Source organism: Camellia sinensis, chromosome 10 (assembly GCF_055761805.1).
Source record: "Camellia sinensis isolate YWXY chromosome 10, ASM5576180v1, whole genome shotgun sequence".
Lineage (NCBI taxonomy): Eukaryota > Viridiplantae > Streptophyta > Magnoliopsida > Ericales > Theaceae > Camellia > Camellia sinensis.
Window position 1 is genome coordinate 25,148,739 of NC_138970.1, and position 72,089 is coordinate 25,220,827.

At 37.4% G+C, this 72,089-nt stretch overlaps 3 protein-coding genes and 1 long non-coding RNA gene across 7 annotated transcripts; 2 read left to right on the forward strand and 2 right to left on the reverse strand.

Annotated features, from left to right (window-relative positions):
* Positions 1-14,292: 14,292 nt before the first annotated feature.
* On the reverse strand, positions 14,293-16,679 carry LOC145801584 (uncharacterized). The gene is made up of 2 exons (XR_014343199.1): positions 16,311-16,679; positions 14,293-14,530 (listed from the first exon to the last, which is right to left on the reverse strand). It is a non-coding gene; the product is annotated as an uncharacterized LOC145801584 (long non-coding RNA).
* A 7,723-nt stretch (positions 16,680-24,402) lies between these two features.
* LOC114276548 (uncharacterized) lies at positions 24,403-30,025 on the forward strand. 2 transcript variants are annotated; one of them, XM_028218328.2, is made up of 5 exons: positions 24,403-24,863; positions 26,938-27,050; positions 27,157-27,534; positions 28,261-29,057; positions 29,533-30,025. In XM_028218328.2, the coding sequence occupies exons 1-4, from the start codon at positions 24,644-24,646 to the stop codon at positions 29,017-29,019; spliced, it is 1,470 nt and encodes a 489-aa protein (XP_028074129.2). In that variant the 5' UTR covers positions 24,403-24,643; the 3' UTR covers positions 29,020-29,057; positions 29,533-30,025. The 2 variants fall into 2 exon arrangements, with proteins under 2 accessions (XP_028074129.2, XP_028074128.2); XM_028218327.2 differs by having other exon boundaries at positions 28,261-28,981.
* A 5,020-nt stretch (positions 30,026-35,045) lies between these two features.
* LOC114276550 (Protein kinase superfamily protein) lies at positions 35,046-45,156 on the reverse strand. 3 transcript variants are annotated; one of them, XM_082893209.1, is made up of 3 exons: positions 44,949-45,118; positions 44,321-44,405; positions 35,046-37,617 (listed from the first exon to the last, which is right to left on the reverse strand). In XM_082893209.1, exon 3 carries the CDS (start codon positions 37,352-37,354, stop codon positions 35,525-35,527), a length of 1,830 nt encoding a protein of 609 aa, XP_082749335.1. In that variant the 5' UTR covers positions 37,355-37,617; positions 44,321-44,405; positions 44,949-45,118; the 3' UTR covers positions 35,046-35,524. The 3 variants fall into 3 exon arrangements, with proteins under 3 accessions (XP_082749335.1, XP_082749337.1, XP_028074130.1); XM_082893211.1 differs by lacking the exon at positions 44,321-44,405 and adding an exon at positions 42,655-42,741 and having other exon boundaries at positions 44,949-45,115; XM_028218329.2 differs by lacking the exon at positions 44,321-44,405 and having other exon boundaries at positions 44,949-45,156.
* A 6,447-nt stretch (positions 45,157-51,603) lies between these two features.
* Positions 51,604-52,901, forward strand: LOC145800234 (uncharacterized). Its single transcript, XM_082889891.1, has 2 exons — positions 51,604-52,069; positions 52,486-52,901. Exons 1-2 carry the CDS (start codon positions 51,604-51,606, stop codon positions 52,899-52,901), a joined length of 882 nt encoding a protein of 293 aa, XP_082746017.1.
* The last annotated feature ends 19,188 nt before the right edge of the window (positions 52,902-72,089 follow it).

Below are 72,089 nucleotides of genomic sequence, written 5' to 3' on the forward strand. Positions count from 1 at the left end.
CATTGCTGTGATGAAGTAACGGCACCGATTGGCAGTGGCAAAGTAGACAGTGTTTGGAGCAGATAAAGCAAAAGCATTCATATAGAGAGATAAAGAACTTGACTGGAAGTTACGACGATCGCCGGAAAATGACGACGGGTATAATCCATGACCAAAATCTGGAGAAGCACATAGAGAAACAGATGGGTTGTATGGCTGGTTTTTTTCCAGCGCTTTGATCGCAACCACATTTTGTCAGGAAAGAGACTATACGCCACGAAGCGTCTACCTCCCACAGCGGCGGTGGATTCCCTGGATTCTGTTGGATCGCCGGCGGTTTCCATTGAATTGGAAAAGCCACAGCAAACTAGAGCAATGACGTCGCCGAGTCCTGACCGTTTGAAAGTTTCTCCGGTAACGGAGATGAAATCTCCGACGGCCAGTGTTGTGACTCCGGCGAAATCGCAGCTTCCTCTTCCTCTTTTTGAATTCAAAGAGGGGAATAGATCTTCGTGGAAGTTCTGCAAGGAAACTCCGAGACTATCTCTGGACAGCAGAGGCTGGAAGCAGCAGTGGTGTGCAAGAAGTGATGAAATCGCAGCAGAGAAAGTATGCCGAAATGGGCTCTGGTATTGTAGAAACAAGTTTTTCTTAAAGAAGAAGAAAGGAAACCTGGGGTGGTCTCTCAGTTTACAGAGAAAAAGGCGCCGCAATGGCTATAACAAAAAAAAAAAAAAGTGAGCTATCAATTAGGTTTTTGGTCCCTTTTCTTTAAAAAAAAAAAAAAAAAAAAAAAAGGGGTCTGTTGTGTTGCCAGCCTGGAAAAGAAGAAGTTTGGTTTGTGGCATTATTCTATTAGTCTATATATATATAATGTGCCTGCTGTTTTCTAAGCCAAAAAAAAAAAAAAAAAAAAAAAAAAATTTGCTTCTTTATTCTTTGGTTAAAAAACATATACATCTATATATTCTAATTTTGTACCAAAAAAAAAAAAAAAAAAAAAAAAAAAAGTACAAAAAAATAAAATTTTTGCTTGTCAATTTTTTCTGTAAATTGAAGTGCGTCATCAACTTTATCCATAGGCTCTGTCGTGACAACATGTTTTTTTTTTTGGAAAACGTGACGCGACGCAGGGTCGAAGAAATGACAGTATGCATGTCCGAGAAAATTACAATTTCTCGCACACGCAAGGGGCAAATGTAAGAGGAGCTAATTTAAGCCCACTAAATTATTTAGGCCCAATAGCCCAAGATTAGTGGGCCCAAATTTATCGCAAGTCCAAGATTGGTGGGCTTGGATTTATCGCCGTCAAACGGGCTGAATGGCTCTAAGCCTCGAAAGGGTTCGGATCCACGAACCTAGAGACTTACTCGGGCCCGGACTCGAAAGGGTATTAAGCAAGCCTAGAGATCCGAGGCACTCGGACTCGAAAGGATTCGGACCCACGAATCTAGAGATCCGAAGCACTTGGCTTCGAACGGATTCAGACGCAATCTAGAAGTCGCTCCGTTAATGAGTCCCAGAACACTTGCGGGCTCGGAGCTTTCCGGGATCTACGCACCAGAACCATGGGCGTAATGGAGTTCGAACAAAGGACCCGATCCCGAGGACGGTGAGTGGAGACAAATTCACTCTTCGGTTAAACTAGCCTATACCCGGGTCGAGGTGGCACGACCCCGGGGGGTCCATGAGACTCGGCAATATTTTGCGGCAGGACGTCCTCTGGGACTACCCCTGACCCTTTGGGATGATTGGGGATCATTGGTTAGGTGTGGCTAAGAAGAAGGGTTCGCCGAGGGATTGATCTCCTCTTCGGGGTTTTCTCATCCTCGGAGAAGTCACCTCCTCGGAGAGGTCACCTCCTCGGAGAAGTCACTTCCTCGGAGAGGTCACCTCCTCGGAGAAGTCACCTCCTCGGAGAGGTCACCCCCTCGGACAAGGTGGTTAGAGAAAATATTCCCCATGTGCCTTGCACATGGGCTCCATCCTACATCATGAGGTGCCTATAAATAGCACCCACCCATAGCTTTACAAGGGATGGATTTTGGAGATTTTTAACTCTTGGGAAAGAACTAATTTCCCTTCTCCATTATCGACCTTGAGAGTGAAAGTGGGAGATCAATGGGAGAGCCTTGCCATTATTCTATTCTCTAGCCATTTTGCCTTCTTCTTCACCCAATCTCTTATCTCCATCATCTCCTTTGTTGTCGTGTTCCTAAGTTGAGATTATTGAAGAATCTAAGCCTCTCATCATATTCTAGAGAATTCGAAATTGTTCTTCAAGGATCTTCGAAGATCTTCGAATTTTCCAACTCCTTTCTCGAACCCTCTCCTACATTATTTAACTTTTTTTTTCTTTTTAAAATTACCAAAACAATATGCTAGTAATTATGTGTGCTGATAGGGTGATAGAGGTAGTGACAGTAGCAAGAGAGTGAGGTGGGGGCAACAAGCTAATGGTGACGAAGATAATGGTTATGATAATCGTAGGGTAATAGCAGTGGACATTGGTCAGGTCAGACCAAACTTGGACTAAGATTGCTTTGTACACTGCCCAATTTCGAGTTGGCCCAAATCTAACCTTAAAAGGAAATGTAATTTTAAAGTCCATCTGCCCATAAATGGTCTTTTTCTTTTTAAAAAAAAAATTGGTTCCATCTTTAATCCGTTCACCAACCAAATTTGTTTCTTTTGAACACAATTTATCAACTAGTCAATGACTAAACAACACCAAAGAGGACTGGACTGGGTCCAACCCAATTTTATGGGCCAAAATACCATTTCTAAATTCTGACCAAAAAAAAAAATTGCATTGAGTGGGTGAACATGCTCATATCCACCTTGGGTGGAGATGATGGAATGGTGGCAGTAGCGGTGCTCATTGACCTGATTAGCGGTGCTTATTGGCCTGATTGATATGTTAAAAATGACCAATCTGACTGAAATCATATGTTTTTAAGTGATTTCGATAGAATGGCCGGATGAAAATTTTCCAAATTCGATTATGTTTGGACAGATGGTGAATGGAAGAGGTTATTCGATTTAACCTGATCTGTCAAACTCTCTTTAAAAAAATAATGTTATGTTTTTATACTTTATATGTTAACAAATTGACATTTTATTAAGTAATAATATTAGATATTTATAAAATACAAAAGTTTGGCTTTTATTTTAATTATAGAAAATGAAAAATAAAATATTTTAGACTCAAATAAGGCTCAAAATATTAAAAAACTACTTTAAAATAATTATTAAAAAAATAAAATTATAAAGTTCAAATCGTCAAATTGATCCACATCCACCTGCAAATCCACATAACCTACTCAATCCGTAGCTATTAACTAAGCAGATGGGTACGGAATTATTTTTTTTTATCCCGCCTAAATTTGGACGAATAATGAATGGAAAGCCACTAAACCAACCTGATCCATAAGCATTCCTATATAGGTGATAGTAGTAGTCATGTTTTAGTAAGAGTTCATAAAAGCATCACTTGTGCTAAATGTTAAAACACATAGGTAAAGGGAAATTTTGGCAATGCTACAGTGTGAAAATACCAAAATTAGCAATGTTGCTAAAATAGTGCACCAGCTATTTGCTTTATTTTCTTGTCAAAAATATAAAATCAAAATATTATTTGTGGTCCAATTATGAAAGAGAACAAGAACTCTAACTAAAATTTAACATTTTGTCAAATTTTATACCAAATTTAACACCAAATTTAGTAATGTTATATTTTGGTGATCCTTTTGGCTTGCCATTGGAGTGTTTTTTATTTTATTTTATTTTATTGTTTTCAAGTTGCTGTAATTAATTTATCAATAAGAAACACTATAGCAACTCCATTCCATATTCCATAAGTGGACAAAATTTTACTAAACTCATTTTTCATTTTTCATTATTTTTTTCATTATTTATTGTACTAAATACTAAAAAGTTAATTGTTAAATTTTTATTACAAATTTTGTTCTCGAGTTGTCTTATTGTTCTTGTTAAAATGTCATTTTCTAAACAAAAATTAATAATTATCCTTCTTTTTTCAAATCTAGTCATATTTGTTTATTTGTAAGGCCATCTCCTCAAGTAAAATTTTAGAAGTTACAAATTAAAAAACAAATCAACAAAACACTGTTAAAATTTATTTTTCAAACCTCTCAATAACTAAGGCATAATAATATAAAGGGGAAATATCAAATCAATGTAGTTTTACAAAAATATTTACAAATTAGTAAGAAACTTTATACATATTAATAATTATAATTATAATTTTTTTTATAATTGTGTAATTTTTTTATCTAACACCAATAGAGTGTGATTGCCCGTAATATAAGGAAATTCGAAATGCTGTGTTTCAAATAGGGAAGTTTAAGGCACCGGGGCCGGATGGGTTTATAGCGGGATTCTATCAAAAATATTGGTCGATTGTGGGACACTCGGTTTCTGAAACTGTTTTGGGGTTTCTTAATTCCGGATCCTTATTTCAACCACTCAACCAAACCTATATCTGCCTTATTCCTAAGACGAAGAGCCCTCTTACGGTGAATGACTATCGGCCCATTAGTTTGTGTAACGTGATGTATAAAATAGGTGCTAAAGTTCTCGCTAATAGACTTAGTCTGGTGTTACCTGATTTAGTTGCCGATAATCAATGTGCTTTCTTGAAGGGTTGACTTATTTCGGATAACATTTTGTTGGCCCATGAAATTCTTGAATATATTAAGAAGCAAAAACAGGGGCGTTTATCTAGTTTTGGGTTGAAGCTGGATATGAATAAAGCTTATTATAGGGTCAGTTGGGTTTTTCTTGAGGCGGTAATGACTAAAATGGGGTTCTCACCTAGGTGGATTCAATTGATCTCCCAATGTGTCTCTACTGTCCAATTTGCGGTCCTAATTAATGGAGTCCCTTCGAAATTTTTTCAACCCAATGCGGGTCTAAGGCAAGGCAACTCCCTTTCGCCGTATTTATTTTTGTTAGTCATACAAGTATTGTCGGAAGGTATTGCACATTTGGCGTCTACTAATGTCTGTAGAGGTATTGCCATTAGCCGGCAGTCCCCCTCTATATCACACTTGCTTTTTGCTGATGATTGTTTTATTTTTCTAAACTACAAACCAACGGAAATTTGGTGCCTCCATTGGTTCTTGAATGCATTTTGCTACTATTCAGGGCTACGCATAAATTTTCATAAATCGGAACTTTTTCTTAGCCCAAATTTTTTACATACAACTCGGGACTGGCTTGTTTTCCTGTTTGGTGTTACCGGGATCTATTTGGGTGCTAACTTAGGGTTCTCGGGGCGTACTAAGTCGGAGATATTTAATTCTATTTTGAGTAGAGTAAACTCTAAGTTACAAGGATGGAAATGTGAAGTTTTGAACTTTGCTGGTAAGGGAATTTTGGTGAAACATGTTCTTCAGTCTATTCCTGTGTACCTAATGTCGGTTTTTCATATGCCTGGCTTTTTCCAGCATAAGCTTACAGCTATTATTCGCCAGTTTCTTTGGGCTTCATCTAGGGGTAAAGGATTATTTTGGAAAAAATGGACATATTTATATCTTCCTAAAGACTGGGGTGGTATAGGATTTCGAAACCTTACTTGCTTCAATCAAGCATTGCTAGCGAAACAGGCATGGCGGATTTTATTTTTGCCCAATTTATTGATTTCACGAGTTTTGCTAGGCAAATATTGTCAACGACGTTCGTTTCTTGAGACTAAGCAATCTTCGTCGTCATCATGGGAATAGCGGAGTATATTATGGGGACGTACGTTGTTAATTTCTAGGCTACAGTGGGTAGTGGGCAATGGTCAGTGCATCAATCCATTTGAAGAACAATGGATTCCGATAGTATCCAACCCTTGTAGGGGACGAGGATTTAGTGCTTTTTGTCCTGCTATGCGGGTAGAGCACTTCATTGATCCCTCCTTACGATCTTGGCGAGTGGATTTATTGAACTTGTTTTTTCCTGACCATGTTATACCTCATATTTTATCCATTCACATTCCACAAGAGGATATTGAGGATAAAATTGTTTGGGGTCCGACCAAATGTGGACAGTACTCAGTTAAATTGGGTTACAAGCAGGCTTTATTGCGACAATTCCCCGACTATTGTAGGTCTGATCCGGACTGGATAATATGGAAACGACTATGGCAATTAAAGATTCCTCCTAAGTGGATCTTATTTGTGTGGAAATGTCTTTATAACATTCTCTTAGTCAAATGTGAACTCAATAAGCGGGGGCTCAATATAGATCCAATCTGTTCGCGGTGTTCTGAACATGAAGAGATTATTGAACACTTATTTTTTGATTGCCCAATCTCCCAAAAGGGTTTGGCGTAGGTTAGTACTGGGATTAGATTTCGGAGTTGGTACTCATTTATCCTTCTTTTCCTAGTTTCAGAACTGGGTGCAACAAATTCGTGATTTTGAGATTTTATCCCACTCCATTGCTCTGTTATGGGCCATTTGGTTACAACGTAATTCTGCTGAATTTCAGTATGCAATTCTGTCCATGAACACAAATTACAAACAGCCCGTGAATTATTATCCACATTTCTGGCACCACTACATAATATTTCTTATGACATATCCCACTCTTGTAATATTGCTCACAAGTTAATTGCTAAGCAAGTTATTTTGCAGACTACTGCCTCTACCAATGCAGATTTTCAGTAACATCGCATCATTGTAGATGGGTCTTGGAGCTCGGTCAATGACAACACGGGTTTGGCATGGGTTTGTTTTGATAAAGATAACAAATTCATCCATGAGGAAGCCACCTTGGGGCCTTCAATGCTTGCTCCTCAGCAAACAGAAGCTGTTGCGGTGCTCCAAGCTATGCGTTGGGCATATCAGAAAGGCATAAAAAGTCTATTTTTGCAAACAGACTGCCTGGTCTTGGTGCAACTCCTGCAAACCTATGATCAAGCCAAGGAATGGCAGCTTCAATCTATCTTAAGTGATATGTTGTTCTTTAGTAAACATTTTGCACATGTTGTATTAGAAAAGGTAGAGCAAGAAGTTGTTCAATTTGCTCGTTCCCTTGCAACTGTTGTAAGACATCATTTTGCAGATTAATGAAATGTCTATGATGTGTTTGTCCTCAAAAAAAAAAAAAAAAAAACTGGTAAAGTACATAATATACACATAGCTAATAATAGATTTGTGCGATGCACGTGCAATACACGTGATCAAAATAAAAAATTTAAAATAATATTTTATAAACGTTAGTTAAATATTATATATATAACTATTTTAAAATTTTGTTTCTATGTATGTAATGGAATAAATTAATTTTAGCCTAATAAATCTATACTAGCGGTCAAGGCACGTGCGATGTGTGTGCAGATTTTAAAAATAAAATAAAATTATCTGATTCATATTTTCTCTAATAATATACACATGTATCATGAGAAAGAACTCGGAAAAAAACAGTTATAGTTTGCCAAAAAAAATTGTAGAATCCAAATAAAAAAAAGACTTTGAGAAAAAGAATTGATTCATCAATAATAAAAATATAAAAAGAGAAATTGAGAGAGAAAAGTGGGTGAAAAATAGCCATACTCTACCCTAAGTTAAAAATAAATTAAAAAAATTGAGAGAGAAAAAGGAATTCAGTTTAAAAAATTGAGAGAGAACCTGAAAGATAAAAGAATTTGAGAAAAAAAGAATTGGTTCATTGCAATTTTTATCATAATAAATAAATAAGATAAAAAGAAATATATATATATATATATATAGCGAGAGAGAGAGAGAGAGAGAGAATGCAATTTCAGTTTCGCCAAAAAAAAATTTAAAATCCAAATAAAAAATAAAGATTTTAAGAGAAATAATTGATTCATCCATAATAAATAAATAAAAAGAAAAATATAGAGAAAGGGAAGTGGGTGAAAAAAAACAATATTCAACCCTAATGTTAATGTATATAGAGATACATTATATATTCAGGGTATATTATATAATTAAGGCCTTGATTTTTGGCTTTGATTTAGGGTTTAGACTAGGATTGTTATTCTACCTTTTATGTTTAGATTGTGTCCCTCACCTATTTAAAGGAGCCCCTGTACATTGTTATGGTTATAAAATACATACACAGTTTCTTTTTCTCTCTCTTTCTCACACACTTTCTCTCAACCATTCTAATATGACATCAGAGCTCTAGGTTCTACACTTATGGCCTTTTTATTTTTATTTTTCTTTTTCTTTTTTGTGCGTAGTCCTGTACACAGTGGCACTATAGCACTGCTTCATCGTTTTTTTTCACCCACCAAACTACTCAGAATCTCCTCCTGATTTCAACGGCACCGCCCACGTTACTAGAAAAGCCTCCCAGCGCCCTCGCGCGCCACTTCTGTGCTTGGCGCATCTCAGCCTTCTACTGCCACTCTCTTACGCGTCCTTATGCACCCCTCCGTTGCTTGCTCACGTTAGCATTTGACGTCAGCCCTACGCTCGCATGCACCATTTCACTATTGTGTACCCACGTGTGCCATTCCGGTACTGTGTGCCGCGCGTCCTTCCTGTTATTGTGCGCCGCACCTCCCCCTGCTATTATACGCCGCTGATATCATCCAGCTTTCTGCTGACGTCATCTCTGTACTGCTGACCCCTTTCCCAGCTATTTTCGATCTTCCAAACTCACTGGTATGCTCGTTTTTCCCTGATTTTGCTCCTACAGGTCTGTTCCTATTTATTTAGTCATACTCCACTATTATTATGGATCGTTATAATGTAAGGATGACAATTTGAACCCAGGCCAATAGAGACCTAGACTGCTCCGTTCCGATAAGTCACGAAAATTATCCCTCATAGAGCCGAGGCTGGTATTGAAAAAAAGATCCCCGATGACTTTCGGGCCGGGGATGGGGATAAGTTCCCCCGCCCCAATATATATATATATATATATGTTGTTTTTCCTATTCACTCATTCACTTCTCTTTTCACTCTCTCTCTCTCTCTCTCTCTCTCTCTCTTTCATCCACCGACGGTCCCAAACCTTTTTCACTTAAATCTCTTCCTCCCTCCTCAACATCACTCGCCGCTATCTTCATTATCACCGCTGGCCATCGGTACGCATTCCTCCACCAAGCAAATTGGACAGTGGCGGTGGAGAAGACGAAATCCATGTGATGACATCCTCTCTCTCTTCTATTTCCAATTTGGCTCCCTCTTTTCTCTCATATCTTTGTCTTCTCCGATCTGGTGTGTTCATGGGCACGAAAGTGTTTGTTCGGTTGTCCTTTGAAATTGATGGGTCAAAGGAAGTTGCAATGAAGCTCGCTGTTAGATCTGAGGATGAATCTATTAGTGATGTTGTTTATGAAATTTATCAGTGAGTGATCTAAGAATGAATCTGCGATTAATTTTTTTTTTTTTTATATATATATCTTTTGTGAATGAGATCAAAGGGTTATATATAAGACTCTCTACAAATATATTCACAACCAACCAACCACTCTGACTGGAGAGTTTGGGTTGGTCATAAATGTGAAATTATTTGATTATTATTGTTGTTATTGTTATTGTTATTGTGGTAGATCTATATCCGTGGAGATCTCACTCTCTCTCATATTCCTACTGATGTTTTGTTTTGTTTTGTCTTGTCTTGTTTTTTTTTTTTTTTTGGCCCGGGAAATTTTCGGGGTTGGGGAAACCCGATCCCCGTTGAAGGACGAAGGCGAGCACGGTGATAGGTTTTCCATCAGGGATCGGGGTCAGGGACAGGGAAATTTTCACCATCAAGAATCGGGGACAGAGAGTGTGATCCCCGACCCGTTGTCATCCCTACCATGATGTATTTCATCCGATTTTTGTTTTTCCTGATGGTTTTAATTATGTTCTGTGGGCCCAAGCCATGTATTCCTTTCACAAAGGTAGGAAGCTCTGGCGTATTATCACCGGTGATGTGACCCAACCGGTGAAAAAGGTCGTTAAAACTGCTGCTACATATGAAGACCGACTCGAAGATTGGGACAGTAATAATTACTAAATCATTACTAGGCTTCGGAATACCTTTGTTCCCTCTATTAGTTTTCAGTTTGGAAAGCAGGGTCCATATGATGAGTCTGGAGAGTACCAAGACGAGTCTCCTCAGATAACAGCTTAGAAATAGCTTGCTCAAAAGTGGGCAACGAAATGCGATGAATAAGAGATCTCTTCTTTAATGAATTTGATGTAGGTTCCTCCTTCATAGTCCATATTGCTCTCCCTGATGGTCCAGCTTTCATTGTGTCTTCTAGCCCGTCTCCTCCTTCCCTACCAGACCTTTCCCCCACTGATCCTCCCACAGGTTGACCACACCGGTTAACTCAACAACCTATTCATTTTTGTGATTATATTATTGGGTCTACTGTCTTCTTTACTTATGAACCTATCTCCTATCATGAGACTTGTACTAATCCTCTTTGGCAGCAAGCTATGACTGATGAACTACCGGCTTTAGACAAAACTCATACTTGTGATGCTGTTGATCTTCCTCTTGGAAAGACTGCGATTGGCTGCAAATGGGTATACAAAATGAAGACCCATTCTGATGGCTCTATTGAGCGCTACAAAACTCGTCTTGTTATAAAGGGTTTCAACCAAGAATATGGCATTGGTTATGAGAAGACCTTCACCCCTGTTGCTCGGCTTACCTCTGTTTGTAATTTGCTTGTTGTTGCTACCGCTCGCCACTAGGATCTTTTTCAGATGGATATCAAAAATGTTTTCCTTAATGGTAATCTTCTTGAGGAGATCTATGTGCAACCTCCCACTGGGCTTCTTTATCCAGGTCATAAGGTTTGCAAACTACAGCGTGCCCACTATGGTATCAAGTAAGCCCCACGAGCTTGGTTTGCTAAATTTAGTTTTACCATTCATGACTTTGGTTTCACCTCCAGCTCATATGACTCCAGTTTATTTGTTCGGATTACTACTCATTCTTCTTCTTTACGTGGATGATATGATTTCACTGGTGATGATGCGGCTGGTATTCTTAACCTCAAACAATTTCTCCATCGTCAGTTTGAGATGAAGGACCTTGGTTCTCTTAATTACTTTTTAGGGCTTGAAATCTCTCATGATTGCACTGGTTACTACTTGTCATAGGCCAAATATGCATCCGATCTTTTGGTACGTGTCGATCTTACAGATTGCAAAACTACCTCTACTCTAGTTGATCCTCAGACTCATCTCACTCCTCTCGATGGGGATCTTCTCTCTGATGTTACTCTTTATCGCCAACTAGTAGATAGTCTCATCTATCTCACTGTGACTCATCCTGACATTGCATATGCTATCCATCTTGTTAGTCAGTACATGTCAGCTCCCCGTACTCCACATTATACTGCTTTACTTAGCATACTTCGCTACCTCAAAGGCATTTTGTTCTATGGACTTCACTACTCTGCTGTTCTCTTGAGCTGTGTGCCTTTTTTGATGCTAATTGGGTTAGGGATCCCATTGATCAACATTCCACCATGGGTTTTTGTTTCTTTTTAGGGGATCCTCTTATTTCTTGGCACAACAAAAAATAATCCCTCATTGCTCGCTCTAGTACAGAAGTTGAATACCAAGCTCTTCCTAATACTACTCAGGAACTTCTCTGGCTTCATTGGCTCCTCGTTGATATGGGTGTTTCTTCTTCTAGTGCTACGTCTTTCTATTGTGAGAATTAGAGTACCATTCAGATTGCTTACAATGATATTTTCCATAATTGCACCAAGTATATTAAGATTGATTGTCATTTCATTCGACAGTATATTACACGTGACACTGTTCATCTTCTCTCTATTGTTTTTGCAGAACAGCCTGCTGATATTTTCACCAAGGCTCATTTTCCTAGTCGTTTCAGTGATCTAGTTTCCAAACTCAAGTTTGTTGATGCTTACCGTCCTTGAGTTTGAGATAAGTTGTTAATGTATATATTGATACATTATATATTTGGGGTATATTATATAATTAGGGCCTTGATTTATGGCTTTGATTTAGGGTTTAGATTAGGATTGTTATTATACCTTTTATGTTTAGATTGTATCCCTCTCCTATATAAAGGAGCCCTGTACATTGTAATGATTATAAAATGCATACACAGTTTTTCTCAACCATTCAAACACCTAAGTTGGAAAAAAAAAATAATATAAAAAGAAATTGGGAGAGAGGAAAAGAATTCAGGTAAAAAAAAATTGAGAGAGAGAATTGAGAAAATAGTTTCAGTTTGCACACACACAAAAGAAAACTCTAGAACCTTTAAAAAAAATAAAAAATTAAGAGAAATAATTGATTCATCCATAATAAATAAATAGAAAAAGAAATTGAGAGAGAAGTGGGTGAAAAAAAATCTGTACTAAACCCTAAGCTGGTAAAAAAAAAAGTTGTACAATTTATCACCAGTGTTCTATATATCAAAAATAAATAAATAAAGATTTTGAAATAGGGATAATATAATTGGTTCATCACCAAAAAGAGAACTGGAGAACAAAAATTAAGTTAAAAAGAAATTGAGATCACAATTGATACAACATAATATATATAATAAAGTAATAAAATTTTAAAAAAGAAAAAAAAATTGAAGAAAATAATTTCAGTCACAAAAAAATCGAGAGAGATTTTTATTTTTTTTATTTTTTTTACAGTACTTAATCCATGTTCTACATACTAATAATATTAAAAAAATTGTATAAAGAAAACATACCTGCAAATATTTATCTTTATACTTTTACTTGAGGAATAGTCGGTTATGGAATTAGCAAAATAATTGAGGTTGAAAATAAAAACTACGGCTCTGTTTGGTTGTTAATTCAAATCAATTTTCAACACGTGAGTTCGCGCATGATGTTTTGATACGACGTTCAAAAATTGATTCCTCATGTTAATTCAAATTACATTTTGAAAACCTGTTTGGCAGCTTGTGTCTCCCTTTCAATGTTTCTGCCTTCTTCATCGTCTCCGCAACTTTCACGTGAACCTCATCTACATCAGTCCTTCAGATTCATCACGGGTGGCTTCTCTGTATCAAACATCCGTACTTCAGATTCATCATGGGTGGGTTTCAGACTCATTTTATAAATAATGAATCCACCCAACCCGCTTTGTACTGGTATCATATTTCACAAATCGACTGAGTTACGATTTGTGCGTTGCGGACGATTCTTATTACGGGCAACCAAACAACGATGACTGCGAGGTGAAATTACTCACAAATTTGTTTACATATTTTGTTATAGGGAAATTTTTTGAGAAATTCATCTTAATTTATTTTTATTTTTTTCAGGTCAAATTTATCAAATTTATTGTTGAATCCAACGAGCAAACAGTGGCACATTCAATCAGTATACACATTCCATCACCGACGATAACTATTCAACTCCCACTAATCTGGTAAATAAATCCTTTATCCTTCGTCTGTTATCTGAAAATGATTTCAGACGAGTCGATAAATGATTTCATACTTCATCCTGAACTGTTTCAACTTTTTTGTTCTTCAAGAATAGTCAGTAAATCAATCTTCATCTGTTATGTATAAATAATTCCTGAGAAGTTGAAATCAGTTCCTAAATGGTTTATGAGAATTTGTAGAGACGTATTTTCCATTTCAGATCGGTTGTTATTTTAAATTATGAACTGTTTTAACCTTTCATCGATCAGAACCTGAAGCGGCAGTGCCTGGGACACCCGGCCGGTTGTCCCCCGGGTCATCCGGCCGGTCGACCGGCAGGTCAACCACCCGGTCCTCCTACCTCTTCCGGTTTTGTCTTCAGGTTTTCCATTTCTTCGTTAATGGTTTGAACTGTTTGAACCTTTCATCGATCAGAACCTGAAGCGGCAGTGCCTGGGACACCCGGACGGTCGTCCCCCGGGTCATCCGGCCGGTTAACCACCTGGTCCTCCCACCTCTTCCGGTTTTGTCTTCCGGTTTTTCCTTTTAGTAAGGGTGTATAATTTGTGTAAACACTGGGGTATTCTTTTTAATTTTCTGTACAGAAGTTTATATTAACTTTTTTGTTTTTCCTTTTCATTAAAAAAAGAATGTTTATTATTAAATATTATTAACTTGTAACTTGTTTTATTTAATTTCAGAACATTAATTTAATTTTATAAATGAATTGAGGCAGACGAATTATTCAACAACTACGTATTTTTATTCATTTTATTCAAATGAAGGATTTCGTAGACATTTATGAAGTACTATTTATTAATTTTTGTACAAATAATTTTTTCAATGCATAATCTTTTTGCACAAATTGTTATAACATTATAACTATTGTGACGCCCCAAATTTTTTTTTTTAAATCTCAAGGGAAATTATATAAACAAAATGACTTAATAAACTAAAAAGTTGACATCTTAATAGGGTAATCCAATTCTCGTACATAACCAAACGCCCAAATAACAATAGATAAAAACTTAAAATTATCCAAATACAACATCAAATGAAATTACAAAGTCCTTAATATCTATTTTATAACATAATATAATTTACTCGGCTCTACTCGGGGTTTCAGGTCAGCCAAGGCTCTACGTTAGCGTCGACTCCATTTCAGCTTCAATTATTTTCTCGCCAAGACCTGGCATAAAACGCCAGGGCAACAAAAATATATGCCATGAGTTTTGCAACACAGTAAGAAAACATAACCAACCTACCATTCCTTTTAAGAGAAAAATTAATGAGATTATAAACATGAGATGGCAATATAATTGTAAGCATAAATTACAACCATTAAAATAATTTCAATAATTTTAATAAATTAAGTGACACTCGAAATCTCACCAAAGAGATTTAACTTACCAACCACTAAGCACGGCAACGGTTAATTTGAAACCCTCCCTTGGTCAAATATTCAAGTGTTACCAACCGTAACTACCAGGGATGCCCACGTCCGGAGTTATATACCCAAGTAGTGGCATCCGTGGCCTGCCCCAAGGAAACGGTCTGCCAGGGGTACGTAACCTCCCTGTGTGCCACCAGCACATCCACCCTTATTCCAAAACCAAATACCGAAAAGGGTTCAAATAAGTCCCGTGCCATCTTAGAGTTTCGCAACACAATTTACGTGAGAATTCTCAAAACCAGGGCTCACCCTGAACAACCGGTATTAACCGTCAACCCTTAATTCCGTACAGTTTTTAAACCAAGACTCACTCCGAACAACTGGTATTAACCGTCAATTGTTAACTTTGTATATGCCGTTAATCATTTCAGTTAATTTTGATATTACTCACAAATAATTCCAAATTTTAATCACAATTGATGTTATATCAACTCATTAAAATTCCCAACATAAAATATTGCACATGTCACACAATAATAAATAAATGTACAGCATTTAAATAAACAATTTATTTAAACCATGGTATGAAATAATAATTTAGATACAGAGAAAATAAACCAAAGTCACACACGTGCATGGATCTTTAATTTACAAGATTAGACTACCACAATATTAAATAAACCACAATACACCCGTACATGGATTACTAATTTACTATATTTGATGAATTGGACCAACACAATAACTGATTTTTATCCGAATAAATAATTGAAGTCATGATCTTAAACCTGTCTAGAAATTTTCAGGTTATACCTTAGATTATAAATAAATTATTTATACAGTTCTAAAATTCGTGAAAATGTACAGAATATTCAATAAATATGTTTGGGTCATTTTTCAGAAATAAATTCCCAAAAATAAGTTGTAAATAATTCTGTAAAATTCCCAGAAATTTTTATGACACCGATTTATCACATTTTCTTAAATTAATTCCATACTTAAATTTATAAATCAGATCCACAATCTAAAAATTTAGTATGAAATTAGACTTCTCAAATTTCATATTTTAGTTAGAAATTACCAGATTTGGCTTAATATAGAATTTTTAATAAGCTTTTAAACATATACTAAAATCTGTCTTACAGTAGCAGATTTAATTATAAATTTGTATAAATTCATACCAGGCTCAATAATTGTTAAGAAAATTCCTGGATGAACTAGACATCATTCTCAACAACTTTGTAGAAGAAATCATTTCAAAATTTTGAGCATAAAATTGTCTAAAAATTCGTACAAGTTTCTAGCAGATTGAAGAGTTATATAATCAAACCAAATAAAATCTTTAATCATCTTTTTAATGGCACAAATTACACATGCAAGTCTAAATCCAAGATTATATCATGATTTTAAGGCTACTAATAAAGAAGTGACCTTCAAATATTTAACATACCAATCACAAATTCACATACAACTATAAACAAAATTTTATCTAAAGTTTTAGTTATGTTAACATATGAACACAAATCTAAATATTTAACAATTAAAAAGAATGAGACAGTTATGAGAGTTTTCTTACTATGTTAGGTTGTTAACGATTTATCGTCCGAATTTGATTTATGATTCTGATCGTAAGATATGATTGTCCTGGCTCCATGATCGTCTTGCTAAAATTTCACATCAATCGGACGCGATCTCACCGTTGATCTGCCATTGGATTCTCTTAGAACTTTTAGTTGTTGATCATCATCTTAGACTCAGAATTTGCAAGATCTAACCCCAAAAATGGATTCTACACGTCGAAAAACCTAAGGGTGGTCATCCCCAAAGTCATAGGACCACTCGATTAACCTAAAGGTACTAGGGTGCACCGTAGCAGCATGGGCCGAGAAACATAGGATAAAATTTAAGCTCATCTTCTCCAAAGCCGTAGCATGCACGAACAGAAGAGACCCAGAAATTTGGTTTCAATGTCCCCAGTTCAAATACTTGTATCTTCTTCATCGTAACTCCATTTTATCTTATTTTTCTGTCATTGGATTCACCTCACGGCCTAGTTTTTGGTTCACTACTCACACGCCTCGTTCCGTCTCTTTTTGCATGCCGTCGGATCTCCAAAATTTGATGGAAAATAAGATTATTTTCCTGCCGTCTTGGACATTTTTTTCGAACCATCTTTCGGACTCCATAACTTTCTTAATTCTTAACGGTTTTACTTTATTCTTTCGCCAATCTCTTCAACTTACTCCGTACTTCATCTTACATGATCCATTTTTCTCAATTCTTCCCGGAATGGATGGTTTTGGCATGCCGAAAGTAAGCCGAAAACCAACTTTTTGAAATTCAAAGTAAACTTCTCTAACTTTGTTTCTTTCTCCTCCATCTTCCTTCTTTTTCTCTTTCTTCACCTACAACACTTTGTGAATGGTGGTTCTAGATGATAATGGAAATAGGTGATGGTGGCGGTGGCGGTCCGACGGTGTGCCAATGGTGGTGAAGTTCGCGGGTTGGCGATAGTGTGGGTTGAGGCCATGGCTATGGAGGTTGGGGAAGGAGGAAAAACATGGATAAAGGAGAAAGAGAGTTTTGAGAATGAGAGATGGAGGGAGAGAGAGAACCGAGAGAGAGAGAGAGATATATGAAATGGATAGACAGAGATATCAAATTAGAAGAGAAGCAAAGTGAGGAAGATGAAAAGAAATAAAATAAAAAAATGAGAAATTGAACACCTGGAGGTATGGAATGGCATGTTCACCACGTTCTCTTTTGATGTAGGAAGTGATTGCACGTGGAAGGCGGGATGTGAGAAAACATGGGGAGTAAGCCCATGGTTTCTGATTGGATTTTAGTGCAGAAAATATTAGGTTTCAGTGTAATTTGATTACAAAAAAATATAGAGAAAAATATAATAAAAATATCATACGGTTCAGAAATTAATATTGAGTAATAATATAAAGTCAAAAATATTTTATTTTATTTTGTTTTGAATAAATTTTCAGTATAAAAATATACAGACTATTAAATTCAAAATATTGTGAATAATTATTTAAGAAAATTAAAAATATACATATTATTTTTATTATATAAAAATACGGGGTTTCACAACTATGTAATTAAATGATTCTAAAAAAAAACCCCTCGTTGTTATTCATTACGTGAATAGAAAAGTTTATAACAAAATAACAAAAGTAAAACAATCACAACAAAACTCACAAAATAAATAACCAAAACAAAAAAAGGGAAAAAAATATAACCACCATATATGTGAACCATTTTACTTGATTTTTAAACAAGTTAAGCATCATTGTCAGGTGGTGCTGGAGGTAGAAGGAAATGCTGATGGTACAGCTGAGTGACTCGATGGTCAATCAGATCAATGCGGTTCCTTGTCAGTTCAGCACGTCTCTCTGAGTCTACACGAAACTCACCAAATTGATGAATTAGTGAGTTCTGAGCGGTGGCAATTTCATCGAACCGAATACCAAATTCATCGAACCGAGTACCCAATGTATTGAGTTGATTAGCCATTTGTTGTTCCTATTGTAGGCGTTGATTGTACTGTTCTTGTTCCAATGCTAAATAATCAGTCTAGTAATGGGGTTGTTCATTTGGTGGCATGGCATTGTCATTGGGTTCTTCTTGGGAAGGTATTGGTTCATTTTCAAGATTAATAGAGCCCATCAAGGTGTCAGCACCACCAGCTCGGGTCAGTGTATACTCAGAAATTGGTGAAGTGATTCTGATCCATCCTTCACCTTCAAGGTTCACATCGTGGGTTTTGAAAATTATGGTTAACAAAGCTCCAAAAGGTAGTGACCGGCCACTCAGAGTATCCAATTTTGCAAGTATCATTTCTTTTAGTAATATAAAGCATAAATCTTATTTTTGTCTAATTTCAAAACAATATAACAAGTAAACTTGAAAACATGAAACACTATTATAATGTCCTTTTTTGGGAGTGATATTTTCAACTATCCATCGATGGAGAATACGAAAGTGAGGTTTTAAATGGCTGACTTGTAAATTAGTGCCGCTAAATCGGTTGTCACAAATTGTGGTATAAATCTGAGTGACATCATCAACAATTTTTTCTAATGTGGCCTTATTTTGAAAATAACGTTGTAAATCTCCTGTTTCGACTGTAATAATTTGTGCAAAACGACGGAGAGAGAGTGTGATTCTTTTCCCCTTAACATAAGAGGTAAGACTGAACGGTTCATTTTGTTGGTCACCCGAAGTCAAGTGAACATAAAATAATCGTAGAAGACGAGGATATATCTTATTTGGTAAATTATTTAATGGTAACCATCCCATTGTATCTAATTTGCCAAGTAAGAGTGAATCATATTGAGAAGGTAGTTTTACGTTTCTCCCCGTAACAATTGATTAAGTAATGAAATGTTCATAGGCTTGTTCATGATGATATGTTTCAAAATCATTAGTTGGATAGCCATCATGTTGTTGCTGTGGTGGTGGTACAGGGTTTGAGGATTCACCAAGTTCGGGCCTGGTTCGTTTTGTTCTTAGTAAGATGACTACAAAAGTGAAAGAAAATTGTATATTAAAACATATGAGAAGTAAGAAAAATGTATGAAAAATATATTAACCATTAGTACATTTTTGTGCATATAAACTTATTTTTATGTAAAAAATAAATATAAAAAAATTTGGTGACAAAATTTAATTAGGCAGATGCCATAGAAACAGATTTTTATACAAAAAAAAAATCATAGAGAATGATATTTCTCATTTATATTGGGTTTGTTTCATACAGTTTATTATAACTTAAAAACTGATAATCAGAAAAATAAATGATAGTGTGACAAAATTAGAACAGAAATCAGAAAATATAACAGATGAAAATGGAACAAATATGAAACAAAGCTAACAGATACAGATACGGAGGTGGAATGGTGACTGGGCCGGGATGATCGGCCGAATGTCCCGTGGGATGACCGGCCGGTAGACCGGTGGGATGATCGCCCGGTTGTCCTCCTCTTTCCCTCCCTCATTCCCTCTGAAGCTAATGTTTGAAGCTAATATCTGAAGCTAATATGAAGATGAACTAGCATCAAAACTAACCTGTAAATTATGAAAATGGATAAGGAGGACCTAATGAGATGGTGGATATACTCTATTTCTCTAATTTTTGTTTTCTGATGTAACTGGAGAAGGTGTTTCTGAGATGGTGAAGTTGGTGTGGTAAATAGAATGAGATTCAGATTTAATAGAAAGGATGAGGTTCAAAAGGTTCATGTTGAATTTTTTTATTTATTTACTTTTTATTTGTTAAATATTATTTGTTTTTAATATTATTACTTTTTATATATATATCACATCCGTACACAGCTGCACCCTCTCTTTTTTCTTTACCTCAGTGTTGAACACACAGCTATGAAACAATAGGGGGTAGGTAGTAAGTGAGTGAAATTACTATCTTATCCTTTATATTTTGTTCTATGCAACCACTTTCCATTTAGGTCAAGAGGGGCATAATAGTCATTTTGTATGTCAATCCCCACAATTATATGAGCTCAACGGGCACAATAATGCATTGCATTTCTATTGCCACATCTGGACGAAATTCATAACATGTAATAAATGGAAAAAAAAAAAATTGATAATGTTTTGTAAGATTTATGTTATGATTTGTATTTTAAAATATTAAATTTAGTGTATTTATTCCTTATTTATTAATATGTATTTTCAAAAGTTGTTGACTTTAACAAAATGTTAGAAAAAAAATAAAAAACGTATTTTACAAATGAATTGATAGAAAAATTAATTAGCAGAAAATAATTAACATAGGTTTTTTTTAAAATGAAAAAATTATTTCGAAAAAACAATTATTCAAAAAAATTACAAAAAAAAAAAAATTGACAAAAAAAATCAATTTTTAATTTCAGTATTTTAAAAATAATTTTGTTATTATTGTTGATAAAAAATATGAATATCGATATATGAGTTGTGTGTTTGATAATAAATTATTGATTGAATTAAGTTTTGAAAACTATTTTTAAAACACATTACCAAACAAATTTTCACCTTTCACATGTCACATCAAACTTTCAAAACTTAATTCAAAATACATCTTCAATACATAATCCAACACTCTATTTAAAAACTATAACCAAACAAATTTTCTACACTAAAATTATAATTTTACAATTTATAAACTCAAAATAAACTCATACTCTCAAATCATATTTACAAAACACAACTAAACGCGAGCTACAATAATTTGACTAAGAAGATTAGAGTAAGGAAAATTAAAGAAAAAGACAACACTCAAACCTGTAAATGGTTTGATGGAAAGAAAAGCTTCCAAAAGTTTGTGGACCTGCAAAGTTGATTTTGAAAAATCATAACTATTGTGACAGTTAAAATGACATGATCAACGTGTAGTGTAAGGATTTTATTATTATTATTATCTAATTTACACGTGGCAGAAATTTTATTTTACTAAACTTGAACTTCACTTAATATAATAATAATATAAATGCACTTTGTATTTGATATTATTTTTACCAAATCCATCTGTACTAGAATTATTGTTATTTTCCCATGAAGTTCATTATATTTTTTAGAATTACAATTTTTAAAATATATTCCCCCTATTATCTATGGTCAAATTTATTTACAAAATTTCCCTCGTCAATTACTTGTGCCAAGTAAGACCATCAATAGAAAAATAAATATTAAGCATAATGATATTATCGTTTTATGTTATATTGTCGGTCAATAAAAAATTACAGATATTAAGTTGACATGTATTCTCTCTTATTACTAATCTTTAAATTCTTAATATGGCAATACAAATTTCCTCATTGGTATTGTGGTGGATTAATAAATACATAATTAATAAGAGTAGGCCAGTAGAATTGGACTAAGAGCCTAGTAGAAAAAGTAAGTTCAGATGGCCCGATCATATAAGATTTGTGATCGGAAAAGATGTACCAACAAGCTTTGTAAAGATGAAAAAAACAACGATATTGATAAGAATATACTAAGGGATCAAGCGAATTAAATGTGATCTCATCATTTAGAACACGTATTGCCCATAAATATTGATTGACATCTTTATGGCGGTTGACGCCGTGTAGAGGACTACAATTGTAAAAAATATGATTGGGGCATTTTAATTGTAAAATATTTGTTTAGGATTATGTACAACTACCGAACTTGACCCCTTTTAGGTGTTGTTTGGTAAAATTTATAACATATTATTTATTATTTTCAAAAAATATTAAATATGTTCATATATTTATAGTAAAAATCAAAATACATAACATGTTTGATATGCATATTTTAAGAATATGTTTTGAAGATAAATAAATGGATAGTTAAAGGTAGTTGGAGACAGTCTGAGATTGTAGTCAAATGTAGTGGCTGAAGATGGAGGTGGATGTAGTGGTCGAAGGGAATGGAAAAATGAGAAATGTATGAATTTTGTAGGTAAATTATACTAAACCCTTTTGAGATGTGGAGAAAATAAATTGAGCTTACAAGTCTAACATAATTAAATTATGACTCCTTAAATTTTTAATTCACATAAAACATAGTCTCATTTTTTATAAATAATTATTAGCCTAAAAATTTAATATTATCATAACTTTTACACTAATATATATATATATATATATATCTCACTTTTATACCTATATCCTTAAATTATCTGATTAGGTCCTATTGTTTTAACTTTTCTAAAAAGAAGTTAGTATAATTATATCAAATTTATAGGATTTATTATATTTTTTCCTAAATATATGAGGTGGTCAATGTAATTTTTCTTATAATAAAGTAAAATCATTTTTTTACTGTTACAAATTTAATAAATTTTATAAATTATTTACAAGTTTTTACAAATGAAAATATATAAAAACAAGTTTTATTTTATTTTAATTTAAAATTTACATAAACATACATAAAAAACAGTAAAAATAAATATTATCTCAACCACTCTTTCATATTTGTTTTTCTTTTCACTAGTCATTTAGATTTGAGTAGATTACACTCACCTTCTTAGAGTATCTCTAATGGTTATTACTATAATACCATTGTTATTACTATAATTTGGTAATGAATAGTACTATTTTGCCAAATATCGTAATAATGCTCCAATGGTTACTTGCTATTTTGGCAATTCTCAACTAATTTTTCCTCCAAATTTGTAGGTGTTGTTTGGATATAGATTTTTTTGTGATTTTATTTTTGTTTATTTTTTGTCTTTTATGACATTTTTTTAACTATTTGTAAAAAAAATTATATATTTATATTATTCACGACAAGACAAATATAAAAAATGAAAAAAATTTGAAAAATTATAAATAAATAAAAATAAATAAAATTCAATTTGAAAAATTACTTGGTTTTCTACTGTTTCAATTCTGTTTTTTCAACTGAATTTGGAGCCACAAATATGTTCATATTTGCTGATGTGACATGTTTGGCAATTGCTATTTTATTTGTCAAATTTGAGAACATATATGGCATATGTCATATTTGGCAAGTAAAATAACAAGCCACTGGAGACCCACTTTTTATCACTATTGCTATATTATAGCTTTGACAAGTATTTTGAGAGCTCCATTGGAGATGGTCTTATACTTGAAAAAATATAATTAGCTTCAATCTTGTGACATAAATGCATTGACATTATTTAAGATTTTAATTTACATAATAATTAGATAAATTTTTTATCAATATTTAGATCATTTTTCATCAATAATGTATTAATCACATGAATAAAAAACAATATTATTAACTCTTATTTGTTAAAATACATATTGGTCTTTATTTATTTTAATATTTACCTATCTACCGTTACATTAGTTTCAATTGATTTAGAACAAGTTTGGCAAGTTGTCAAAACGTCAAAAAATTAAAAAATTATTACTATTCACTAAAAATCAAAAATTACAACTACACAACTCTCAATCATAATTTTCTCCTACACACTAATTTATACAATTTTTTAATGCACATTTTTTCATAAAAAGTCAAAAAATTAACCCAAACATCTATATTTTTTTCCTCAATTTTTTAGTCCAAAAAAATAAAAGTACACTTATTTAAGACACCCCAAACAACCCCTTAATCTTACTAAAAATAAGATCAATATAATTATATAAAAAATATAAGACTAGCTGTATTAGTTTAAAATCTCAAAAGAAATGAGTTTATGTACTTTTTAAATTATTATTATTATTTTTTAAAATTTTAAAAGATTTCAAATTTCAAATTACTTCAAATGACTAGAATTTGACCCCCCAAGAAAAGACTTCTTCATATTTTAAAATTTTTATTACTATAAAAAAGAGATAATAAGCCAACAGTTAAAAACAAACAGTGATTTGTAGAAGTTACGACTAAGGGAGAGATCTATATAATTATACAAAAAATATGAGATAAATTATCTTTTTTCAAATCTCAATATTTTAACATATTATCTTATTTGAGTCATATCATTTATTTACCATTTCAACTTGCATTTTACATTCTTTCATAAAAAATTTAAAAATATATTAATTTAACATTTTTCAAACAACCTGTAAATTTGTATTGTTATTATTTTTAATTTTAAAAATTTTCAAATTTTAAATTGCTTCAATGACTTGAGTTTGACAAAAAAAGACTCCTACATATTTTAAATTTTTTATTCTAAAAAAAGAGATAGTAAGCCAACAGCTAAAAACTCCTTAGCTCAACAGTGATTTGCAGAAGTTACTGCTCCTCTCTACTCCTCCACCACACTCTTTCATTTCAAACCCTAAATCATATTCTCACAATTTTCACACACTCTCTCTCCTCCAATTTCTCTCTCTACAACCCACAACAGCCATGGCTCTTCTCTCACCAAATTCATCGATCCAGAGCTGCCATGGAGACTAGCAAAAGCAACCCACATTCCCAATGGGAAAGGTCGAAGACCAGTCTGTCTCTTCCACTGTTGATTCCCAAACCACAGACCAAAATGCCGATAATCGGTGTAGGGTTCCTGGGTTCGTTCGGTTTAGATGTATCTTGGCTCTGGTACTTGGCGTGGCTGTGTTGCTCTCTGCCCTTTTTTGGCTACCCCCTTTTTTTCAGTACGGAGATCACAGGGATCTAGATCTGGATTCTCAGGTTGGAGGTGGGTTTTGATTTTTTTTGGTATCAACATTGTCTAATTGCACAGATCTGCCATAGATGGTATCTGGGTTTTGAATATTTTTGCTGGTTTTGGGTGGTTCTGTTGTTGAATTTGTATGTGAACGAGGCAATATCGTTTAAATGGGGTATTTTTATTGGGGAAAATGAGTTTGAAGGCAGTGTTTTTTCTTTTGAATTAGCGAATTATGTGAATTTGGTAGATTATCAAGCATTTAGCTCAAAAAATTAGAAATGAAATGGGTTACTCTCCTAATTTCGGTTGTCTTGAGCATGGAATTTGATGTCTTGATCATCATCATCCACTAAAATGATCATGCAATTTGCAAATTGCGTGCTGGAGAATCAAGAAAATTTCAAAATTTGTTCCTTCTCTGATATTGTAATCTTTATCTAAGAGTTTTAATTTTTTTTCCCCCTCCTGATACAGGCTGATTTTTATTATTTATTTTTTTTAAAATTTTGATCCTCTGATTTAGGAAGGAAGCCTTCTTTCAATTCATTTTTATTCCTTTTTATTTCCCTTTTGAATTGTCAATTTATTTGATTGTCTTGTTAGTAGTAAGTTGTGTATAGTTTATTGAGAACCATTTATTAATATATTTGAGTACTCCTTTAAGTTGATGGTTCAAAGTAGAAATCAAAGCTGCTGAGTGTGCTATATTGATTGAATTTCCTTATATATCACTGCAGTTAGAATTTGGAAAATAATGAAGATAGCAGGAGGTGCACCAAATTTGTGTTATGTCTCGATAGACTCTTTTCTAGTTCAAAGAGTCGTTGTACTTGTTGCTACCTTTCTTTGCAATAGCATATTCATAGGTTTCTTTTTCTAGCATTTGATAATTTTTGTCAACTTACTCAATGTTTTGCATATTTTTTAGCTTGATGATTTACGTCTTCACTGAAAGGTTCAATAGCATAATATTTCAAAGCAGTAAGTAAATTGTTGCTTAGAACGTGGATTGTTCCTATACGTGGAAAGGGAACAGAGATGTAGTAAACCCCATGCTCTAAAATATGGTGCAATAGGGGTAGACTTTAAGTTTGCACTATTAGTATCTAAAGTACTTATAGAGTTCTTTTAACAATTAAACATCTAACAAAATAGTCTATTTTTTCATATTAATCATGTAAAAACATATTTCTAGGAGCATTATGGTATTTTTTTTCCCTTACATTTTGTCACGCCAAAGCTTCATTCTCTCTAGATTTTGGTTCATTATATTAGATTTTATAATTTTTTTAAATCCTAAGGAAGCCTTTAATCCTTTGAGAAAATAATTACAAAAAATTTCCGGAATCACTTTGGTTCGCTAAATTCACCATTTTGCAATGAAAGTGTACCACGTTTTGGAACATGCATTCCAAAACGTAAATTGCTTGTGTATTAGTGTTTTCAAGTGACACTGGTATGTATTATGAGAAAGGTTAAGTCTGTATTCTATCTACCCTTCCCAGCATCCTCCTTTAGCCCAAAATATATTGTATGATATTTGGGCGCATTGCATAGCTAAAACTGAGACATGCATTACTTTTATCATTATCCTTGTAGCTTGTGAAGTAATTCCATTTGGTAGGTTGACAATAAACTTGGCATATTAAGTAACTGATGCTTCCATTAGTAGGTTCTCCAAAATTGCAAATTATCCTTTTTTAAATTTGTTTGGGGGGCATAAGATAGCTTTCTCAGGAGCTCAAAAAAGTATTGTATAATATTTGTGTGCATTGCATAACTAGAAGTGAGACAAATCCGACTCTTATTCTTATGGCATTTTGATATCTCGTCTTGAGAAGTGAGTTTAGTATCCCTATAATTACTGTGGGTGATTGTTTCTTCGAGATGGGATACTTTAAGTAAGAATACCAGATAGACGAGAAGAGGATGATATTTGTAATCTTTATAAGTGGTTTCGTGGAAATATGATACTTCAATGCATGCGACAATTAATTTATAGGCTGCTGCTATTAAACTACTGATGCTGCTAACATAATTTTTGCCTTGTGCTTCAACATCTAGTTGCTTGATTCTTTGATTAACAAGTTTGATTCTCCAGGTCGTGATATGGTGGCAAGTTTCAAGCTTAATAGGCCAGTTTCATTGCTAAAAGACAATATCTTGCTTCTTGCGGGTGACATTCTTGATGAAATAGTAGCTCCCACCATTAAAGTATGTGCCATCTCATTTTCTTCGTAATTTTTTGTTTCTTTGTTGTGTTTTCCCCTCGATTCAATTCTTTTTTGCTCCCTATTTATGTAATGTTTCTTCACAACAGGTGGAGATTACAGATCTGAAACCTTTGGATGGATCGAACAAAACAAAGGTTGTCTTTGCTGTTGTCCCTGCTGAGAAAAATTCAAGAGTCTCTTCAACTGTTCAAAGTTTGGTCAGGGCCACTTTTGAATCTCTGGTTACAAATCAATATCCTCTCCGCTTGACCACACCATTATTTGGGGACCCGTGGCCGTCCTCTTTTGAGGTGTTGAAGTTCCCAGGAGGCATTACTATCGTTCCTCAACAGAGTGCATTTCTTCTGCAAAATGTGCAGATCGTTTTCAATTTCACTCTGAACTTCTCTATAAGTGTAATACAAGATTATTTCGATGAACTGACAAGCCAGCTCAAGTCGGGGTTACATCTTGCTCCATATGAGGTATGGCAGCGATATCTTTATTATCGTTGTTGTTTTTGTTGCTGTTGTTTTAATAACCATTGTCATCTGGGTCAAATGTTTACATTTTCATACAATTCTTCCCCTCAGGCACACGCACACCTGTGATCTGAATGGTTGTGCTGTTTTGTTTGCTGGTTTATATGAAGATCTTTGATAATTATCATGAGTGTGTTTATGTGTGAATGTGTTCAGAAGCATCTTTTTCATTTTTTAGGGTGTGTGTGTAGGTTTGAACCTTCTGTGAAGGAATGTCTTTCTTATTTGTTAGGGTAAATTAGTCCCTCTAGTTTGAGCGAAGTTTGTCTTTGGTTTTCAATTTGAACCTACACTTTTAGTTTTGTTGCAATTTGTTCCCTTTGTCACTTATCATTAGAATTTTGACCACGTGCAAAACTAGAGGGACCAAAATAGATTTCAAAAGAAACTGTAGGGTCCACTGATTTTGCACATGGTATTTTTCCGTTCAAAATGCCAATGGTGCATGACGGAGGGACAACATCGGAACAAAACTGTGTGGGGTTCAAATTGTTCAAATTGAAACTATGGCGACTATAGTGGCTTTGCTTTTACTACAAGGTTAATGGTGTAATTTACCCAATAAGTGGCTCTGCATTCCGTAATCAATTCTACTTGCTGCTACAAACCTTAAAATGTTGATTATTATATTGTTTTTATTTATTTATATTTATTTTTTGTGGAATGCAGAACTTGTATATTAGCTTGATAAATTCAAAAGGTTCAACAGTGGATCCGCCTACTACAGTTCGGACATTAGTTCTACTGGTAGTTGGGAATCCCTCACTGGCAAGGTTAAGGCAGTTGGCTCGTACCATTGCAGATTCTCATGCAAAAAACCTTGGTCTGAATAACACTGTATTTGGTAGGGTGAAGCAAGTTCATCTTTCATCTGTACTGCCACATCCCCTTGGTGATTCTAGTCCTACTCCTGCTCCTTCGCCTCACCCCCACCACCACCATCATCACCACCATCATCACCATCATCACCACGATGCTCCTCTCGGTCCCACTGTTGCACCTGCACCCGCAACTAAAATACATGCGCCTGCTACTGAGAAACATTCGCCTGCTCGTGCTCCATCTGCCTCTGCACCTGCACCTGCAGTTTTGTCTGAGAGGAGTCCTAAGGCAAAGCCTCCGGGTTGCCAGTTTGGGCATGGAAGGAGGTTTCCTAGGAAGGTGAAGAAGCAGCATCATGTGGTTTCTCCTGTTGAACCACCAATTCTTCCGACATATATCTCACCCTCACCGAGGCAGCAAGTAAACCCACCAGCACCTAGTTCTTATCATATTCCTGCATTAAGTCCAATGCCAAAAGCAGTATTTGCTGATGTTCAGCCTCCAACAAAGAGTGAATTTGATGCTGAACCTCCTGATAGAACTCCAGTTTCACCCTTGCCATCTTCATGTGAGTGTATATCTAATCATCATGCTTTTGTTGATTAAATGAAAGCTGATATAGATATGAAGTTCTTTTTTTACAGGTAAATTTTTGAAAACTAATGGAAAATGGCCATGTGATAGTACTAATTACAATTCTTACCCTGCACTTATACCAAAATCCTACTTTAGTCCCTCCACATTAGTCCTTAGCATCCCCGTACTTTTACTAAAATCCTATCTTAGTCCCTAAGTCAGTTTTCAAATCAGTGTTGGGCTCAATTGCAACTTGAATTGAAGCCTAGGGGTTGATGGGGACAATTAAAAGGTTAGGGACAAATTGGGATTGGGTGTAAAGTACCGGGGTGCAAAGTGAAATTTGCCCCCCCTTTTTTAATGTTCTATAATCATTTGATCATATATAGATCTGTGATTTAGCACAATCTTCTATGCATATCTAATTATTTTCTTTATATATATAATGAGAATTCTTTCATAGGCATGTCATTATTTGGTGATTAGATCTGTAAACAATAGTTATAATTTTTGTCTGATGCATCAATGTACTTGTTTTTGCAGCATCTGCAGGTCTTCTTCCCGCTGCTTTATGGGCAATTCTGCAATTTCTAGTTCTCATGTTACATCTATAACGCAGATAAAGAGAAGCATTCTGTTTTTTCTGTTAAAGTTGCTTCTCTGGTACTACAAAGGGCTTGTTTGTATCATTCCATTCAAATGAACAGAGAAACTGGAGGAGCTTTGTGAGTGGGAGCTACGCAAAAGCGGCGTGCCTCACAACTAAGTAGATATCTGTTGTTTTTGTGCTTGTAAATTTTTTATTTAAAGAACACAAAAAAAAAAAAGAAAAAAAAAAAGAAGAAAAATCAGTTGGCAGCATTTTCAGGTCAAAGTCACATAGGTGACGGGCCCTTGGTAACATGCATGGCCATTGTTTTATGTATGAATTCACTTCTGCAGAAATGTAAGGAGGGAAAACCAACAAGTGTATAACATTGCCATTTTGTTTCTCATCATTTTCAAGTCAAATCAGATATGACTTCATAACCTCAAAGTTAACTTTTTTTGCTCTGTATTGTCCTTTTGTACTGCCATGCTTGTTCACCCTTATTGTTTGTTATAGCACCATTGAAAGTAGAAGCATGTCAAAACTCAACCTCTCCCCACAAGCTTGTATTTGAGCACAGTACATTCCCAATGGCAGCTTGCAGAGCCGTGAAAACAGAAACTAGGGTTTGATCTTGGGTAATGTGGACTAAATTGGAAAAGTTGGTGGGTCAAGTATATCTGTATTTATATATGTGCATGTGTAATATACGTATGTGTATGTTGTGGCGGTTGGGGGATTGTTGATTGAGTTTCCTTGCTGTGTGGGATATGTTGGGTAAGATGAGCAATCATTTGGTAGGGTGGCCAATCTTGATTATGACCATTATGAGGGGCAAAATAGTTGGTTTCAACTCCCCCAGTTCAATGGTCTTTGGTGGGTGGTGGTTTTGGAGCAACTTTCTTTTGGTGCGGTGGGGAATTTGAATCGGTCAAAGGAAGGTCAATTGATCAAGTTTGTCAAATTTAGGCTAACCAACTTCCCATGTTAAAAATAGGTATTTGCTATAGAAGGAGATGGTTTATTTGGTTAGCTCGAGGCTGTTTTTAAGGATCATTAGACCTGTTTTCTAAGCTCCAGTGTGGTAAATAAGAGGAGAGCTCTCCACTTCTGAGAATCGATGTTTAAGTAGACATCGTCCCTATTTAGTGCATCTCATAAGAGTTGCTTATAGTTTTTTTTTGTATTTTTAATAATTATTTTAAAAGCCTATGTTATTGTTGATGCCTACAATTTATAAAGTAAAAATAACTTAAATAAGTTGAAAAAAAAAAAGACCGATTATTGGGAAGTTGAAGGAGTATGTTTTTAGATTGTGTTTTTCTGATTATTAATTGCAGCTTCTTGGAAGTTGTACCAAATGGGCCCAATATTTCTCTCATTGTTATGTATTCAAATTTGAAAAACAATAATGCTAGGTAGCTCAAAATTTTGTGACTCAAATGACTCAAATCACTCAAAACGACGTCGTTTTGACAGATTTTGAGTGTAAAACAACATCGTTTTGATAGATTTGAGCCGTTTGAGCCACAAAATTTTGAGCTACCAAACATTTTCCTTTGAAAAAATTTCTTTTATGCAACAATGAAATAAATGAGTATCTCTTCTCATTCATGTAAGGATTATTTTTTTTTTTTTTAATTTTTTTTTTTTTTTTTTTTTTGTACATCAAAAAATAGTTATATGTATATAACCTAAGGGAATAGTCAGACTTATGACCTCCCACTTATAACGCAAATATTCTATTGCTGAATTGCAGGCACATTCCTAAAATTGAAGTTGGAAGTTAGATATTATTATGGGGGGGGGGGGGGGGGGGGGGGGGGGGGGAATTAGGGGAAGGAAATGATGTGAAGTGGCAATATGCAAGTTAGGTGAATAAAAAAGAGTTACCAGAAACTAGGAAGATAATGTTGGTTTGGTTTGGTTTGGTTTGGTTTGGTTTGACCTTTATTTGGTGCAAGTTGGTATGTTGATGAATTAGAATAATAATTCAGGAATTGATTGTAAAATTTGGAGATAACTTAAAAGAAGCCTATATTATATATATTGTACTGAGTTGTGTGTTTTGGTTGTTCTTACATTTGCACTTTCTATCAAGTATGGGATATTCTACCAATTATGCTGAAAGGGTCTTGGGGAGGTTGATCCATCACAATTTCATGCCACAAATGTTTTCATAAAACAATAGATTGGATAAATTATACTGACATTTTGTAGGTTTGGAAAACACACAATAAATTTCATAATTTGGACATAATTATACCGATTCTTTTTTAGTAAAGCTAAAAAAATCGAAATTAATACAGATATTGTGAAAATATAAACAGAGTTTTTTTCATCCATAAAATTAATGATTTATTGATAAAAATAAATTATAAATTAAAACTTTAATAGAGTCTAATGTAATTATATTAAATGTGTAGAGTTTTATTATATTTTGTCTATTCAAGTAAATTCTACAAAAGCTTTTAATTGAGATTTATTTGAAGCTTAATTTCAAATCAATCTTTTCAAGCATGAGAGCTTATACCTTTAAAATTTTCTTTTTTCTTATTGCACCTTCAACTATTGAATTATGTGTCTCAAAATTTGTGTCTTGTCAATTGTTGAGAGTTGAAACAAGAGAAATTTTAAGACAGGATCCTTGTCCTTTCATACTTAAAATTAAAGGAAGAAGAGAAAAAAGCAAACAAACAAAGATATAATTTTCAAACAAATTTGGCTTGATTTAAGATCGCTCTTAACTTTTATATCATATCTTTGAAAATGTCAATAATTTCCTCTAAATCGTAACTAATTTTTTTGACAAATTTATTTTTTTTTGTTCTTTTCATTTTGTTGTATAGCCCTTTAAAATCTTATTTTTGTATATTATTGTTTTAATATAAATGTTTCCCATATTCTAAAAAAAAAAAAAAAGAAAAAAGAAAAAAATTACTTGTGATCATTAAGATGCCGTTTGGTAACACTTGTCGTTTGGTAATACTTACATTTTCAGCTTTCTGTTTATATTTACAAAAATTTAAAAAACTCAAATAAAAATTTGTTTAGTAAACTTTTGATTTATAAATTAGTGGTCACAGTTTATAAATTTGGCCAAAAAATGTAAACTTAAAAAATGTGTTTCCGTTTTTAGTTTTGAGTTTTTTTTGTTTTTACCACCCAACGCTAGCCACCACCCGCCACCATTTTCCACCACCATCTTCCGCTACCACACATCCCCCACCACCACTTGCCACCACCACTCACCACCCACCTACCACCACCACCAGCCACCACCACTACCACCCACCATCCACTTGCCATCCACCCGCCACTCACCACCCACCTGCCACCACCATCCGTCGCTCGCCACCACCACTCACCATCCACCTGCCACCACCATCCACCACTCGCCACCACCACCCACCCACCTGTCACCCACCCGCCACCACCACCACCCACCCACCCACCACCACCACCCACCTGCCACCCCCACCCACCACTCGTCACCCACCACCACCCACCATCAACCGCCATTCGCCACCCATCTGCCACCACCACCACCACCCACTTGCTACCACCCATCACCCGCCACCGTCACCCATCCACACACCATCACCACCTGCCACTCACCCGCCACCACCCACCACCACCCACCTGCCGCCACCGCCACCCATCCATCCGCTACCAACCCGCCACCACCACCCATCCGCCACCACCCACCTGCCACCACCACCCACCCGCCACCCACCCTCGCCACCACCATCTACTCGCTACCACCCGCCATTGTCACCCACCCACCCACCACCACCACCCACCCGTCACTACTTTCCACCACCGTCTTCCGCCGCCACTTGCCATTTCTCACTCTTTTTTATATTTTTAAATTTTTTTAAACATTTTGTCAATTACTAAATGTGTTTGTAGTTTATGTTTTTCTAAAAATAAACAAAAAATAAATAAAAACTAGTTTATAAAATTTTTGTAAATATAAACTGAAAACGTAAACGTTACCAAACAGATTACGTTTTCAGTTTTCTGTTTATATTTACAAAAATTTAAAAAACTCAAATAAAAACTTGTTTGGCAAATTTTTGATTTATAAATTAGTGGTCTCGATTTATAAATTTGGCCAAAAAATGTAAACTCAAAAAATGTGTTTCCGTTTTGAGTTTTGAGTTTTGAGTTTTTTTTTTTACCACCCAACACTAGCGACCACCCGCCACCATTTTCCGCCACCGTCTTCCGTCACCACCACCACCCACCACCCATCCCCTACCACCACCACCCACCATCCGCCACCACCAGCCACCCACCACCACCAACCACCTGCCACCCACCACCACCAACCACCTGCCACCCACCCGCCACCACCACCCACCACCCACCACCAGCCACTTGCTACCGCCACCCACTTGCTACCACCACCCACCACCTACTCGCTACCACCCACCACCACCACCACCACCCACTCGCTACCACTAGCCACCACCCGCCATCGTCACCCACCCACCCACCATCACCACCCGCCGCCACTACCACCACCACCCACTTGCTACCATCCACCAGCCGCCACCATCACCCACCGTCACCCACCCACTCACCACCACCACCACCACCTGCCACCTACTCGCCATCACCACCCACCACCACTCGCCATTCGCTACCCACCTGCCACCATCACCCACCACCTGCCGCCACCACCACCCACTTGCCATCATCACCCACCACCCGCCGCCGCCGCCGCCGCCGCCGCCGCCGCCGCCGCCGCCGCCGCCGCCGCCGCCGCCGCCGCCGCCGCCGCCGCCGCCGCCGCCGCCGCCGCCGCCGCCACCACCACCATCACCACCCACTCGCTAACACCTACCACCCGCCACTGTCACCCACCCACCCACCCACTACCCACCGTCACCACTTTCCACCACCGTCTTTCGCCGCCACTTGTCACAACTTGTCATTTCTCACTCTTTTTTATATTTTTAATTTTTTTTAAACATTTTGTCAATTACCAAACGCGTTTGTAGTTTATATATTTTTAAAAATAAACATAAAATAAACAAAAACCAATTTATAAGATTTTATAAATATAAACTAAAAACGTAAACATTATCAAATAGACCCAATTAATTGCTACAAAGATATTCTCACCTCCTAAAATTGTTTTCACGTATTCACCTTTCTTTGGCTAACAAACAAAAAGATTATAAAAAAAAGTAGATTTTTTTGGGGTTTTATTTTTATTTTTATTTCTTTCTTTTTCTTTTACTTTTCTATTCCCAATTTCAAGATTGGAATGGCAAAAAGAACAAAATGAAACCAGAATAAACATGCTCCACAAAAAACGGACAGAAACTATAATCAAACTGGAAAATCAGAAAAGAAGGGTTGTGAAACTAAAAGTAACTGAGTCAACTGAATAAAAATTTAAAAGAAAAAAGAAAAAAGAAAAAAGAAAAATGAGAACCCACTTACAGAAAGACAATGACCTAACCAACAAGTCCATTAATAACACATCAAATAAAAACAATCACAAATTCAAAACAATCTCATCCTCTCCTACCTTTACAAGAAATAATTGACAGCTCATAATTTCCATAACTCATCACAATATATCAGAAAGACAAAAAAAGCAATGATAATTTAGACAATGCAACGATAATTTAGATTCTCCGGCTTACTTTGCAAAATACACGAAAACAAGTGCCAGAAGATACTCCAAATCCCACCCGGGGATCATCTGTGCAGAACCAAATCATTCTCAAGAAATGGAGAAGGCGCTATGGACCGCTCTTCACCAAAAGACTTAAACTTACCAATTGCAGATCATCAGATAAATTAGACAAAGCGGCTTCAACTACCGGGTAATTCCTGAAAATCCCAAAAAAGAAAAAAAAACATCTTGATTGCCGGAAGTGAAAATGTTCGAAGTCCAGAGGAGTTGTTCAATTCTGCCACCATAACTTAACTTGAAGTATTGATCTCCTTCCCATGATCGTCCTCGTTAATATGTCTCTTCAACCTTCTTAGCCAAATACCGTAATCCATAGGATACGGAGTCCCACATAGACTATCAACGTAATCTGCAAATGCCTTCAGGACAGCGGATATGTCCCCTAGCTTCTGTTGAATCAATCTTTTCGACCAAGAGTTTTCCCTCCATTGTAGTGCCCCTTCGACTGAATCCAAGTCTGGCAAATCCCCACCAGTACAAAAGTAAAGCAGATAGACCAGGCTCTCTGCATCAGAAGCCGAGCACAACTTCCCCTCCTGAAGGACGTAAGTCGATGAGAAATGAAGATTCATAGCTGGGCGATCTCTCTCTTCTAAAATTGCGTGCCCCCATCCAATAAGGACGTAATAAGGCTGCCTCAAGCCGGATCTCACACAAATTATATTCTCGGGTCTGATGTCTCCGTGTCGAATTCCAGCAGAAGCTGCAGTTGAAAGTGCAGACAAGCAATCATGGCAACACCGAATAGCCTCATCTCGACCAAATTGGCCGGCTCTTACCATGTCAGCAATGGTTTTCCCAACTGGACTTGTCACAAGAATTGGGGTCCCACACAAAGGATTGACACAGTTGCCACCCGAGCTCGGTCTCCGACACTTACCCTGGTGAACTATCCTACCAGAAGCGCTCAATTGTGGCAGATACTTATCAGACAGACCCTTTTGTTTCATAACAGTCAATATTTTAGTCTGCCTCTGAACTTGATACCACAACTTCATATCTTCCCATGCCGGTTCCATCTGAGAAGGATGTGAACCAATATACAGAAACAGATCATTTCCCGGATCTTCGACAGGAGATGCAATATAGTACGGAATTTCACCATCATCCAGAACTTCATTAATCTGATAACCTTTTTGATAATCTGAATCCTCCAACCATAGAACTGACCCTATTTCCATCTTCATTGACTTTGCAGAGTCCATTATTTGGACGGATTCCTCCTGTACTTCAACAATTTCAGGAGAAACACTACGCTGCTGAAACTGGAACAACCCGTTTCCGTTCACCCGGGTATCACCCAACTGTCTTTCGGATCTTCTTGTTTGGAGACGACAACTGTGGTCGGCAGCTAAATCTTCAACCGAGTTCTTGGGCATTCCGGCATATTGTGCGAGACAATGGAAAGTTGCGAAAAGCACTTGTAGAGCACCAATATCACCCCAGTTGGCATTTCCAAGCTTGTTCCAGACCCTATCAATGGGGGAAACTGAAATTCGTGAATAACTTTTTATCCACTCAGCAGCGCATCCGTAAACATTATTCACATCACACTCCAATTTATTCACATCTCCTTCAACTTTTACAACCCCACCATATTGAGAATCAACAAGAAGAACAAAAACAGAATTTGAACTAGGAGAAACATTTGATCTACTGAGTCTTCTTGATAATAAAATACGAACAGCAAAAAATAGAGCTTCACCTATAACCGACGAAAAGGACTTCTGGTCCCTCTCCACTGCAAGGCTTCCAATATCAGGCCTCAAAAGTGCTACTTCAAGAATATCCTCCCACTTCCCATGTGGGTGTCTCGGGTTTTTTAGCATTATAGCTGTGGCACAAAGACCTCCAAGTTTCCCATTAGCAATTGCCTTCTCAGCTTGGTAGAATTTCAAGTTTGCATCATAAAGACAGGCAACGTAGAAAGGCATAGGCCCATCCTGACTCCAAAAGGCCTCCCACAAGCTCTTTACACTCGTGTGTAAAAAATCCTCAATAGCAAGATAAGCAGTTGCTTCCACAGCACCTGATGTCGAAGCATAAACAGCACTGGGCATTCGAATCAGCTGCTGAAAGGATACCCCTTCCAATGCATAATCAAACTTTTGAAGATCTATCAACTCAAAAGGAACATCGAAAGCAGTTGTTTTATTTGATGACTGTTCTGTAATTTCTTCAAACCAGTTCTCAAGGTTTGCGGTCAGGATTTCACTGTCCACAAATCTATGAAGGAACTCCTTCCAATTCTGAGACTTACCACTTGACGAAACACTGGATTTTTTTGTCCCAGACCCTACTGATTCATGATCCGGGGATCCACCTGTCAAATAGTATATATAAGATATTTATCAAAAATATATATATATATATATATATAAAATAGTATATATAAGATAGATCTGTCAGCTACTTTCTTCGAATATTTTATTTATTTATTTTTTTGCAACACACACAAACACAACACAATATTAAAAACAACATGCCAGCAAATCATATTGTGGCTAAGTATGAGATGAAGCAATTCCACGCAATGTTTCTGAACCTGGGATGTTCACTATATCAGCAGTTCAACATAAGTACAAGACGTCAAAATAAAAATACTATGAATGAATTATCTAACAAAACGAAATGATAAGTTTGCAATTTTTTGGACATGAGTTGTAGAGGTCACTTGTAGGTAGGACTAGAATGTTCTAGTTACTAAAGGTTTACCAGTTTCCTATTTGTCAGTCTCTTATTAGAATTAGGAGAACTCTAGAAACCTATGAATTTGCATGCATTCTTCTTTTCTTTAGATTTAGAGAATTGAGTTTAATGAATTAGTAATTGTGTTTTTTATTTTCTCTTTTTGGTTTGCATAACCCTTTGATAGGATAAACCTCTGGTCTTTCTCCCTCTTCACAAGAACTTTAATAAGTAATAGCATAGGAAACTGCACATTCAGTGTTCACAAATCACAAGAACAAGTTCTATTGCTAAATCGTCAGTACCTCTCTCAAGAATTTTGCTACAGCAAGGAAAGGCTGTAAATTTAAGGTTCCATATGCTAGAAGGATGGTTCTAGAGTTAATAGACCAAAAGGAATTGAATTTGGCTTGATTCAAAAAGTTAGAGCTAGCTTGTTAACTTTTCAAGAGGGAGCATGCTATAAGTTCTGGATAGCAACTATTTTAAAGGGTTCAGGAGACAAATCAATGACCAAAAGGTAGGAAAGGGGTTTAACATGGTAGTGGTTTGTAGCTGAACTTGGGTTTGTGCTAAGGCTTTAAACAGTAACCAGCGAACAATAACTTAAGAATTTCGGGAAGAGAAAAAAGAGGAGAAGGAGAAGAGAGAGAAGGGCTTCACCCTTGCAAAGAATAAGAAAAATAATACAAAACACAACCCAAATTCTCATAACTCAAAACTTCATTGAGTAGAAGAATTTTGCCATATTTATAGTGCACTAGACCTTTCCTAATTATATTTGGATTAAGATTCAAGTATAGGAAACTTCAGCTCTTTGATTACAAGATTATTATCTGCATCAATATCATCTAGACATATAGAAAAATATATATTACAATCCAAAAAACATCATCACAAAAAATTAAGACCCATGAATTTATACACACAGCCAAACTAGAATCAACAAAGTAACTTAAACTAAAAAATTAGGGCACCAAACACTACGAAAGACAGTTTGCCTGGGGTTAAAAATGCATCTTGATTATGGTGGGGCCCCATATCCTTCACCCTAGGCTTTCAAAGCCTTTAAATATTTTCAACAATTCAAATGGACGTGACATCAATATAATTGAGGCTGATAAGCAAAGAGTAAGATGGTGAAAGAAGGGAACAAAATCCTTCAAAACCTTGAAAGCAACTGCATAAAAAGCCAGTAGTGGTGCTTCTTGTTGAATACCTTTTCTTACTGAATTTACAAAAGCTAGCTCCTCCACAGTATTCTTCTATCTACATCTTTAAACAGGCCACAGAAACCAGAGAGTTCATTGTAATCCATCCTCCACATTTCTAAGACTAAGAACAAACTCAAACCTCACAACAAGTATACATAACTTTCCAGAGTCCCACCTAACAATGACACCGCGTGCCATTCCATCACCCCCAAACCAACCCAATCCGCCCACCACCCTCATCCCCCCCAAAAAATTTTTTTTGATCAACAAAGTAAAATTTTCATTAAAAATATGATATTAAAGGTTTTTGGAAATGAAATGCACAGAACGAGATTGAGAGAGACCAGACTCCCCTACTACTGCTACTCGTATCCACACAACCAATCTCACAGCCTCACGATTTTTTAAAGTTTATAAGAACAAAACCCACCCCCCCAAATAATAATAATAATAATAATAATATCAAATCACCACCTCTACTGCCCATGACATCAATTTTGGTTTCCTACAAAAACACCTTTTAATTTTTCAATAATGCTCTCTTGCTCTCTCAATGCTCTCTTGTCCTGGGTTATTAAGAACCCTCACATACCAAAACAGAACACAGCTTCATCCAGAAACTATAGAGATATTTGCAAACTCCCCCACCCCCAACCCCCAACCATTACAACCAAAAAGGTTCCTTTCCCCCACTATCATTACTAAGACTTGTCCGTCTCCACTTCTTCACTGCTTTAGCATGTGATCACCATCTCCACAAATCAATGCCTATGGTGGGTCCATTGAGATTTAGAGAAGTTAATTTTTACAAGATGATCACTTTTATGCAACCTTTCTAATTTAACAATGCTGATGGAAAAACCATCCATGCATTCTTGATATGGAATGAAATTTCTAGAACCGTTTTTCAGAAGGGTGATTGACCCATAAATCCCAAAAGGTGAACTTGTGGATCAATCAGTCCCAACTTTATTTTAATGAACACGGAAGTCCCATTGAATGGGAATTGACACATTTACCCATGTGGTTTACTGTATTAGCCATGTTTGGAAAATAAACTACCCACGTTTAGCCATGTTCTATATTAGTCACGTTTGGAAATCCACTAAGGGCCATGTTTGGAAAATACACTAGCCAGGTTTCACATTTGGAAAAAGTACACCGAGAGCTTTTTTATTGTTCCGTATTAGCCACGTTTGGAAAAAGTACATTTCACGTTTGGAAAAAGTACATTAAGGGCTTTTTTATTTGTTCTGTATTAGCCACATTTAGAAAATACACTAGCCAAGTGTATTTTCTAAACATGGTTAATACAAGACAAATAAAAAAAAGTATACTACGAGTTTTTTTATTTGGGCCAATACATTAGCCACATTTGGAAAAAAGTACACTAGGGGCTTTTTTATTTGTTTTGAATTAGTCAGGTTTAGAACATACACTAAGGGTTTTTTTATTTGTTCTGTATTAGCTACGTTTAAAAAATGTATTTATGTCCTACAATCCACCCCGGAAAGATTATGTCCATATTAGTTATTTCCAAAATGTGCACAACAACCCAATGTGATTGAAGGAATTCAAAATCCCTGGTAAAATGTGCCAACCCAATTAACGAAGGGGCAAAATTGTCACCAAGTCCATACCACGTTTCTCTTCAAGACCTGCTGGATCACATTCCCAACCTAATAGGAATTCATGGTGTATTATAAAAAACGAAGGAACATTCAGATCAAAACTCCCCAAATGGGATTTTCTATAATTTTCCCTTCTCAAAAACACAGTAAAGATTTATTTAGAAGCAAATATCATAAAATTAACAATAAAATTTGCAATGCTAAGATTAACTAAGCATGTTGAAGCCACAATACACATGTCAATATCAATATATACAAAGATAGGCATGTAGAGACAAGCCTATGCACTTTTAGTTCACGGCTAAGTAACCCAAACTTAGGCAGCGCCAAGAAAAACTCTCTGGGAAATTCAAATCTTATGACAATTCCTTTTTATTTATGAAAAAATTTGAATGAAGCAAGGAATCCAACTCATCAACTACAGTTTGGCTCCTCGTCTACCAAGAAAAATGAAATCTTAGCAACAAAGGTGTGATGCCATATATGTTGCATGCCTAAATAAGCACATAGGCTGTGGAAGTATAAAGTGAAGGCTAAGGGTCCCACAATCATCAAGAAACCCCTTTGGTTTGAAGTGGACTTGCCATGTTAATGTTTAGGTCTTCTATTTACAATTATTCTAAACTAGTATTGTGATAGAGTTTTTTCATTTATGTTTTCTCTATCTTAATTTGACTAACAAAATGGCCTTTGATAGAACTGCGTGGAGAAGAAGGATTCATGTAGCCGACCCCATTTGAAGGGACTTAAGGCTTGATTTGGTTTGGTTTTCTCTATTTTTAGGAGCTGGGAGTTTGTTGGTAATTCCTGAATTTACTGACTATGGTTCTAGTATGGATCCATGGATCTCATTTTCGGTCAAGTTATTAAATAGGTCACTACATATGGGTTTTCTAATGTCTAGAACAACCTCAGCAGTCAAAAAGGTAACAGTTTCCGATGTGAGGTCGTAGTCATATCTGGGGTAGGATTAGAAATCACAGTCATAGTTGGAGAGTAGTATTGGACACAAGATCATATACACCTATGAAATCTTTAGATGCTATCAGAGTTGAGTCTTAAAGAATTTGTTATCGGGTTTTGTGTGAGATTTGCTTAGCCCTTGCAAGGGTAAGACCTAATACTCTATATCCAGATTTTAAAGCTAGCTACTGTTTTCAAACCTAAAATCATCCTTAACTAGCCAATTAAGCCCTGCAGCAATACTTAAATCTAACAACCATAACCTCCACCAAACAAGAAAAGCCCCAGAAGACCAAAGTTCAGCCACAAAACTCTTCCACATTAAGACCTAATAAATGCTAAACTTAAGACCTAATACATGCTAAACTCAACCCCTATCTTTGACCTTCTATTTAACCCCAAAATTCACAGTTTGGTTGTTGTCCAGACCTTTAGTACAGCAAATTCACAGAGAAACCAGCAAGCTGAAAGTTTGAAAAATCAAGTTGGTTCTTCACTTTTTCATCTACAACCCTGCACTCCTATTATTTAAAACCCTAATTCCACATGTTTTATGCAACGTTTTTCCCAACATAAAATATTCATAAGGCTGTCATATTTTGAGCATTCAAAGTTGTCATATATCTAAATGTCAGGAAGCTGTAAGCCTAAAAGCATGCTAATATTTGCTATGCCAAAATTGCAGCACCTAAACCACAAAAGAACTAACAGTGTTGCATGACAAAATTGAACATGACTTATTATTCATATTTACCCACATGTGAAAATATCATGTAGACTGTAGAATAAATTATCAAGAAAGAATCTTTTGATAAGGAATACAAAAGATTATTCTTTATTTTTGTACTAGTTATGAGCACTCACAACTTAGTTATGTAGCACCTGCTGCCTAACATTAGGGAACCTCTCTTCCCACCCAAAAAAAATTTGTCCAATCTACAACACACCAAACTGTAAACATAGCATTAGACAACAGAGGATGAATCAAGCAACAATCTCCACAAAATGCAACAAAGTTTTACATGCTTCTGGTAACCCTATAACCATTAAGTTTTTTTTTTAAACAAATTTAATAACGTTGAAATCACCTCCCACACACCAATTGGGCTAGCATAATAGGCCAGCTAATTCATCCCACAAAGCTTCCCTACATCTTTGACTATTGTGATCGTAAAGACGTGCTAACCACCACTCACTATTATCAGAGTTCCAAAACCTAACTGACACTAAAAACAGATCTCACATCCCATATAATCAAAACTCCCCCTGACATGCTACAAGACAGTAAAGCAGCCCATCTCCTACACCTCAACCCCCAAATTCTCTTAATCAACTTCTTATAAAATTCTTCAATTTTTGTTTCTTGAAAAAATAACAATGCCCTAAAATTATTGATTCTTTAAAGAAGCACTCCATATTTTGTCTTTAGTATAAAAATTATGCACGACACCATTTTCAATACACACTAAATGACTAAATTTGGAGATTAATGATAAAAAAGAAGAGTGCCAATAGCAATCCTCTAAAATTGTTGATTCTTTATAATGCTATGACAAATTATAGTTAGCTTTTCTAACTTTTGCAAATAAACATTTGGAAAAAATGAATAATTCTTTTTATTTTTTTAGCTAGGGTTATGGTATAATCCTACACTAACAAAGAAATTTATGTGATTGAAGGATTTGGAAAATATTGAAACTAGTATGGCCTATGTTACACAGACTGTTCAAAATAAACCAAATACTCGTGTCAAACACCTAACACTCGGACAAGAGTATGAAATATGTGTTAGATACTTTTTAATGGACACTTCTTATATAATTGTGTATAACATTATTATTATATGTACATATTGTTGTATAATTACTAAAATATTTTTTTGACATTGTAAGTTACTTATTGCACCATTTTATCTCATATATTTGATTAAAAATATGAAAATATAAATTTTTTTTTTGCCAAGTCCATGTACGCTTAAATTTATGGTTCGATGAGTCCGACCTCTAGATACATATCTGCATCCGACAATCGTACCTGAGTCCATGTAACATAGTGTATGGCAGCATGGAATCCAAACATTGGATATGCTGATAATTTTTTTAAAAGAAAATCCAAATCTTGAATATGAAATGGGAAGATATCTCACTTAAAATTTTGAACTAAAGTGGCTTCCAATTCCCATGGTGCCAAACACAGAGTAATATAATTTTTTTGAAACTTGGAATTGCCAAGGTGTTGTTCCCATTACAAGATGACTCTGCACAGATTCCAAAATTGGCAACAATAATAAGCGTCTGTTCCTATTACAAGATAACTCCGCACAAGAAATGCAATAGTGAGTTCTTTGTTTTCCTTTTTTTTTGGATGCAGAAACAATTTTAAGCTACTTTGATATTCAAAGAAGCAGTAAATAACTACATGTGTAAATAAATTTCTTAATTCGATGTTTAAACTACAAAAGCAAATCAAGACAAGTATATTTACCAAAAACATATCACAAACCCTAGATCAGGAAAAGGAACAAGTATACCTAATCGGAGATAATAGAGAACACCATATCATAGCTGATAATCTTCCAATTCTGGGTAGTAGCATATCATACCATTCTTAAAATTCTGCGAATTGTACCCACTACAACATACATTCGTAAAGGACTATATTCACCAAACACATTTACTCCAAAAATCAAGTGAATTACAGAAAAAATTATCGACCCACTTACATTCATAAAGAAATATATTCACCAAACACATTTACTCGGAAAGTCGAGTGAATTAGGAAAAAAAGAAAAGGTATGCCCAATCGGAGACAATAGACAACATCCCATCACGGCTGATATCAAACCATACTTCAAATTCAGCGAATTGTACCCAATTCACCAAACACATTAACTCAGAAAATCAATTGAATTACGAAAAAAGAAAAGCTATGCCCAATCGGAGATAGTAAAGAACATCCAATCACAAACCGTTCATAAAATTCAGAAAATTGTACCCACTACCCACTTACATTCATAAAGAAATATATTCATCAAACATATTTATTTCCGAGAAATCGAGAAAATTACGGAAAAATAACAAAAATTCAGTTGAAGAAAAAGAGTCAATTAGTGTCAAAAGAGAGAGAACAATTTAGGGTTTAGAGATAGATAGATATACCTTCCATCACGGAGAGCCGAAGAATTCAATAGATTCAGATCTTAGACCAAGAAAAAACATCACATCTGAGTCCTCTGGCAGTCGATCACTCGGCTCAAAATCTCCGGCAGAGTAAGAAATCTCTCTCTATCTCACTCTCTCCAATAAAAAATACTACCTTTAAGTTCACTAGCTCAGAGTACATGTATGACATATTTTTGGATAAATTATTTTATGCCCTTTTATGTTTTACTGTTTTTTCATATTGCCTCTTAAATTTATTTTATTTTTTTCCCTTTGTCCTTTTAAGTTTGGACAATTTTTAAGTATACAAGTATATATTATGTAAATTTACTTAAATTTTCATAAATATAAATATGTTATCTTATAAAATTACATAAATTTTTATAAATATATATAAGTTAATTCATAAAAATTTTAAAAAATCACAATTTATGTATATTTGTGAGAATTTATATAAGTGCATATGACATGCACCTTGAACACTCAAACACTTTCCTTTAAGTTTTGACTTTTGTCTAATTTATTTACAAAGCTAATTTTTATTTCAAATTAGACAGAAAATACTACATGACATGAAATACATAAAGGGAAATTCCAACAAAATTTTTATATGATTTGACTAGTATAATAAAATAAATCCTAAATTTCAAATTTTTTCAATTTAAATCATCTGCTTATTCTTGTTAAGTAAAATCGAGGAGAAAAAATATGTTTTAATCATTAAACTAAACTCAAAATGATATTTAAGATATTTTGTGTATATCTACATTAAGTTTAATGCTAAAATACATTCTTTTTGTCAGTTTTACTTAATAAAAATAAATAAATGATTTACATTGAAAGTAAAAATCAAAATATTAAAATTTAAATTAACAAAATTAATAACTCAAATTTTATTTTGTGACAACGGTGAAATTTTGAGTTTTTTTTCTCTCTATAATTTTTGCAATATATTATTATATTTAAAGACCTACTCAAATTCAAACTTAAAAATATTTTTTTGATGTCACATGAAATCAACATGGTATTTCCTATCTAATTAAATAGAATTTAATTTTAAAAATAAATTTAAGAAAAAAAGTTGAAAAAATGACAAAGTGAGAAAAGAAATCTAAAGGCCGAAGTAAAACAATAATAAAATATAAGAGGGGAAAGTGTAATTTATCCCATGTTTTTAGTATTTTATTTTGTTTTTGTTTTGTTTTTGTTAGGAGTGCACATAAATCGGATTGATCAAGTTTTAAAGTAAATTAGGAATCAAACAGTTAATCTATTAAAATAGACTAGAACCAAATTATAAAAATCGATTTAGTTCGATTCTGTTTATAGTTTGAGAAATTTTATATAACAATAAATTTAATATGTATTTTATATTAGAAAACAAATTGATAATAATTAATTTAGTTAAATTGATTAGAATTTATCAATTTTACATTGATAATTATTATTCAAATCTTATAAAAAAATATTTTATATTTCAATTTTTTTATATAAAATTTAAAATAATAATAAATAAATAAGTAGAACCCGTAACTAAAAAAATTAAATTAAATCGATAATTTAGGCCGAATTATTCCATATTTTTGTATACACCTTTAATTTTTTGTTACTTTATTACATTTACACATGACTATGTATCATTATTACGACGCATTGATTTCTCATCATATGGTTTATTTCTCACGATATTCCTTTTCTATATTGGTTCTTTTCGTACAGGTGAGTCAATTTGCAAACAACAATCAATACGTGGCAAATTTTAGCAAGTACACATTTCTTTTTTAGGCATGGTTTTGTAGACCAAGCTTTCCCCAAATTGAGGGTTGTGATTAAAGAAAAATTATTAGTTAGTACAAGCATGGTTATATGTCCCACAAATTATAATTTATTATATTTTTCATATTTTTTAATCACACAATATAAATCTGTGAGTTATATCCTCTTTACTAATCATAATATCGTTAGAACACCATGTCACGGTATCTCAAGACCAACTAATAATTTCTTGTAATTAAGGTTAAAACTCAGATAAATTCCATTGAGTTTAAAATGTTTCTCAGGCTCAATTCAAGTAACAGAGAGTTGTCCAAGTTAAATTTGATTTGATTCTAATAAATTAAACTCGAGTAGGTCAAATTATCCAAAATATTCACAAATTAAATTAATTTTTTTTTTTTTTACATAAATCATTTATATGATGAGAGAGACAAGGGATGAGAGAGATAAAAATCGAAGAACTCATCATCATTGAATAATTTTTGCCAATTATGTGAAAGAAAATAAAATGGTAGAATTCTACGCTGTCTTATTTGTATATATGATATATATTGAATATAATTTACCTTCCTTATTATTTTTACTTCATTTAATGACTAATAATTTATCTATATATATATTAATATTTTTATATATGTATGTATATAATTCGAGTTTCAAATTGTTTGAGTTGCCCAGTGTCTATATACAACTCCCGTCTCAAATTTTATTTGAACTTTTGAATGTTTATCTAAGTCCGCACCTAATTCAAAAAAATATTGCCTAAATCTTAGAAAAATTTGGACTACACCCTATCCAAATTGCACCCTGTTGGCACTAAAATTTATTTTTCTCTGTCAAATAAGCATAACAATATACAGAGAGCTGATTCAGTGGATGCTAGGGGTGAAGACTATGAGTTTATAGTGGGATGTGGGTCCCAAAATGCAGAACATGTGGCAAAAACGAAACAGTTAAAGGAGCAAATGTGACAGACGCAATTTCTCCTGTCAATTCATCTGATAGTGCAGTGGGATGTGGCCAAACGTGGCCTAGGTTAGGCATGCAAGTGATGTAGGGTACGTGTCTTGTTTGCAAGGGAAAGAGAACGCTGCGACAAAGAAACAATTACCAGCAGTTATAGAGATCATGGACAGTTATACAGGAAGTGGAGGTTACTTGGTCTATGGTGGGACACGTGGCAACAGAGAAGTATCAAGGCCAGCAGTATAAAGGCTGGAAATTCGAAGTAAAGCAAGATCTTTTCAACAACATTCACATCTCATGTGAAATTAGGAGTAGCATAACTTAATTAGCAATAGCATTTGTACTTAGGAATATTTCTGTTTGTAATTTAGCCTCTGTGGCTAAGTTTTTTTTTTTTTTTTTTTTTTTTTTTTTTTTTTTTTCTATCGACTGTTATACGCATTGAACTTGAAATTTAATTCTTGTAATTAAGTGGCAAGTTTACTTGTTCTTCAATCGAATTTCAATTTATTCACACTTGTTTCTTCACATTACAACCTCCAAAAAAGTCATTGACATTGTCAAGGCATAGGACATTCAAACCACAATTGCTTGATTTGTTGTTGTTTGTGAAACTTTGGTTGTTTTGTCAAATCACCTCTGTCGATTGACCCAAACCAGATTTTTGCTAACATATTTTGGCACGCCCAGTGAGACCTATCTAATTTGGAGTGATTGCTAGGAAGAAATAGCACGAAGTCTTTGAAGACCCTGAGAAAAGGGTTGAAGATGGAGAAGAGTTGGATAATGGACTTGAAGGAGTTGAGGACAACCTAGGTGATGGCCATGCAGTGGCCAGACAAGAAATAGGCCAAGGAAATGGCCAAAATGTGGCCAAAACTGGCCAGTCTAGTTGTCATCCTGTTGATCCAAGAAGGACTTTTCTACTGCGTACTCAACAAACAATTGGTTCTATGTCTGCATATGAGAACCAAGTGATGATAGATGACTTGCTGGCTTTGTTTGAGAAGGCTAACATCCAGCCCAGCCAATCAAAAAGGGTTGGAGATGAGACTTAGGTAAATAAAGCATAATTCATACCTCCTGTAACCCCTCAACAACATGAAAATGTAAATCAACCTGTGTCATTTTATAGACCTCCCACACTCCAACAAAGATATGAGGAGGGAATGACCATAAATCCTGTGTTTGAGAGGGAATACCCCACAAACCCAATGTTTAATCACAACTTAAATAATATGGGAATGAGACCTGGAGAGCAATCAAGGCCACAAATGTACGGTACTCATGCATTCGATGTGCTTGCAGCAGGTTATCAGGCTATGGAAAAACAAAGAAATAGTCCAATTAATCAAGTAAGGCCTCCGAATATATGAGACCATGCCATGCAACAACCATATTATGAACATAACATAATATATCCAAGGCCTAGAGGGCCTGGTCCCCTTTTTCCTTACTTCCAACCAAAAGTCCAAGGAGGAGGACAACAACAACAATACTTAGACCCCTAGATTAATAATAATGAACATCATACAGGAAATGTATGGCCTACGCTTGAGAAGGCTAGATAGGCCAATGTTTAGGAGTCCTTAACCTCCATGGGTAGAAACAACCCCCATTTCGAAAAATTTTAGGATTCCTGAGTTTACTTTATTTACAGGGGAAGAGAGACAATCAACCATAAAACATGTAGGCAGGTTCATACTCTAGTATGGAGAACCTGGCTATGATGACAATTTAAAATTAAAACTCTTTCCTCATTCTCTGTCGAAAGTGGCATTTACGTGGTTTATTAATTTTCTAGAAAATTTTGTTCATACTTGACAAGAAATGGAAAGTCAATTTCATGCCCAGTTCTTTAGAACTGAGCTTGAAGTGACAATGATGGATTTGTCAAAATTTAAACAAAGGTAAGAAGAAAGTGCAGAATAGTACATCGACAAGTTTAAGAAAACAAAAAACAGATGTCATGTGTACATGCTTGAAATAGAAGTTATAAGACTAGCCAAGAATGGTTTAGATTTTAAACTTAGGAAAAAGTTTGAATGTATCATGTTTAGAGACCTATTTGAGTTGTCTTTAAGGGCAACTAGTTATGAGGCCATTCTCAGATAAGAGCAGTAGAGAAATGCAGCCTCATTAGGGACTTATTACCAAGAGGTTGAGTTTGACATGGATATCGACATAGATGTGGCTCAAACAATAGGTAAAAAGCCCGTGGTTTGTGAAATATTAAAAAAAGCTGACAAACCTGTGAGTATGCCAGCAACACAACCAGCCAAAAAGAATGTGGTTATGTTGCATAGGTAGTACACTTTTGACTTATCAAAAGCAGATGCATTATTTGATGAGTTGTTAGCAAACAAGTTTTTAACTTTGACTCCCGGCTACAACATTTCCAAAGAAAGGGACGGGGTTGGCAAGAAGTATTGTAAATGGCATAACTCTTTCAGGCATTCCACTAATAATTATGTTACATTTCAAAATTGTGTGTAGGACTTAATTAAAAAAAGAATGTTGAAATATGCTGAAAAAGATAAAGGGGTTATGGCAGTTGACAATGACCCATTCCCAAACTTGGTGAAGATTAACATGGTATCAACTGACTTCCAGCCGATTGATCAAAAGAACAAGGACAAAAATCATAGGGTTCTCTTGGTGGAATTAGAGAAACTCCACAAAGAGAGGGTGGATAAGATGGCAAAAGAAACAAAAGGGAAAAAAGTTCAGGAAGAACCTGGTGAGAGGTTCATTTGTTTCAGATGTGGTAATGAGAAAGAAAAAAACAAGGCCATTGTGATTGATGGAATTCAGAAAATTGGAAAGAATGTTGGCCTGAGGTTCAACACTATAGGTAGTGGTGATCTGCAGATTTTCAACAATGATTGTTTGTTCTATGATAGAATAGACCCAGGGATATTTGGTCCTGCAGAGAATTATGGTAAGGATGATACTCCATGCTTATTCCAAGGAGCCCCTGTTCATCCATGCTTTGGTGGACCAAGTAATATGAGGGCCATGCTCAAACAGCACAAGGGGTTCTAAGCCCTATGGAAGTTCAAGGGTTCTGACTAGACCATACAGTGGCCAACACCAGTAATCTGGTGTATCACATAGTGGCCATCAACAGAGTAGAAGGTCATATGGGGGGCAGCAACAGTTTGTAAGACCATTTGGGGGACTTCAACAGCAGTATCGTGGCCCAAGAATGAGGCCAGCTATGCAACAGGTTCAACCAATGATGGTAAAGCCTCCAGTACCATCTCATCAAGGGTGGCAAGGAGTATTTCATCCAACGTTTCCCATGACTGGTTGGAGGTCAATGAGAGAAACAAGAACTCAGAAAATGAAGAAACAAAGAAAATTCCATGCTATAATGTCTACAACTGTAGAGGATAAGCCAGTTGGAAGGCAAGATTTAGTATGGACTAGAGATGGATTGGTTTCTACTGCTGGAGGGAAGGGTACCACGTTTAGAGCTAATCCAGTACAACCAGTTCAGATTTTGAAAAGGAAAATGGAACCAGAAAAGGCAGATGACAGACCTGTTGGGAAGCTTTCTGAGAAGGCTTTGTTGAGGCAGAAGCTGAAAGAGTTAGAGAAGGATCTAATGTCTGATGAAGATGACAGTAATGAGAAAGATGTGGCAATGAAGGATGATCAGGACCAGAAAATGGTCACTGATAGCATGAATGTTAATGAAGGAGATAGAAAAGATGAAGCTAAATTAGATAGTTCTGGTGGTGACTTTGGAGAGAAGTTAGCTGCCATTCACTTTGGTTCTTTACCTCCATCTAAGGAATACAATATGATTATGGCCATTCCTCAGAGGTTTCAGGCCAAACCAAATCAGCCAGATAAATTGGCAGGTGATGTTGAAGATTTGACTGAACCAGCAGTTTAGATAGCAATGATTGAGACACAAACCAATCCCCTGAGATCAATTAAGGTCGTTAGGTCTGTTGATGGAGAAAAAGTTGTGTTACAAAAGCCAGAAGACAAGCTCATCAGGCATCTAAGGCCTTTATATGTCAGAGCTTATCTAAATGGGGTGCCAGTGGAAACAGTGTTGGTTGATAATGGAGCTATTGCCAACATTCTTCCTTCTAGGACACTGAAAGCTATTGAGAAATCTATCAATGACTTGCTTCCTACTAATGTGAATATAAGTAATTTCACTGGTGGATTATTTCATGCCAGAGGAGTATTGGCTTTACAGATTCAGGTTGGTTCCAGGTTAATGGGAACAACTTTCTTTGTAATAGATTCTACCTCTAACTACAATGTGCTACTAGGTAGAGATTGGATACACCTTAATGGTTATATACCTTCTTCTCTACACCAGGCATTGATCTTTTTAACCAGTGGTGGTCAAGGTAAAAAATGAGGAATAGAAGTTTATTGGGCAGATGCAAATCCTTTTGTTGTTGATGTTGACAATATAGAAGTTGTGCTGTATGATGAGGATTTGGGTCCAGTTGTGATTGATGAGGAAGAGGTTAAGTCCTAGGGAAAAAAATTGACTAATAAGGAGTTCAAGGCCTTTGTTGAGGAAAGTTTTAAGCAGATAGGCCAGGAATTGGCCAACCAAGCCTAATGTAGAAGCAGAAAAGGCCTATGATAAAGGAGGTTACTGAAGATCAAGAGTAATGCAGTTACAAGTAATAGAAGAAGACAAGCTAGATAAGACAGCTAATGTAATTAAATTTACTTTTTCTAGGCTTTTTTTTTTTTTATTTCTTCTTAGAAAGTAAGTTTAGCCCTAAGTGTTTGTCCAATTGTTCTTGGGCAGAATATGTTATCGACAGTAGTCCTTTAAGTTATAAAGAGGTACAATTGGAACATCTGAAGGCTGCTCCTACTAAGCTTGACCTTAAGACAGACGTGCAGGACCCTTTAAAGGACTACAACTTAGGGAGTAAGGCCTGTAAGAGGCCCATCTATGTAAATGCTAATCTATCTAATGAATGTAAGAGCAAACTAGTTGGTTTGCTTTCTAAGTATGTGGATTGCTTTGCATGGACTTATGAAGAAATGCCTGGATTAGATAGAACATTGATGAAGCATAGGCTCCCAATTAAAGGAAATTCCCTTCCCCATAAACAACCCCCTAAAAGAATGACTAATGAAGTAACCTTATTGGTCAATGAGGAAATCGAAAGGTTACTAAAAGCATGTTTTATTAGAACAGCCAGGTACATTGAGTAGTTGTCTAATATTGTCCCTGTTATGAAAAAAAATGGTAAGTTAAGAGTGTGCATAGACTTTAGAAACTTGAATCTAGCAACTCCCAATGATGGATATCCTATGCCAGTGACTGACTTGTTAGTAGACTTAGTAGCCAAGACCAAGATCTTGTCCTTTATGGATGGTCATGTTGGATATAATTAGATTTTTATTAACCCAGAGGATACACATAAGACAACATTCAAGTGTTCTAGTGCTTTAAGAACATTTGAATGGGTAGTCATGCCTTTTGGATTAAAGAATGCAGGAGCAACATACCAGAGGGCAATGAATTTCATTTTCCATGATTTGATTGGAAAATAATTAGAAGTCTACATAGGTGATGTAGCCATCAAATCTGATAGTTTTGATGAGCATTTGGAACATTTGCAGCGGACATTTCAAAGAATGAGGACCTACAAACTCAAGATGAACCCTTAAGTGTGCATTTGGGGTATCTGCTAGAAATTTTCTAGGCCTCTTAGTACATCACAAAGGGATAAAAGTGGATGCTAATAAGGCCAAAGCAATTTTAGAGGCAAAGCCCCCAACTAATAAAAAAGAGCTGCAAAGTTTTCTTGGAAAAATAATTTTTTTGAGAAGATTCATAGCCACTTTGGCTAAGAAAACTTTAGCATTTTCTCTCTTGATAAAAATCAAGTCAGACCATAAGTTTAAATGGGAAGTATGCCATCAAGAAGCTTTTGATTTACTCAAAAGGTACTTGGCAAACCCTCCAGTGCTTATGCCCCCAGTGACAGGTAAGCCTTTGAAGCTGTACATCTCAGCTTCTGACCTGTCGATTAGTTGTCTATTGACTCAAGAAAATGATATGGGTCATGAACAAGCCATTTATTACCTAAGTAGAAGCTTAAATGATGTTGAAACCAGGTACAACTCTGTTAAGAAGCTGTGTTTGGCACTTTATTTTGCAACTATTAAATTGAGGCATTATATGCTACCTACAGAGGTGTATATGGTAGCACAAACAGATGTGATTACATATATGTCATCCAAACCCATCTTGAGAGAGAGACAAGGCAAATGGATGTTAGCTTTAATTGAATATTGTCTTAAATATATGCCACAAAAAGTAGTCAAAGAACAAGCCTTGGCTGATTTTTTGACAGAACACCCTTGTACATCTGTCGATTTAGATTTATATGAAATTAATATGGTGGATAATGAACCTCGGAAGTTGATGTTTGATGGTTCAAAGACAGATGTAAGAGTTGGAGCAGGTATTGTGCTAATTGCACCAAATAGACAAATATACCAGTTTGCATATCAATTGGAAGAATAGTATATACAGTCTTGTAATCAAGCTGAGTATAACGCCCTGATAATTGGCCTAGAGTTGGCTATAGAATTCAAAATTAAAAGTCTTCAAGTTTTTGGGGATTCACAGTTGGTCATTAAACAAGTCTTGGGTGGGTTCAAGTGTGTAAGTGGTGCTCTAAAGGAGCATTTGACTGAAGTTAAATGGTTAATCAGTTTCTTTAACCATGTCACATTCACACATAGATATAGGTTGGTAAAGAAAGAGGCCAATGAGATGGCTCAAGCAGCTTCTGGTTTAAAAATTCCTAAAAGAGCTCAAGAAATGGTGGTTCAAATTAAAAAAAGAAACTTTTCTGCACTTAGGAATAGGTGTAGAAATTTCTTGCCTATTTTTACTTTAGATGTGACAGAGGAAGATTATAAGTTTCCTTTAATAAAGTACCTGTCGAATCCTAGTGAATGGAGTGATAGGAAAATAAGATATCAAGCCCAAAATTATGTTGTCATGGGGGATGATTTATTTAGGAAGGCTCATGATGGTTTGAGTTTACTTTGTATTGGTAAGGTAGACCAAATAAAAGCCATGGCTGAAGCACATGAGGGAATTTGTGGGGTCCATCAGGCTGGTAATAAAATGAGATGGTTAATTAACAGGTATGTGTAGATACCTCATTTTTAACCGTCCTCAAGACTTAGACGTCATCGTTTGAACACTCGGTGATCATTCATGTTCGTGTTCGTCTTGAGTTCTCGGAGGTCTCGGTCACGCGCCTTGCCTCAAGACCTCTCGACTTGCCTGTTTTGTGTTTGGTTTTGCACCAAACACTTGTGTTTTTGATTTTGAGGAGCAGGGAATGGCTTGTTGGCCATCCCCACATCTCACCGGCCATGGCTTAAGGCCACCGGTCATTGTTTTGTTGCCATCGGCCAAATGTTTGGTCGGTCGGCACTCTGTTTGGTCGGTCGACCATTTATTTGGTCAATTTGGCATTTTTTGCTGGCCGACCATTGTGCATCAGCTTTTGACAGATATTTTGTGCCAGCTGTGCTAGCTGGCACCCACTTTGCACCCCCTCCATACACGTGTATGGAGGGATTTCACTCTTGCTTAGCTTGTTTTGTAAGCTTTGCAAGAGTGATCCTCTATAAAGGGAGGTCTCCTCCTCCCTCCTTTAGGGTTACAAAAAAGAGTTCCAGAGGTCTGAATTAGGGTTAGGTCTTGTGTATCTATCTATCTCTGTATCTCCCTCTCTTTTGCTCTTTGTGTGTGTATTAAGGTGTTTTGTTCATAGTTTTACACACAAACACCTAGAGTTACACTTTCCTTTAGCTACTGAGGTACTAAGGAGTGATTTTCAGAGTTCTTGAGTTGATCTAAGCTTGGAGAAGGGGCTGGAGTGGTCCTTGTGAAGAAGGTCCTCAAGGGTAAGAACTTTACCCCTTTATTCTCCATTTTTGCATAGGCTTTTAGCCATCCTTGTATCTATTTTTAAGCTTAACTTATAACATATAAGAGTTCTGATTTTAAGTGCTTAAAATAGTTGTTTAGGGTTGTTTTTGTGTTTGGGGTTGTTTGACCCCTCTTAGGCCTTGTTTGGCCCCCCATTTTGTGCTATTTTGGTGAGCTTCGGAACCACCTTGTTTGGGCCTCCTCACCACTGAAATCCAAAGGGATTTCAGTGGTGAGGATGGTGCTTTGAGGTCCTAAGAAGGAGAGGGCCATCCCTTCTCCTTGTTGTCTTCAAAAGTTGTCATTTTAGCCTCATATGTGAGCACCATTGTTGAGTTCATGTTGGCCATGTCTTAGCTAGTATTTGTGCTTATTTTGCCATGATATAGCACTGTTTTAAGTTGGTTTAGACACACCATGCTTGCTTTGCATACTTATCTTGTAATGCCATGAATTGCCTTAACATGCTTTGTGCTTTGAGCCTTGTTTCTAGCGTGTTTTTGGCCTAGCTTTGTAAAGCTTTTATGCATGTCTTAGTATGTTTAAGGTCTGTTTGGAGTTGTTTTTGTTATCCATGACATGCTTTGCATGGCCACCTTACATTTTGGCTTGTTAGCCTTGGGTGTGTGAGTGTTGAGCATGCATTACTTGGCTTGTTTCAGTGGTTTGGCACCACTTATAACATCATTTCAGTTCTTGTGGTATGCTTGTATGCTTGCATTTGATGCTCCTTTAATGCTTCAAGAGGTTAGTGTCTTATGCTCCCTGTTTGAACCCTTTTGCATGTCTTTAGACTTAAGCCATTTAGATGCCATCTAGGTGTGCCTTTGACCTTGTTTTGATCTGCCTTGGGGTGATTTTCAGTCCCCATGGCCCTTTGGGACTTTCTTTATATAGCTATGGTTTAAGCCCCTTGGCTTACCTTGAGTTTTGGACATAGTTGCATGCCTTGCTTGCATTGATAGGTTGATTTGGCATAATTCCTCATGTATTTTCAGAACTTGCTATGCTTGCCATTAGTCCATGTTTATCCTCTTTTAAGTGTGCTTAAAAGTTGCTTCTTTATGCTTAAGAGTTGGACTATGTGTGCATGCATGTTTGTATGTGTTTTGGCCTTCATTTCCTTAGCATTTGGCTACTATTTTGGACCTAGTAGAGAGCTGTCCATCTTGGTGTAAATCCCTCATTTGCATGTTGTTGCATGCTCGCCTTGTGTGTTATTGCATACTTGGCCTATCGCATGTGTTGCATGCTTGAATCACATTGCATTTAGCATGTTTTCTTCCTTTTGTCTTGGTTGCTTAACATGTTACGTGTCTTGCATGTTTGCATTTTCGCATTGCATATTGCATGCTTGTTAGCTTGCACATGTTGTTACATGCCTTGCATGTTTGTTTGTTTAGGTTGTGTGCTTAGTACACATTACTTGCTTTCATGCTCATGATTGCATACTTAGCTCACAGGTCTAGGTTGCATTGCATTGAGCATGTATGCCTTGTCTCTTGATCAAGTGATAGAGGTTGGGCCTTATGTGTTTATTTGGTTTGTATTTCATTTGACATCAAAATGCATAACTTGGCCTCTTTGGCCATTACGCATTGAAATGCGCGATTGGTAGCCTGAGGGTTGAGGACCATCCTCTTTTGAGTCATGAACATGATAAGGAGGGTGTTTGTGCAAACATTTGCTTGAAATGTATTGCCATGCCATGTTTGCCCTCTGCTGCTGTCAAAATAGGATTCTGCAGATAAATATGGCCAGTTGACTGCATAAAGTGCCGATCGACCAATGATGGATGGCCGAGAGCTGAATATTTGGTCGATGACCCTTCTACCATGGTCAGTGATGTTTTCCCTTGGTCGGTGATGCTCCACAGTGTTCAGAGAGTGTTCCTTGGGACTTGTGCAATTTTTAGAAAAACAGAGCAGGGTAAACAGAGGCAGCTTGTGCATGGTGACGAATTTCCGAGCAAACCCGAGCACGCATGCATTGGACCCTCTTCCCGAGGCTGTTTTATTGCTTTCTTAGCTTAGTTAATTTGCTTAACTAGTTAAGTGGTCTGTAATAATTAATTAGCTTGTAGGTTAATTAATTTGTATTATTCTTTTGGTCCCTCCAAGCGAGGGCGAATGTGTAATAAGTGTGGGTGTGTGTGTGCATGTCTTCCAACCCCCATTTCTTTCTCCCTTTTACTTACCTGCTTTTGATGGTTAGTACTAGGATATATTTAATTTAGCATAACTTATGCTATGCATGCGTGCATCCATACATTTGTCTTACATGCACCGAGCTCGGCGCATCATACTAACTGCATTGTATTTCAATTCCAAGTTGAATACGTGTTAGTTGTAGCAACATCATATGCCATCTTAGAATAGCCGAGCCTGTTGTAGTTGCATCTCGCATGTGTTGCATTAGTCATCTTAACATGAACTAGGAACATGCATATGATTATTAACTAGTTTCTGTTTTGGCTTAGAGTACTCGGTAAGCATTTATGTTTTAGCATCCTTGCATGAGTGTAAGTGTTGCCATGATAGCATGCTTACCATGAGACTATGTGCTTATGTGTTATAACTGCCTGAATACCTGTGGGTGAAGGTTAGGTTGCTTGAATTGGAATAATTCGTCGAAACCCGTGTTTTAGCCTACTTGCGAGTAGCAAATTTCAATCCATTTTCAAAACAAATGGATATGCGATGTTTTGTTCCAATTCAGGGAATTCAGTCTATACTTGTATGTTGTGCGCATCATGTAGTAAATCTAAGCTAATATTCGGTTTAAGAATGCATAATATTTTCAAAACAAGATATCATGGTTAGTAGAGGCCGATCTTCGGATCGGGCGAGTGGGGGTGCTCATAACTGACCTTCCCCAATCGTACCCAAGTTCCCGAGCCGAAGCAACTTTGGTGATAACGAACATGTGGCCTTAGGAAAACGAGTCAGGGTTTTCTAAATTCTCCCATAAAAAATATTTAGGTGGCGACTCTGTATCTGGCAAAGCAGTCAATGTTTGGCACTTCTTTACAAAAAATCTGTTTTCAAAAAAACGATTTGCCGGATTTGGACTCTTTGGTTCAGATTTAGAACCGTGACAATTTGAGTCCTGAACTGTAGTGAGCCCAAATGAACGAAACGGGGATTTATTCCTCCCGGGACGTTCGGGGACGTCTACAGTTTCTGACGACTCTGCTGGGGAGTTTAGAGAGCTTGACTCGAACTCGTGATATCTTGTTTTAACTACACTTATGTGTTTCTTTGCATTGCATGTGCATTGGTGCGCCTAGGATACCGTGTTTGCCATCTGCTATTCCTGAGCAGTTAGCCTGAGGCTACGTGCCATAAGGTTGACTAGTTATGGGCTCTGCCAGTATGGAAACACAAACCCGATTTTACCGGGGCACCCTTTTGACCATTCGACCTAGTGCATATTCGGAATCCATAGTGACTATTCCAAGCTAAGACAGGTTGCTACCTGATTATAGGTTTTTGAAACCGTTGCGTGCGTAGTGAAACCCTAGCTCCTGACAAAATAGGACAAGGAAACCCTACCCCAATATAGGGGTGTTTTGGCTCTACTTTGCTTGCTATGTACTTTTAGAGTGTATCTCTACAAGAACACACATATCAGTTTGTAAGCCTATAGGCACCAGTATCGGTATTCTGAGAATCAGTTATATCCGCGAGTATCAGACTCAGTTTTGGGGCAGTGATTTAGGGAACAGTGATCAGTAGTAAAGTACAGTTATTCAACTATGCCTGTGTCTGTTCCGTTTAGGCTGAAATGTGCTTGTTTTCTCTTTCAGTTTAGAGATTTGGGTTCAGAGATTTGGTGTTCTCCTTCACTGAGGCAAGGCAGACGTCTGATTCGTCAATCGCCGGTTGCATCATCGCCGTTCGGTTCAACGGACTTATGATGACCCAAAGTTCAAAGGAAATTGTGGTTATAACAGCCGCTTCAGACCAAAGGATCACCCTGCAAAGTGAGACCAATGTTGAACTACCACATCCGCCCAGGTCGCCTGCCGCGCGCCCGATCTGGGAGCCCCAGTTGTTTCAAGCTCGTGAGCCCACCACGTTTGAATTGATGGGAATGATTGGTGACCTTCAGAGGTCTGTGGCTGATCTCGCTTACGAAATGTTGGCTCCGCCACCAAATGCAACATATGCCGGGAATTTTGTACCGCAGGAACCCCTGCTATTGGGGTAAATTGTGATCGAGCTCAGCAAACCTGAGGCTATCCCAAGCTATGACCGTGATGTGCCAACAACAACCGGGTTTCCCCCTGATATAGCAACCCAAACCCTCGATTAGGCTGAGGCTAGAGGTAAGAACAAAGTGGGAACAGATGCTGATCTCGTTGAACAACTGCTGTGGGCAGTCGAGGCTTTGAAAGCCGGGGGGATGAATAAGCAACAAGTACTCGCAGTCATGGCTAAGACTGTGGATGATGCTTTCCCCACTCCAACCGAAGGCAGTTCAAGCCAGACGGAAAATCGAGATAGGCCCCGTCATGCCAGAACAGTTCCTTCCGCTCCCAACCCTGCACCGGGAAAAGATCAAAAAGCCAAGGTAGTGCCTGCCGACCCTTTCGCTAGTGCGTCTAGCAAGAACCCTCAGACTTCGAAGTATCTGCCTTGAGGGCGCAGAGTCTTTCATGCCCACTACATGCCTTTGTCTAGGGCATTTCAAATTTTGGCTAAAAAGGGACATCTTAAACCCCTCGAGCCTCAACCTCTCCCGAAGAATCTTCCTCTCACACATGATGCTGCCTTGTACTGCGCGTACCACCAGCAAACCAGTCACAGCACCGACGATTGTTTCCGCCTTCGCCACGAAGTGCAAGATTTGATCGACAATGAGGTCATCCTCCCACCCACCTCAGCAAAGTCTGTCACCGCTGAATTGTTGTATTTCAAGGATACTGTAAGTATGTGATCAGGGGTTGGACCACCTGCGGGCGGCGCTCGATGTATTTCAGATGTGGCGTTTGGCACGCACTGTTGGGAGCATTTACGAATGCAGTTTTGTAACTTCTGGCTTGGGTGTCGAGTCAGTTCTTTGTTTTTGTTTTGAGTCTGTCTCTTTATCCTGAGTCAGTCTTTTTGCTTAAGGGTCTGTCTTGTTGTGTCGAGTCAGTCCCATTGTATAGAATGTTAGGTGATTCCGGGGTTGTTGCCTCAAACACCGTTTTGTTTTGGAATTACCCTTTTGTTTTCTTTTGAGTCTGTCTCTGCTGTGGAGCCAGTTGTAACCAGGAAATCTGAATGAAACAGCTGCGGCTATCATGTTTTCCGTGCCTATTGCTACTTCGAGCCAGTTGTGCCAGAAAATTTGAATGAAACGGCGGAGCATCTCACTTACTCTTCTGCACCTCGAATTCATTGCATTGACCTAAGTTTTTTGAAACTTTTTTAACACTATGGTGATGAAAACGAAGATGAAAGAATTCCTCAGGATTTGCAAAACTTTGATCAAATTGAGAGAAAAAGAGGCATGCTAAGCCCTTAATGATTGAAATCATGTTTGTTAACGTGAGTACTGAGAAGGACCTTGGCTTGATCCAAATTAGTTCCGCACTATCTTCAGTGTGAGCGATTTGTCGTTTTCTTAAAAAAATTTCAAAAACAAAATGTTTTGCGCAGTCCTGCGAAGACCTGTGTAGAATCGCTCTTGAGATTGTGCAGCTTAGGATCACTTTCATCTTTAAGACTTGAGCCCTTACTTTCAAACCTTGGACCTTAGCTCAGAATGTTTAACGGTCAACTACAACATAAGGCCTGCGTGGCCAAATTAAAAGCAGCCCTCGAACAAGAGGCCAAGAAAGTCAGATCAAGAAGATCAGACCTCATCAGAAGAAGCTTGCGAAGCTAGAACAGAAGCACCCCTCGAACTAGGGGCAAAAAGCCGAAGATGGATCTTTCTACAAGTCAATACAACAGCCACCCTCCCGGATACGGATGGCTTCGAGATCCTAAAACCATTTGGCATGGACTTGTTACACTTTTACCCTTTGAGAGGCTTGCTGGGCCGAAAACCAGGAAGGGCGACCCAGGCAAAAGTTAGAGCAAGAAAAAGAAAAGAAAAAAAAAGAATACAAAAAAAATGCAAAAAAAACAAAAGAGAGAATGAAAAGATTTGAAAAAAAAAGACAAAAAAATGAATAAAAAAAAAAAGGAATTGAAAAGAAAAGAAGAATAAAGCTCGCAAGGTTGAAAACCCACAAAAAGCGGCCTTGGCAAAAGTTAGAGCCTAAAAAGTAAGGGTTAATACACGAGTGTACCTTAACCAGAACTACGTAAGGCTTGATTCCCATGTTTGGGATACGTAGGCAACTTCATCCTGAAGTCCAGCCCCACGCACTTTCAAAGTGACTGTGTCCATATATTAGTTTTGACCATCTTCGTCTTCTCTGTATCCGAGAGTTCGGTCGCGATCATCACTAATGAGGACTGACTACAGTATGCTGCGGCGTTATCCAGACAAAGGGCAACTTTCCGTTGCCATGAGTCGCCATCCAAACCAGGGGCAACTTTCCGTTGCTGTGCTGTGCCTTTTGGAACAAGGGGCAATTTTCCATTGCCTCCGATCCGAGATTGTGCATCTCGAGAGTAAGTTCCGTGCTCATTGAGCAGTGACCGTTTGCAAAATAGTTTTTGAGAATTTTTTTACTGAGGTTGACTATTTTCTCAAAAATTATTCCATCTTTTCCAAAATTGGACCATTTTCTTGGACCCAAAAAAGGAAAATTTTCAGTGCTCATAGCCTAACTTGCATGATTTTAAATCAGAAAATCGAACAAGTATGTTAATCTAACTCTCATTTTGGTTAAAATTGTTTTAGTAGAAAACCAAAACAAAAAATGGTCAAAATGATGAACTAGGGGCACAGTTAAGTCAGGCTTCCTGTCTTTTCCCCATCGCCAGCATACTTGCCAGAAAGGGCACAGCTGAAGCTGTCATTAAAGGGCTGAAAACTCTCTCATCCTCCGAGCAACGAGGTATCAAACCAAGTGCGAAGCACGAGCCGGAATGGATCAAGGTACTCCACTCCCTTATCAGGAACATCGACTAAACGTCACCGGAGAAAATAGCTGCGAGCTAACAGTGTTGGGCATAAGCCCACAACCTCTTGTTTATTCACCGACCATATCTGGGAAGGGATGAAAAAAATGAGAGAGTAAAGAATAGAGAGATGTGCGCTGAGAAAAAAAGTGAGCAAAAGGGTTTTGAGAGAAAAACCGAGCCTGAGGGCCGAGTGATGCGAGAATCACAAATGGGAAGAGGGTGGGAAATAATACCCGGAGAAACTGGCTCCTCGTGATCTGAGAAGTCTCTCGTTTTTATAACGCGTCTGTGTGTCGTGTCTTTTGTTTTGTTTTGTTTACCTTAACTCTTGTTTTGGGTGTGTTCCGAGCGTGTCTCATTGTGTTTAGGTTGTATACCTTTGGTTGAGTCGTAGTATGTTGTGTTCAGTCATAGGCTCAATACCCGGTTGAAAACCCTTTCCTCAAATCGTTTTGTGCTCAGAGTGCTGTGCCATTCTCCACATTTGTGCAAAACATAATTTGGTTCTTTCATAAAACTGCAGGGTCCACCTCCGATAAGTGTGAACAGAAAAACCTGGACCTATCTGAAGCTTTTGGGTTCCGGATTGCGAAGCAAGAAATTTTGGAGCATCTGAGTGTGTTTCAACTTCTACAGAGTTCAGAATGAACCGTGTATTCAGAATGAGCAATATGTTGCTGTGGGCTATGAGTTCAGAATGAGCAGTTTTCAGAATGGGTTGTGTGTTCAGAATAAGCAGTGCGTTGTATGAACTGTGTGTATAGGTTGTATGCAAAGTAAGCCAAGCACTGTGTTATGGGTTGTGTGTTCAGAATGAACAGTAGGTTGTATGAGTTGTTTTGTCATTAGCTGGTTCACTACCTGGTTATTACAATACAAGTGTTTGATTTTTAGACAAAAGATCAATCTCATTTACATTGTTGTGTAATATGATGCGATGCGATGTATGAAATACACAAATGTAAAACTTTTTCAGACAAAAAGTTTGTTTCATTTCATCATCTTTTCAAGTACAAAGTTTCGAAGAAAATAAAACCTGTCTGCGGCAGTACAAGGTACTCAAGCTACCAGCAAAAAAGAAAAACAAAAACAAAAAGAAGAAAAGCAACAAAAGTCTAGATCAATGTCAAGTGGTCTCAGGCCTGAGAGTTTGTCCTCGTCCTCTTCCTGGACGAAGGTCCAGGAGCATCATCGTCAGCACCATCATCTGAGCCCGAGTCTGAGTCGTCTCTAATCTCCTCCTCAGATGACTCTGCCTTTGCCTCGGACTTATCATCGTCGGGAACTGGTGCCCGAGAGCTACTCCCAACATGAGTGCACCCCACTTTGGTGCGGGGGAATACTGTGCCACCTCGCCCTCCTCCTCGAGCGGGAACAGAAGGCCCAGCTGGAGCACCTCCTGCAGCCGAAATCTGGAATGGAGGCTGAAAAAGTACAAATGGCAAACACATCAGTATGCTACACAAAAGCAGATTATGAATATCAAGTACAGTGTATGAGTACAGTGTATGAATACTGTGAGCAGTGTATTAGTACAGAATGCAGTGTATGAATATAGAGTATGAATGCTGTGAGCAATATATCAGTACGGAATGCGGAGACTAAGTGCAGTGTATGAATGCTGTGAGGGTCGTGTATCAAGTGTTGTGTTGATAGTGCGATACGTCAGATTGTGTAAAGTTTGAGTCGGTGGTCAGAAAGACTTACCGGGATACTGTAAAGGGCCAGCAGGTCTAAGCTTCGCTGGAGCATCTCCATCATGGAGGCATTCAACTCTAGGGACTGGCGAGTGTATTCGGAGGAAGCCTGCAAAAGTGTTAGAAGTATCAGTATTCTGCGGAATATCAAGAGAAATGAAATGAAATGACTGTATAAAATGCAGTAGTACATACCGGAGGCAAGTCGTAGAAACCGACTAGCTCGTGATCAGCCGGAGGGGGAGCGATGGGGATCTGATAAATCTCCCCACTCTGCCCTCTGTATGTCATCATCGTGGGCAACGCCGGCCATCCAACTTCCCGCCCTCTTCGAGGCCCACTCCTACCACGGGCCCAAGCCATCCTAGGTGCTCCTATCCCTGCTCTCACTCCAGCCACCGGCGCCGCAGGCCTCTCTCTCAGCTCGACGGCCACTGCTCAGAGGCAACATGACGTAGGTCTGGACGTACTCTTCATAGTCGCCCTCGTCTCTAAAGCCCTCCGCCGCCCATCCGATCGTGTAATCGGCCATCTTATGTGGGAGGTATCTCTCTGTCTGCCTCATGTCGATAGGAGGTGGACCCGGGGCTATCTACTCTAATAAACCTAAGGTCTGGCACAGGAAGCGCTCGCCCAGGTACCAAGCCCGACAGACCAGGCCCTCCAGTAGAATCCTGAACCGAGCAGTCTCCTCAGCACCAGCATACCACTCCCGAACTGCGACTGGCAATGGAGCCCAAGGCTGCCAGGTAATCTGCAAATGATACACAGTTGGTTATCTACTGTTATCGAAAGAATAATGTAAAGCAAAGCTTAAATGAACTGCAAATTCTAAAATACCTCTGCGGCGGTAATGGTATCTAAGTAGCGACGGAAGAATATGAATGACTCCCGTGGTCTCCGCACGCATCTCACATCGAAGCGCCGAGAGAATAGAACGCCGAAGGGGGTCTCCTCATCTGGCACTGGGGCAAGCCTCAGGAAGTAGGCATAGACCCATAACTGCAGAGCAAATATCAGTATGCTTATCAGATAAAGCAGAGTGCAGACGAAGCAGAATGCAGGATAAAGCAGAAATTGCAGAACTGTGTATTATGCAGTGAATTGTGCAGAGTGTACAGTGTGTGCAGTATACAGTCAGTGTAAAGCAGATTGCATGTGTTGCAGTATGTGCAGTGTATAGTCAGTTGGCATCAGATTGTGCAGTATGTGAAGTATTATGCAGTATACAGTCAGTGTAAAGCAGATTATATGTGTGCCGTGTGTGCAGTATACAGTCAGCGTGAGGCAAAAAACAGTATGTGCAGTGTACAGAATACAGATAATGTAGAGCAGAAATGTAAAACAAAGAAAGAGGATATACCTCCCAAGCCCGCCAGTAGCCTCCGAGCAACTGTCCGCTGAGGCGAGAGGATAAACTCATGTAGCCGTACAGTGTGGCCAAGCCTGCGTCACCCCAGTCATAGCGGCGGATCCGCGTGACGTCCACTAAAGCGCTCAGCAGACAGAGGGGCACAGTGTTCGCCCGGTCGGCTAAGAGGGTCGTCCCCAGCAAGAACATAAGAAAGCCGCATACATACTGCTCCACCTCCTCCTGAGCCATCGGCGCCTCCTCAGCTAAGGCTGGCTAAATCCTGAAGTGGTCCTCGAACCACGAATATCTGACAAACCCTGCCCGAGCGAGAGGCGGCTGAGTGCCAAGCAGGTACATCTGAGCGGCCTCCCACTCGTCCATGTCTGTATCAAAGGGGATCGGATCACCCCCTACCCCGATGTCGGTGAGCATCGAGAAGTCGAAGGGAGTCATCGTCATGTCTCCCGTGGCAGAAAAGTGGAAGGAATCGGTAGTGTCCCACCACTTCTCCACCAGAGCGGCAAGAAGAGGCTTGCTCGCAGTAAGGCGCGACAGTCCCCTGCAGAAAGTGCCAAAGCTGGCCTGATCAACAATATGGGGGACCGCGTCCGATAGCTCCATATACCATCCTCTGGCGGCAACATTCCCATACCCCCGGAAGGCATGGGAATCCCCCTGTATTCAAACGCAAATAGTTGCGAAGCAATATTAAATGTATAGTTTTGAAGAACAGTCAAAATTAATGCAAATACAGTGTGTGCACGTTTTCAGATTCAAACAAATATCGAGTGCCGGTGTGCTCGAAGTGAACTACAGCATATGATGTATTAGTGTGTTTGAGTGGTTCAGCGTAAATACAGCGTGTGTGCACGTTTTCAGATTCAAACAGATATCAAGTGTCGGTATGCTCGAAGTGAACTACATCATATGATGTGTCAGTGTGTCTGATTGGTTCAGTGAAAACACAACGTGCGTGCACATTTTCAGGTTCAAACAGATATCGGGTATCAGTGTGCTCATAGATGAATTACAGTGTGTAATATATCGGTGTATCCGGGCTAAGCAGTTAAAGAACAGAATCAACTATTGCAGTTATGTTCTACATTGCGGAAAATAAAACAGAGGGAAGATTGTACCTCAGAAGCGCCGTAAGACAGATGTGACTCTGGCTCGCACAGAAGAAGCTCTCGTGGCACGCCCCTATCAAAAGTCCTGAATTGGCGGAGACCATCAGGAGGTAGCACGTGAATCGCCGGCCTGTAGGTCGCCGGGTCGAACGGTCGAACACTAAGAGGCAAGAGCTCAGCCTCGGGGTCTATCTCCTGCTCCGGAGGAGTCCCGCCTCGTGGAATACCATCCGCCATGCCGAGAATGGTGTGAAAATGGTCGGAAGAGTGAAAACCGGACAAAAATACGAAAAGTCAACTAAAAACTCAACCTCGGGAGGGTGAAAAATGACCGAAATGGTTGGGGTACAAAAAAGGCACAGAGATCAAGGAAAACTTGAGGGAAACAAACCCCGAATGGTGGAAATCAAGAAAGAGACACCGAAACAAAGATTTGTTCGGTTCAAAATGTTCGAAACGCGAAGGAGTTCGCGAATCGAACAATGAAATGGGCCCTAAAATCGAGGAAAACGGAGGATAAAAGGTTGGAAAATAACCTAGAGGAAGAGGGAAAGGGTTTTCGAGTTTGTGTGAAGTGAGAAATGAGGGCTATAAGCCCTATTTTTAAAGACCCGTGCCGAATTGACCAAACTGCCCGATTCAGGCATATTTGGCCGGTCAGCCACATTGTTGGCCGGTCGGCCAAATATTTGGCCGATGGCATTGTTTTGTGACCGATAGATGGCCGGTGACCTTCCCCGATGGCCGGTGACCTTCCCCGATGGCCGGTGAGTCTCCTACACCTTTTTTTGGGTCTTTGATGTGGTTTGGGGCCTCCATTGTTCAACACAGTGCAAGAAAATGCATTTCCGAAGCTTAACCGGTCTCTGTGCTGTGTCTTCTGTGCGTAGCACTCGAATACGTGCAAAGTGTATCCCTTTTGTATCCTTTTGTCTCTTGAGAGACTCGAAAATTGCTTTACATACGTTACGTTACAACGTTTTGTCGCGAACGCGCATTGAGTTATACGTCATTTCACTCGCATTGTCATGCTTATCATACTTGCATTGTTATTTTAATATCGGTCTAGGAGACCTTAAATCCTCTGAAGGTGCAAGTCCTTTGGTGTTTGTCGTGCCCGAACAACTCTTGGCGGGTTTTATCTTAGGTTGCATTGTCATGCACACCGCACTCGCATTGTTATGCACACACCTTGTGCATTGTAGCGCACGCCATACTTGCATTGTTATGCATCTTCTTTAGGCCGTATCGTCATGCACACCTTACATGCATTGTCATGCATGATCCTTATCACGCGTCGTCATGCGCACCTTATATGCATTGTCATGCATCTTCCTTACCTCACATTATTATGCGCAGTTCATTTGCATTGTCATACGTGTCTCATGTGCTTTGTCATTATCATGCATTTTTCATTTGCATTTCAAAAGACAAAAACAAAAAAATGAATTATCATTTGCATTTCAAAAAAACAAAAACAAAACAACAAAAAACCAAAAAACAAACATGCATTGTCATGCATCATTGTAAATAGTGCATTGCCATGCATTTCATTATAAATATTACATTCCATTGCATATTGTATGTAATGCATTGTAGTTTGCATGCATTCACTGCATCACCCCCATCTACAGCTTGCGTCTTTCCATGTTGAGCCTGGTCTGGTATGTGCCCGTACTCTTTGCGTTGAAGCACAGTTGTGATATTATGTGTACGCACCTAGTGTTGTGGGTGACGGCACCGTTTCTGTGTTAAACGTGGTTTGTATGTGTCCATGCCTTTCCTAGGCAAGATACGGTTCGGCCGCAGGCCTTATCCATTATAAATATTACATTGCATATTGTATATATTGCATTGTAGCTTGCGTGCATTCATTGCATCACCTCCATCTACGGCTTGCGCCTTTCCATGTTGAGCTTGGTCTGGTATGTGCCCGTACTCTTCGCGTTGAAGCACGGTTATGATATTATGTGTACGCACCTAGTGTTGTGGGTGACGGCACCGTTTCTGTGTTAAACTTGATTTGTATGTGTCCATGCCTTTCCTAGGCAAGATACGGTTCAGCTGCAAGCCTTATCCATCGTAAATATTACATTGCATATTGTATATATTGCATTGTAGTTGCATGCATTCACTACATCACCTCCATCTACGGCTTGCGCCTTTCCATGTTGAGCTTGGTTTGGTATGTGCCTATACTTTTCGCGTTAAAGCACAGTTATGATATTATGTGTACGCACCTAGTGTTGAGGGTGACGGCACCGTTTCTGTGTTAAACGTGGTTTGTTTGTGTCCATGCCTTTCCTAGGCAAGATATTTTCTGGTCGCACGCCATATCCATTTCATTCATTACATTGTAGTGTAGTGTTTTGCATCCAGCATTTAGGATCACAATCTCTCCTGAGCAGAGCGTTCCCCACTTATATCATCCCACCCAATTACTTGTTCCATCTACACACCCATAGTTCTGTATGTGTACGCGCCTATTCCACTGCTGGTATTGTGGTTTGAGGGTGTCGGCACCTTTTCTATGGTAGACGGACTTTGCATCTCCATCATCTTTATGATATTTGTGTGGTTTTGAACTGCTTATGGTTTGATCATGTTTCAATTGCATTGCATATCATTTGCATTGTTTATATATAGTTTTGTATATATTGCATTATCATTTTGCATTCATTCCGCATTGTTATGCGTTGTCACACAGAGGTTGCATTGTCATGCACTCCTTCACTTGCGTTGTTACGCAGCTTAGATTGCATTGCTATGCATGTTGCTAACGATATCGTACCTGTTAAGTTTTCTTTCTCTTTCAGGCACGATATTGTATGTGCGGTTCATTTGAAGCTGGTGCAACCAAACAAGCCGCACATGTATTGTATTCTCCGTGTGAGACGTATCGAGAATTGAATAATTCTCTTACATCCTTTATGCATTGTAATGTAGCTTGGTTCTTGCTTAAAACTGTTGCATGTTATGCTTCGTTACAGCTTTCTTTGCATGATCATGAGTTATGTTTGGCTTCTTGGATTGTCAGTTGCATTTTGCCCCCGCCTTCGGGCGCATATCTTTATTGTCTTGCATGTTTGTCTAAGTCTTCGGCCTTGTCAAAAATGGGTCGTCTCTCGGCTTTGACACTCACTCTCGTCATTGTTATGCTTTCGAGTTCTGTCAAAGAAGGGCAACTGTAGACACCCCATTTTTGACCCTCCTCAAGACTTAGACGTCACCGTTTGAACACTCGGTGATTATCCGTATTTGTGTTCGTCTTGAGTTCTCGGAGGTCTCGGCCACGCGCCTTGCCTCAAGACCTCTCGACTTGCCTGTTTTGTGTTTGGTTTTGTACCAAACACTTGTGTTTTGCTTTTGAGGAGCAAGGAATGGCTTGTTGGCCATCCCCACATCTCACCGACCATGGCTTGAGGCCACCGGCCATTGTTTTGTTGCCATCGGCCAAATGTTTGGTCGGTTGGCACTCTGTTTGGTCGATCGACCATTTATTTGGTCAATTTTGCATTTTTGGCTGGCCGACCACTATGCATCTGCTTTTGACAGATATTTTGTGCCAGCTGTGCTAGCTGGCACCCACTTTGCACCCCCTCCATATACGTGTATGGAAGGATTTCACTCTTACTTAGCTTGTTTTGTAAGCTTTGCAAGAGTGATCCTCTATAAAGGGAGGTCTCCTCCTCCCTGCTTTAGGGTTACAGAAAAGAGTTCCAGAGGTCTGAATTAGGGTTAGGTCTTGTGTATCTATCTATCTCTATATCTCCCTCTCTTTTGCTCTTTGTGTGTGTATTAAGGTGTTTTGTTCATAGTTTTGCACACAAACACCTAGAGTTACACTTTCCTTTAGCTACTGAGGTACCAAGGAGTGATTTTCAGAGTTCTTGAGTTGATCTAAGCTTGGAGAAGAGGCTGGAGTGTTCCTTGTGAAGAAGGTCTTCAAGGGTAAGAACTTTACCCCTTTATTTCCCATTTTTGCATAGGCTTTTAGCCATCCTTACATCTGTTTTTAAGCTTAACTTATAACATATAAGAGTTCTGATTTTAAGTGCTTAAAATAGTTGTTTAAGGTTATTTTGGTGTTTGGGGTTGTTTGACCCCTCTTAGGCCTTGTTTGGCCCCCCATTTTGTGCTATTTTGGTGAGCTCCGGGACCACCTTGTTTGGGCCTCCTCACCACTGAAATCCAAAGGGATTTCAATGGTGGGGATGGTGCTTTGAGGTCCTAAGAAGGAGAGGGTCATCCCCTCTCCTTGTTGTCTTCAAAAGTTATCATTTTAGCCTCATGTGTGAGCACCATTGTTGAGTTCATGTTGCCTATGTCTTAGCTAGTATTTGTGCTTATTTTTTCATGATATAGCACTGTTATAAGTTGGTTTAGACACATCATGCTTGCTTTACATACTTATCTTGTAATGCCATGAATTGCCTTAACATGCTTTGTGCTTTGAGCCTTGTTTCTAGCATGTTTTTGGCCTACCTTTGTGAAGCTTTTATGCATGTCTTAGTATGCTTAAGGTCTGTTTGGAGTTGTTTTGGTCATCCGTGACATGCTTTGCATAGCCACCTTGCATTTTAGTTTGTTAGCCTTGGGTGTGTGAGTGTTGAGCATGCATTACTTGGCTTGTTTTAGTGGTTTGGCACCACTTATAACATCATTTCAGTCCTTGTGGTATGCTTGTATGCTCCTTTAATGCTTCAAGAGGTTGGTATCTTATGCTCTATGTTTGAACCCTTTTGCATGTCTTTAGACTTAAGCCATTTAAATTCCATTTAGGTGTGCCTTTGACCTTGTTTTGATCTATCTTGGGGTGGTTTTGAGTCCCCATGGCCCTTTGGGACTTGCTTCATATAGCTATGGTTTAAGCCCCTTGGCTTACCTTAAGTTTTGGACATAGTTGCATGCCTTGCTTGTATTGATAGGTTGATTTGGCATCATTCCTCATGCATTTTCAGAGCTTGCTATGCTTGCCATTAGTCCATGTTTATCCTCTTTTAAGTGTGCTTAAAAGTTGCTTCTTTATGCTTAAGAGTTGGGCCATGTGTGCATGCATGTTTGTATGTGTTTTGGCCTTCATTTCCTTAGCATTTGGCCACTGTTTTGGACCTAGTAGAGAGCTGTCCATCTTGGTGTAAGTCCCTCCTTTGCATGTTGTTGCATGCTCGCCTTATGTGTTGTTGCATAC

Coding starts and splice junctions, on each gene's coding strand:
- LOC114276548 (XM_028218327.2), top strand. CDS start 24,644: ATGGGAAAGGTCGAAGACCAGTCTGTCTCTTCCACTGTTGATTCCCAA. Junction 27,051..27,156: donor TAGTAGCTCCCACCATTAAA/GTATGTGCCATC, acceptor TCTTCACAACAG/GTGGAGATTACAGATCTGAA. Junction 27,535..28,260: donor TACATCTTGCTCCATATGAG/GTATGGCAGCGA, acceptor TGTGGAATGCAG/AACTTGTATATTAGCTTGAT.
- LOC145800234 (XM_082889891.1), top strand. CDS start 51,604: ATGATTGAGACACAAACCAATCCCCTGAGATCAATTAAGGTCGTTAGG. Junction 52,070..52,485: donor TTTAACCAGTGGTGGTCAAG/GTAAAAAATGAG, acceptor GTTCTTGGGCAG/AATATGTTATCGACAGTAGT.